The 72089-nt window shown below is 33.4% G+C and overlaps 1 protein-coding gene across 1 annotated transcript; it reads right to left on the bottom strand.

The window, feature by feature from the left end:
• Window positions 1-47866: 47866 nt before the first annotated feature.
• On the bottom strand, window positions 47867-49790 carry LOC107408734 (polyphenol oxidase, chloroplastic-like; the record flags this gene model as incomplete). The annotated part of the gene is given in 1 exon segment (NM_001323852.1): window positions 47867-49790. A coding segment is annotated over 1 exon segment (1779 nt), but the record flags the coding sequence as incomplete, so codon positions are not given.
• Window positions 49791-72089: the final 22299 nt, after the last annotated feature.

The raw sequence follows: 72089 nt of genomic DNA on the forward strand, positions 1-72089 counted from the left end.
ATGGATATCCTATTGATAAGTCAAAACTAAAACACTCACTCTCTAATGGTGTTTTAGGTGTTCAAAGAGAACAAAAAGAATTCAATCTCACAAATAATTTTCTATATGAATAATGTACTGAATATTATTGATAAAAAAAGCCCTTAAATAGGCTAAAAAGTTACAAAATAAAATCCTAATAATAACTAGGTAAACCCGGCCACATAGAATAGTGATGCGAATCTGTCTGTGCCTGCACAACCGACAACCCTTTAGGTTGCTAACCCAATACGGATGAAGACCGAGCCGATCATTAGGGCTCAAGCTAAGAGGTTTAGGAACAAATTTACTGCCTTTATCCAGGGGGTAATTCATTCTCAAGAGTACTTGTCCATAACCGAAGATTCAAGACCTATTTTAGGCATACAAGTGGTGGAAGCCGATACGGACTCGGGTAACGATTTTGGTGCATTTATGGAGTTCAGACAGTAAGAAATGGTTCAAACTCCTTATGGATTCAATAATTCAAAGGCAGAAGTAAAACCATCTTGTACAGATAGCTTCAAAATTTGGCCGAAAATTGCTGTATTGCTTGCTGCTTTACTGTATTTTGCTGAGTTGGCCTTTTCTCTTTCCACCAAGCAAGAGCAATGTGTGGGACTCCATAATAAGCTTATTTGGCATCCTAAAAAGCATATTGAAGCTGATTTGGAGCTCAAATTGGTCAAAGATTGGTCAAAGTCAATTTAGTCAAAAAGCTAGTATTTTAGTTTCCTAATTTGATTCTACTTTTTGTTTTAGGAAATTACCATTACTTTTTAATTTATTTATTTATTTATTTGTTGGAAAAATAATTTGAGGAAAGTTATTATTTTATTATTTTCATTGTAAATTAATTAATTCCTAATTCAAAATAAATGAATTAATTAATCCAAATTAGATTAGGAAAGGAGGAGACTTTCGGCCATATTAGGATTCTTCATTGCATGGCCGGTTTTTACTTTTTGTTTTAGGGTTTTATTTTATTTTCTCTTAGCCTATAAAAGGGCTTTTTTTTAAGGAAGAACACACCATTAATACTATTCAGAATTTATTTTGTGAGATTAAATTTCTCTTTGTTCTTTTGAACACCTAAAACACCATTAGAGGATGAGTGTTTTAGTTGACTTATCAATAGGACTTCCATCATCTATTGTGGCGTCTTCATTATATACCAAAGTTTCTAATCACAGGTTGGTCAGGGGTCAAGGTGACCATTAGAACTTGAACAAAATTGGATCCGAGCTAATATAATACAGGTTTAGGAGCAGGTCATCCTAGGTTCGTATCATTTGGTATCAGAGCCAAATTTTGTTCAAGTTTGATCTATCTTTGTTTGCTTTATTTGTTTTTGTGTTATTTTGCAATTTTAGCATTAGGTTAAGGTTGCTTTTATCATCATACACGTTCTGCATCTTTTAAAAAAAAAAAAAATTCATTCCTAATTGAATTAGGATTTCCTAGTTTTACCATATTTTTGTTTCCTAGCTTGTTGGTTGTCTTTTATCATTGTTCTTGTTAATTTGTTGCATTCATATATTTAAAAAAAAAAAAGAGAATTCGAATAGATATTAAAAAAAAAAATTACACTTTTGTATTTTGTTGGAGGTCATTATTTGGTGTTGGAATTGCAATTTAGGTGTTGATTCTTGCTACTGCAGTTGTTTTGTGTTCTGTAAGTGAAAAAAAAAAAAGAAGAAGAAGAAAAGTCGAAATAAAAAAAAAATTTCGATTTGTTGGAATTTGATTTGTTTGCTGGAAATTATTGGAACTGCTGAATTGTTGCATATTTATTCATTATTTAGAGTTTCTGGAGAGTTATTTTTGTTGTTGGATATTTGAATTTTGGGTGTTTAAATTATTTGGATTAAAATTAGTTAAAGGAATTGATACAAAACTTGAATTACAAGAACAATAAACAACACTACTCTTTAATTTTGTTCAAATTGATTCTTGTTGAGTTTGAATTACTTTCTCTAAAATTCCATTCTTGAATTATTAATTTCTTATCATCTAGTCCATTTCTTATTAATTCCAAACTTTTCTTGTTGATTTGCCTTATTTTGCCTAGAAAAGTCGAAAACTAGGTTTTGTTAAATTCATTCGGTATTGCTTTCTTTTTGCTACTGTTTTGTTGATAAGTTTAATTAAAACATACGTGTGATCTAATTGATATTTTTGGGGTGTTTTAATTAGAACTTTGAGATAATTCATTGAGTGGAAAAAGGTCAGAATGTGTGAGTTCAAAAGAGGGTTAAAAGCCGAAACTAGTGTGCAAATACGAGTGTCGAGTTCTTGTTTAAGTGAAACACATGAGGGAGTGAATTTGGTGAGGTCTTATTTTATTTTTGTATTATTCGTACTAACATGGTAGATTCAAGGGTGAGAAGAGGAGATCCACCTTTAAGAATTAATGAAGAAGAGTCCATAGGATTCCATGGTGGTTCCTGAGCTACAAGGAGTGGGGAGCAAACGGACATGAGGGCTATATTGGAGCAATTGCAGCCGATGAATGCCCAATTTGATAGCATAGATCAAAAGATGGACAGGATAGAAACATCACAGGGAGCACCAAATATAAGGTTAGATGCTCATGGAGGCCGAGGTCGAGTTCGAAGAGGCCAAGGGTGACCAAGAGAGGAATTCGGGGGGAAGTAACTTTGGAGATTACTTGCATGAGGGGTTTAATGAAATTTTTGAGCCTCAAGAAAGGCCAATCTAAAGAAGTCCAGCAAGGAATGAAGATGATGATCTAGGGAACATCAAGGTAAACATTCCACCTTTCATGGAAAAAGTGATCTGGAGGCATATTTGGAATGGGAGGAGAGAATGGAGATGATTTTTTATTGTCATAATTATTCGGAGGCCAAGAAGGTGAAATTATGCACTCGAATGGTGGAACATAGGTTGGTTAGGGGTCAAAGTCACTATTAGAACTTGAACATAATTGGATCTGGGCTAATCTAATATGGGTTTAGGAGCAGGTCATCCTAGGTTCGTATCAAATAGGAAACCTAATGATGGCCGAAAATCTCCTCCATTCCTAATCTAATTTGGCTTAATTATTTTCTTAATTTTGAAATAGGAGTTAATTAATTATACAAAGATAATAATAAAATAATAACTTTCCTAAGTTACTTTTTCCTGCAAATAAATATATAGAAACCAAATAAAAGACTAATTTCCTAAAACACAAAGTCAAAATCAAATTAGGAGACAAATTGACTATCTTTCTAAGTAAGTTAACTTTGACCAATCTCTAGCTTGTTTGGGCCCCAAAGCAGCTTTCATATGCCATGTATAATGCCAAATATGATTAATAATGATTCCCACACATTTTTCCTTGATTGGAATAGGTTAAACTTGCTTGAATAAGAAGAACAGTCAAAGCCAACGACTAAACATCACATTTTCGGCCAAATTTACTTGCTGTCTGTACAAGCCCATTTTAGATACTTTTGATTCTACCTTGGCTGGATTCCATTTCCTTTTAATGATATTCATTGAATCCAAGAAGTGTTGGAACAATTTCTTGCTTCCCGGAGTCCATATTTGTATGAAAACAGCTACCCGGGTCCATATCAGCCGCCACCACTTGGATTCTTAAAACAGGCTTGTATCTTCGGGTAATGATAAGCCCTTTGAAGAATTAATTACTCCCTATATAAATGCAGTTAGATTGTCCTTAAATCACTTGGCTTGAGCCCTAGTGATTGGCTCGGTCTTCATCCATAAATGATCAGCACCCCAGCGGGTTGTCGATTGTGCGGGCACGAGCAGATTCTCATCCTTCCCCTCCTCTTGAAAAAGATTAGTCCTCAAATCAAGATCATCACCTACAAAAAAAGGAGATAAATCAGCAACATTAAATGTGGCACTAACATTGTACTCACCTATTAAATCAAGTTTGTAGGCATTCTCGTTAATCCGCTCCAAAACTTGAAAAGGTCCATCCACACAAGGCATAAGCTTTAACTTCCTTTATTTTGGAAACCTCTCCTTTTGTAAGTGCAACCAAACCAAATCTCCTGGGGTCAAACACTATCACAAAAAAAATCTAGAAATACATGCTCATTATGGCAAAAATTACACTCTTTAAACTTAGCAAACAATCTCTTCCAAATTTTCAAATTTTCACAAAGTAAAGCTCTCAATAAGGAAGATAAAGTTCTATACAACAAAAACATTTTTAGGTATGCATCTTTATAATTCATGACCAGCAATGATTTCTTACCCAAAATTGCTTTATTAACATCCCTAAAACTAAAATAATTTTTTTTTATTTTTGCTCTCTTTTCTTTCTTTTCCTTTCTCACTCATGGATCTAAGGATTTTTGCATCACTCTCAGTTTTTGCTGGTTTTTCTTCCCTCTTGGGTTTCTCTCCCTTCCTCACCGCACTCTTTGTTTTCTCATGGTTTTTCCATAAAATTTGAGTCTTAGAATGCTTACCTTGAACAGAAAATTTGGACTTACCTTCTTGGATGGATGGTGAAGCCGTAAGTACCATACTAGCTTTCTTCTTGAGTTTTTTAGCGGCCATCCTTTATTGTATTTGTATTTGATCTCTATACACCTCCTTGGGAGTTAATGGCTCCATGTTGACCTTTTTACCTTTAAATATAAAAACAATACAATTCTCTCGACCATAATGAGTAGTATCTTTATCAAATTGTTATGGCCTACCTAATAGAATATGTATGGCATGCATAAGCACAACATCACACAAAAAAACATCCCACATATTTATCTATGCTGAATTTTATCTTGACTTGTTTATTCACTTTCATCTCACCATTATCATTAAGCCATTGTAATCTATAAAGTTTGGGAGGTTTAATTGTTGTTAAGCCTAATTTATCAACCACAATGTTACTAATTACTTTTGTACAACTTCCACTACCAATTATCATACTACAAATCTTACCTTGGATTTCACATCGGGTGTGGAAAATGTTTTCCCTTTGAACTTGATCCTCATTCTTGTGTATAGCCAGCACTCTCCTAGAAACCAAATTTAGTTTGGAATTGGATGCATGCAAGGTCTTGGCTTCATCTTCAAGTTCTTTCTCTCCTTGTTCGGTTTCATAATCACTTTCTTCACTTTCGGATTCTAGTTCACCATTACCTTTTAGCACCATGATTCTTCTATTCGGGCATTGATTGGCTATGTATCCTCGTCCTTGGCACTTAAAACAAATAATTTATCTAGATCTTGAAGGTTTAGGATCATATTTACCTTCAATTTTGTGCACTTGGATAGATTCGGTTCTTGCCTCTGTCTTTGGCCAATTTGAACTTTCTTCTCCAACTTTCAATTTTGGCTTGTTTTCATAGGTAGGATTGTTTCTCCAACCACTTAGATTTGACCGTCCACTGTTTGTGACTCCTCCAAACCATGAGCTTGTACCCCTCCTCTTGAATTGATTCTCAAGTTTGATAGCCACATGCAACGTCTCTTCCAATTCCACATATTGTTGTAGTACCAATTAATTGGCTATCTCACGATTCAACCCACCAAGAAACCATGCCATGGTTGCTTCCTTATCTTCATTCATGCTTCACCTCATCATAACCATCTCCATCTCCAAGTAATAATCCTCCACAGACCTATTTCCTTGAGATAAAGATTGAATTCTTTGATGCAGCAACCTATGGTAGTGTGATGGTACAAATCGCTTCCTTATGGCTGCTTTCATTTGTCGCCATGTAGTAATCAAGTCATCACCAACTCTTCTTTGGGTGTTTTGCTCATTAGTCCACCATTGGAGTGCATAGTATCCAAATTCCATCGTTTCCAATTTAACTTTCTCTGCCTCCAAATAGTTATGATAGTTAAAAATCATCTCCATTCGCTTCTCGCATTCCAAATAAGCTTCCAGAGCACTTTTTCCCATGAAAGGTGAAATGTTTACCTTGATATTTCTAAGATCATCATCTTCATTCCTTGCTGGTCTCCCACAATTTTTCCTTTCTTGGAGTGCAAAATTTTCATCAAACTCCTCCTCCAAGTCATCTTCAAAGTTACCTTCCCAAAATTCCTCTCTAGGTCATCCTCAACCTCGACCTCGGCCTCCATGAGCATCAGACCTTATATTCGGCATTCCTTGTGATGTTTCTAATCTATCCATCCTTTGATTTATATGGTCAAATTGAGTATTCATCCGCTGTAATTGCTCCAAGATAGCCCTCATGTCCGTTTGCTCACCACTTCCCGTAGCTCAGGAATTGCCTTTAAATCCTACGGACTTATCTTCATTAATTCTCAAAGGTGGATCTTCTCTTCTCACCCTTAAATCTGCCATGTTAGTATGAATATCACAAAAATAAAATAGGACCTCACCAAATTCACTCCCTTATGGGTTTCACTCAATCAAGGTCTCGACACTCGTATTTGCACACTAGTTTCATCTTTTATCCTTTTTTAAGCTCACACTCTCTTGCTTTTTTCCACTCAAAGAATTATCTCAAAGTTCTAATTAAAATACCAACAAAACATCAATTATATCACAAGTATGTTTTAATTAAACTTATCAACAAAACAGTAGCAAAAAAGTAAGCAATACCAAGTGAATTTTTAAACATCTAATTCTCGGCTTTTCTAAGCAAAAACAAGGCAATTTAGCAAAGAAAATTTCAGAATAAATAAGAACTGGAAGAGATGGCAGGAAATTAAGAATTGAAGAACAAAAATTTAGAAAAAGAAACTTAAACACGACAAGAATCAATTGGAAAAAAATAAGGAATAGTTGTTGGTTGTTGTCCTTTGTAATTCAAGTTTTTGTATCAAATCCTTTAACTAATTTTAATCCAATCTTTTTAGCACCCAGAATTCAAATATCCAGCAGCAAAAATAAGCCTCCAGCAACTCCAAATATTGAATAAATAGTTAACAATTCAGCAGTCCAAAGAAATTTCCAGCAAACACCAAATTCAACAAACCGATTTCTCTTTTTTTTTTTTTTAATTTGGCTTTTCTTCTTTTTATTTTTATTTTTACTCACAGAACTTAAATCACAACTCCAGTAGCACAAATCAACAACAAAATTGCAATTCCAACACCAATATTTCCACCAAACCTGTGACCACCAACAACAAAAATATGAATTTGCAATTTTTTTTTTTTTTTTTTTGTAAATTTATATGTTGCCACAATTCCTCTCCTTTTTTTTTTTTTTTTGGTTCTTCTTTTTTTTTTTTAATCACAAATAGAATAAGGCAAACAAAAATCCTAGCAGTACCAAAAACAAAAACAATACAATCCACAAACTGCAATGACAAATTCAACAAACCTGATTCTTCAACAAAAAGAAAAAAACAATTGCACAATATGTTAGATTTTTATGCAATAAGATTTCAAAACTCTCTCTTTTTCTTTTTTTTTGAATATATGAATGCAAATATTTAAGATTAAAAACATCAAAGAAAAAATTAACAACAAACCAAATTAACAAGAACAAAGAAGAAAAGCAACCAACAAACTAGGAAACAAAAATTACGGTAAAACTAGGAAAACCTAATTTAACTAGGAATGAAATTTTTTTTTTTATTTATTATAATATGAAGAATGTGTATGATGATAGAAGCAACCTTAACCTAATGCTAAAACAAAATAAATCAAATAAGATAGATCAAACCTGAACAAAATGATACGAACCTAGGACGACCTACGCCTAAACCCTTATTATATTAGCTCAGGTCTAATTATGTTTAAGTTCTAATAGTCACCTTGATCCCTAACCAACCTATGATTAGAAACCTTGGTATAATGAAGATGCCACAATAAGTGATGGTATCCTATTGATAAGTCAAAACTAAAACACTCACTCTCTAATAGTGTTTTAGGTGTTTAAAGAGAACAAAGAGAATTCAATCTCACAAATAATTTTCTGTATGAAAAATATACTGAATATTATTGATAAAACAAGCCCTTAAATAATCTAAAAAGTTACAAAATAAAACCCTAATTAACTAGGTAAAACTGGCCACATAGAATAAGAAACCTAATGATGGCCGAAAATCACCTCCTTTCTTAATCTAATTTAGATTGATTAATTCCTTGATTTTGAAATAGTAATTAATTAATTTTACAAAGAAAATAATAAAATAATAACTTTCCTAAGTTGATTTGTCCAGCAAATAAATAAATAGAAACCAAATAAAAGACTAATTTCCTAAAACAAAAAGTCAAATTCAAATTAAGAAACAAATTGACTATTTTTCTAAGTAAGCTAACTTTGACCAATCTCCAACTTGTTTGGGCTCCAAATCAGCTTCCATATTCCATGTAGGATGCTAAATATGATTAATAATAATTCCCACATGTTTTCCCTTGATTGGAATAGGTCAAATTTTCTTGAATAAGAAGAACAGTCAAACCCAGCGGCTAAACATAACATTTTCGGCCAAATTTACTTGCTGTCTATACAAGCCCATATTAGATGCTTTTGATTCTACCTTGGCTGGATTCCATGTCCTCTTAATGATATTCATTGAATCCATGAAGTATTGGAACAATTTCTTCCTGCCCGGAGTCCATATTTGTACCAAAACAGCTACCCGGGTCCGTATCAGCCTCCACCACTCGGATGCTTAAAACAGGCTTTGTATCTTTGGGTATTGACAAGCCTTTTTGAGAATTAGTTACTCCGTATACAAAGGAAGCCAGGTTGTCCTTAAATCTCTTGGCTTGAGCCCCAGTGATTGGCCTGGTCTTCATCTGTATCGGATCAGCACCCAAGCAGGTTGTCAATTGTGCGAGCTCGGGTGGATTCTCATCAAAATGGCTCAACAACTTCATGCACTTCAGATGTGAGATTGTTTCACTTTTCAAATCTTCAATAAATTCAATTTATACATGTGTAAATCATGTGCCTTCTTATTTCCAATCAATGTGGGAGTAATACCAATTAGTTGACCTCTAAAAAATAATATTCCAATAATTAAACATATTAAAATTTGAAAATTCAACATATGGCCTAAATAGAGCTACATAAGTTTATAATAAGCTTTTGTACAGGCATTGATGCGAATCCGCCGGAACCCACTCAACCGACAACCCGCTGGGGTGCCAACCCGATACGTATGAAGACCAGGCCGATCACTAGTGCTCAAGCTAAGAAGTTTAAGGACAATCTTGCTGCCTTTATCCAGGGAGTAATTCATATTCAAAAGGGATTATCCATACCCAAAGATCTTAGGCCTATCTAGAGCATACAAGTGGTGGAAGTCGGTACAGACCGGGGTATTTTGGTGCAATTATGGAGGCCAGGAAGCATGAAATGGTTTAAATGATTCATGGATTCAATACATATGTCTAAGAGGGCATGTAATCAAGTCAAAGCAGCTTCAAAGTCGTCCAAAAAGGGATTGTATGAACAATTAGTAAATTTGGCCTGTTTTCGTTGTATTTTATGATGGCTTTACTGTATTATGCTAAGTTGGCTTTTTCTTTTTCTTCCAAGCAAGGGCAACGTGTGGGACTTCATGATCAGCTTATTTGGCATCCTAAAAAGCATATTGAAGCTGATTTGGAGCTCAAATTGGTCAAAGAATGGTGAAAGTCAACTTAGTTAAAAAAGCTAGTGTTTTAGTTTCCTAATTTGATTCTACTTTTTGTTTTAGGAAATTACCATTCCTTTGTGGTTTTTATTTATTTATTTGCTGGAAAAATAAGTTTAGGAAAGTTATTATTTTATTATTTTTGTTGTAAATTAATTAATTCCTAATTCAAAATAAAGAAATTAATTAATCCAAATTAGATTAGGAAAGGAATGAGAATTTCAACCACCATAGGAAACTAATTTGTATGGCCGGTTTTCCCTTTGTTTTTAGGGTTTATTTCGTGACTTTGTAATCTTTGCCTATTTAAAGGCTCATTTTCAATGAGAAATCAAGCTTGAATTTTATACAGAAAATTATTTGTAAGATTGAATTCTCTTTGCTTTTTTGAACACCTAAAACACCATTAGTGAATAAGTGTTTTAGTTTTGACTTATCAATAGGACATCCATCACCTATTGTGGCGTCTTCGTTATATACAAAGGTTTCTAATCACAGGTTGGTTATGGGTCAAGGTAACTATTAGAACTTGAATATAATTAAATCCGGGCTAATATAATACGGGTTTAGCAGCAAGTCGTCCTAGGTTCTTATCAGGCATATTATACCTAAAACAAATCACTAATTTATTCTACCATAGGACATTGAATACACAATTGAACTTGTTAGACTTCCAATAGCTTATACAAAAGAGCAATTTATATACACAACTCATTCGAGGTAAATTTTTATAATCACTGTTTAATGCACTCATTGAAATATTTAAATATGCAATCAAACATCCACGTAGAGATATAAATGTATGTGCTAACCTATTATGTGTGTCTATTTATGTGTAATGAATTATCAATTTGAATTAAAAATGGAGAATGTTTTATTAATTGACCCGTTATTGTTAACTATCAAATATGTTCACTAGACATTGTATAGTTGTGCCTGCTCATTAACAACATAAGCTTTAGGTTTTAGTGTAACTTGACATGATACAAAAGTTTATTTGCCAATTTTGACTTCTTGGGATCTTGTCGACCTCCATTTCTAGTAGTTTTATTGTTCGAAATGTGTATAATTATTTTATGTCTTATTGTTGGTAGGCATTCACATGAAGCGGAGTGTCATAGCTTGATAACAAATAGTTGGAAGTTTTTTTTTTTTTTTCCTTGTGAAGAAATCTGCATCAAGCACAAAAAGAATAGGGGTCCCAAAAAGAGGACTCACTTGAGAACCCAAGGCCCCATCCCTTCACGAAGTATTTGGGATACAAGTTCTAAAGGAATGTTATCAACATGGAAAGGAAAATTCACTAAATTAGGAATAGAAACTAAAAAATCCTTATCATTCTTAGTAGCAAATATCGCAATGAAGTTAGCACATTTGTTGGCCACTCTCGAAATCCATGTAATAGCCCAATCTTTGCTCTCCAAACAATTTTTTGATGGTCCATTCTAAGTTCCATGTATCCCATCTGCATGGCTCAAATTATTTTCCTAGCCAAAGCACTACATGTGTAGCATCAATATACCAATCCACCTCTATCCAACTTTGATCCTCAACCAAATTTATAGCCTAGTCTATTGCTTTAAGCTCTACTATTTTAGCTATCACTTAGTCAATTCTCTTAACCTCAAGAAGAAGAACCTTTCTTTCCTGATTCCTAGCAATCATAGCAATAACAGATTACAAATTATTGCAAGCTCATCTGTGTTAACAAAAATTATACCTCTTAGTGGAGGTTTCCAAATAAAGTTCTCAACTTTGTTAGCTATGGTAGGACTTGAAGCTAACAAAGACTCAAACTCTTCCGTTAATCTCTCCCATCTATTCACGACTTAGGCTACTACTCTTTTACCTTTAAAAGTTTGTTCTTCCTCATTTCCCAAATAGAAAAGAGAAATGAAACCAAGATCAAAGTCATTTTGTCTCCTCCCCTCAAACTTTCATACAACAAGGCTGGAGGATAAAAATCAATCATCTAGAAGTGAAGTTTCAAACCCAATTTGCTGCTGAAATTGATTTCTCTAGAAATTGCACACTTAAGGAACAGATTTTTGGTAGATTCACTTGAATCTCCACACAAAGGGCAAGCAATATCTCCAATCCCCGTTCGTTAAAACAAGATGGTTCTTAAAGGTAAAGCATTAGATCTAACCCTCCAAATGAACATTTTCAGTCTTTCATATAAGTTGGGCATCCAAACAAATTCTAGATAGAATCTTAAGCACCATTGCTTTGGTTTGTAATCTCATGTCAATTCTTCATAAAAAAAATTACATTCTCAGACCTTGTCCAGATAAGTTTGTCTTCTCTCAATAATTGGTTATCTCCAACTTAGAAATAGCTTCTATGTATGATGGAACAATATGCTTTCAAACTAAAGATGTATTCCATTCTAAGGTCTCTTAGTCTATCAAATCTGCAACTTTCTTGACTCACAAACCATTTTCCCTTTCCCTCCCCGAGGGCACTTCTTCCCATTGATCTCTGGCATCCAAGGATCATCCCATGAGTCTATTAACCAGCCATTTCCTATATTGTAATAGTAGCCACTTTTAACTGACTCTTTTAAACTAAGAATGCTTTTCCAAGTAAAAGAATCTCTTGCTTTATACTTGCATCCAAAAAAAGATTGTTTATTTAAATATTTGGCTCTTAAGAGCCTGGTCCACAAATTGTCTTCCCTTTTGGCCACCTTTCATTCTAGCTTCACTAACATGGTTGTATGGACTTCCTTAAACCTTCAAATCCCAAACCTCCAATAGATTTAGGCTTGCAATCTCATCCCAGGCTTTCAAGGCTAAGTAGCAACTAGAATTAGACTTGGTAACTTACTAGAATCTTTGGGCTGTAGCATCCACTTCCTTGCATACACTAGTTAGGACTCTAAAAGTTGCCATAGCATAAGTAGGGATGGCGTGCACCATCGATCTAACCAACTTTACTTTCCCGTTATTCGATAATAGCTTACTCTACCAACCCTCCAACTTACTTTGGACTCTTTCTTTCAATTTATGAAACTCCTTCGATTTGTTTCTCCTAAAAATGAGTGAATTTCATCTTTCATCTCCTTAAAACCGAATTGAACTTTAATCCTAGACTTAGAAAAGAATTTGGAACTTCTCTGCATTTGGGACTTGCCCTGACCAGTGACTGTATTTCCTCATAACATTAGCTTGCACATTTTAAGAGTTAGATTAGCAAGCCACCAAAATATCATCTGCATATAAGGTGTGCAAAATGGCAGGTGCTTCTCTACAAATCTTGATACCTTGAACACTTGAGTTTCTCTCCATTAAACTAGAAAAAATCTTGAAGCTGAGAATGTAACACCTCGTCCCGAAGTACACCGAAAATTTCTCAAATTTGACCAAGGTTGACCGAGTTTGACCGTCGTTGAACGAGAAAGGGTCAAATATTGACTTTTTGCTCTTGATGGAATTTCACATTGACCGAGGTACCGTTAAAAAGTACATGTTGTCACGAGTCCATAGACTAATAACACATCAAAAATGGAGCTACAGTTTGAAAGTTATGAGCAAAACAAGTTGAGGTCCAAACTGTCGAAGGGGTGCCGGAGTTGACTTTTTGTTCATGTAAAGTTGAGCTTTGACTCATATATGGTTGTGAAGTACTCATCGATACGAGTTCATAGACTAGCGGTACGTCCGATTTGGACATGTGGTTTGAAAGTTATGGACCTACAAAATTTTACAAATACAGTATTATTTTAATATTATCTTTAAAAATGTGAATAGTTGTGCCATGTGTCACCAAGTGGGATGCACCATGTGTAATATTTTAGAAGTGACACATGTCAGCAATAAGAAAATACTATATTTTATTATTTTGTCTTTATTTTATATATTATTATTTTATGATTTTAATATTTATTTATTTATTTATTCTTTTTGTTTTTGTCTTTTTCTTCTTTTTTTTCTTTCTTTTCTTCCTTTTCCCCACGTGGGAAAACACTTTTCTTTTCTTTCTTTTCCTTTCTTTCCCTTTTTCCTTCTTCCCCGAGCCTGTCAAGCACCAACAAAACACACACAGGGATTTTTCTCTCTCTCTCTCCCTTGACTCTCTCCCCCTCTCTCTTTGACCGATCGTTGTGGCCGGATTTCAGTGGCCGGATGGCAACACGCACCGGTCAGGGAGGAGCCCATTCCCCGATGATGCCAACCTCCAATTTTCCCGGCCAAATGCCGCGGGACGCGCCCAGATCGGGCCGGTGAAGTCAGCAGCGGTGGGTTTGAGTTTTCCAGCGATTCTCGTCGTTTCCGGCCAGCCCAGTCCGATTTTCCACCCTTTCCTCCCTATTTTGGGTCTTCTGAGTCCAAATATGGTCTCCAATTGTTTAAATTCAAAGTGGTTTGCAAATTATGAGGAGGTGAAGTTCGGCCGGTACTTCCCAGGCAAATTTCGACCACCACCGGCGGAATTGAAGTCAATGAAGGCCAGTAATGTGATCCTCGTCTCCTTAGCTTTTCATAGGCACCTATTTGTGAATTTTGGACACTGTTTGTGTTAAACCCCCGGATACTGGATATTGTTTACCCGAATAAAATATCAATTTATTTGAGTTATGTAATATTGTTGTTCTAGGAGCACGTGTGTGTCGTAGAATTGATCTCATGGAGGATCTTGGGTTAATTGCATGCTCGAGGTGAGTGACCCACCTTCAAATTAATTTCGGGAATAAAATTTATGAATAATTTGTATTAATTGAATATTTGAAATTGATATTCTATGTGATAAATATTTAGGAGATTTATAGTTGGAAATTTGATGCTCAATTGAGTGAATCAAAATATTTATATATTAAGAACTATTTTGATCTAAAGAATTTTATGAAATTGAAATTGAAATTATTAATTATTAAATTAATTTGTTGGAATATTTCATAATTGAATATTTCAAAAATATGTTTATGTGTTCAATATTATGAGAATTTCTATATAGAATTGTGTTGCCAATTTATAATGTTTTTAATATATGTTTTGGTGCCAAAAGAATATATTTGGGAATTTAAAGAAATTGTGATTTTGATTTATTTTAATTATTGCTATGGTTATTATTCAATTATTGTGCACAATTATATGAATTAATTATATATGGAATTTATATGGTTTTCATATTACTGATTTAAATTGATTTTTGAGAATTTGAGAAAAATATAGATTTAAATTATTATGTTTTAAAATTATTTATGCATTGAAATATTAATGGTTTGACCTTATGCCATTGAAAAATTTGTATATTCAAATTGATGGATTTGAACTTGATAGATTTTAAAGTGATGGATTTATGATGAGGATTAAAGGAAAATGTGGGATTGTGAATTTGAAAAATGGTATAATTCCCATGCTGAATTTTGGAAAAACTTCGTATTTTAATAAATTTGATAATTGATTTTAGAAGCACTCATACGGTACTGGTATTCTGTACTGTATATCTGGATATGATTAGCGCGCAAGTTATAATATCTCCCGTGAGTTGCCATCGGACCGAGGGCAAGCAAGTTTGATATTGGCCATAAGCCGCCCCCCTCTATGGCCGGGTTGACGGTTTAAGCAGCGGCGCTGTCGGGACGCCGAAGCGACCATATGCAAGTTTCTCTCTTTAACCTCCCGCCAGATGGTGCTCGGGACGCTGGGTATCATAGGGCATCACTGGTATATAGTGTGGTGCGTCAAATATTATTTTTCAGATATAAATTTCAAATCCTAAAGTTTTAAAGCAGCATTTAAATTAAATGTCTTTAATTTGTTTTATCACCTATTTCCAATTAGTATTTTCTAAAATATAATTATTCATATTTTATGTCACTTATTTTAAATCAATGTTCTTAAAATGCATATTGCCATAAAAATATTATATTGAATTGGACAGATATTTGTTTAACTGCTTATAGATTCCCTGTTATTCATTTGAAGTGCTATAAAATTGAGGAATTAAATTGTAGTAAGGCGGGAGAAATAAAGTGGTGTTTATTGGAGTGTATTTTATGTGCAGGGAATTTTGTGGCAAGTCTTACCCTTAGAGGAGATGCTGCCGGATTTTCCGTTAGAAGATTCGGTGGTATTTTCCTGGGATCAGGGCTTGTCTAGGATTCCGGTAAGGAATTTTAGACGGATCCTGACAGAGAATAAAAAGGAAATGAGATATATTTCCATGTCAAATTCCTTTCTTCAGAGTGAAAGATCCAACTCTGCTTCCATTAATTAACACATCAAACTCTACAAAGCTCATGGAACCAAATATCAATTTTCTGAAGTTCTTTGAGAATCCCCACAACTCCAGCGCCTTGAGGATAAAAGCCCATTCAAGCCTATTATAGGCTTTCTACATGTGGATCTTAATAAACATTTGGTCGATCTTCCCCTTGTGTTTTCTAACCTTGTGCACCAGCACCTTTGCTATAGCTATGTTTTTAGCAATCCATCTTCCCTCTACAAATGCATCCTAACTAAGAGAGACAATTTTATGTAATAGAGGTCTTAATGTGGAAGCTAAGATTTTTTTAGATAACTTTGTAAGTGAAATTGCATAAATTGATGGGATGAAATTGATTAAAAACCACTGCATTTTTGGTCCTCAAGATTAACAACATGAAAGATTTATTGATGCCTCTAGTGACAACCCCTGTTTTATGACCTCTTGCACCATTTTCACTTGCAGCTTTTTCACCATTACACAGTAAGTCTTGTAGAATATTTCGGGAAACCATCAAGGCCAAGAGCTTTTAACAAATGTAAGTTCCAGACACTTAGTTTGATTTCCTCCTCCGAGGGTATGGTAGTGAGTCTAGAATTCTCCACTCGTTAAACACATAATTAGAAGTTGGATCAGCTTAATAAAAACTTTTGATATTTACAATAGCTTTATATAGTATTAACGTTTTTTTTTTTTTTTTTAATTGGACTTCTGTTTGAATATTGCTTATCCTCATTCTTTAACTCTCTGTACTGTCACGCCAGTTAACTAAAATTGAAGTACATACTTAGTTGGGCGTATGGGGAAATTTATAATTCTACGTACTGTCAAAACAATTAATTAAAAGCAATTATTGGGCATGGAGTTTATAGATTACATATGCACACATGAAGGCAAAGCATGATTATAAAGCTATATATAAATTTCACGCACCTAATCGTTGGAGGCTTGTAGCTTGCAAAATATGAAGAATATTAAAAAAAAAAAAAAAAAAAAGGGAGGTAGGATGAGGGAAATAATGCTAACTGAAGACATTAATAAAGTTGCCAATGCAATTAGATAAGGAAATACCAATTACTGAAGAGGTAGTTACTGTTTTGGAAAAAAGTCGATCTCGTATTTACATTGAGGAAGAAGTTTTCAAAGAGTTGTTGGATATTGGAGTTAATGAAAGATTACTACTTGATGCATTTATGTTTATGATTAAGAACCCATTATATACTCGAGTTTTTTTTGCGGTTCTACAGGGAAAAAAAATATACGAATTGCTTGTGAGATTGATGAATAAAGTATGCTAGAGGAGCCTATGTGCACTGTTACTATCATGGACCTATCCATTGATATCTATAAGTTTTGTAATTAAGGATTTCTTTGCCTCTCTGTTTACTTGGTTGGCCATTGTTGTAGTATATGAGATTTCCAATGTATTAAGTGGTTAACTATTATTGCAGTATTTGAGGAATTTTTTTTATTATTTTTTATTATTGTTTTTATTTTATTTTTATATTGTAGTAGTTCTAAGAATTTTTTGGTATTAATTACAAACTGCGATACTCCATAGGACTCCACAGGACCATTGCCATTGAACTCTTTCACTGATGAGTTGTTCTTTACTTTCTTATATTGACAGATTGCTATTTTGATGGTTTTGAAATACAAACATCGTTGATGGTATTGGAAAGTTTTTTTTCTTTGACTTCTTTAATTATTAGAGGAAGTTATAGTTGTAAAATCAATCAATTTGGAAGACCAAATTGATTCAAAATAATATTAAAAGAAAACCATTCACAAGGAGGTGTATAGTTTGAGTTAGGAAAACGAAAAAAATATAATGATAATAATAATAATAAAGTAGGCATGAGTTGTATCTTATAAAAAATGCTTGAGTGGGGGAAAAAAAAAAGAATATTAGTTATAAAAAAAAAAAGGATTGCTAAGTTAAAAAAAATAAAAATAAAAATAAAACTTCTAAGGGTGAAAAATAGCAAAAAACAAAAAAATAGTAAGTAAAAATGCTTTTAAAAGAGGGAGAAGAAAAAGCAAACAAGGTTTAAAAAAAAAAAAAGTGATCAAAAACACCCATTGAGTAAAAAATAATTAAAAAAAAAAGAAAAAGTCATTTTTTAGAAAAAGTACATGAGTACTAAAACTTAAAAAAAAAAAAAAAAGGACCAAAAAAAAAGGAAAATAATTTTTTTTTGGAATGGAAAAACCGTTGAGTACCCAAAAAAAAAAAAAAAAAACATTTTAGAAACATAACATGAATATTGCAAGTAAAAACTAATGGCAAAAGCAAGGTAATTTTTTCATTTGGTTTTTTTCATAATAATAATATTCTCTTAAAACATTTGTGCAAATTATACTGTAATTACCTAATAAACATTACTATGGCCATTTAATATCAATTTTTTTTTTCCATGTTTCACTTCTATATCAAATGAAGGATGGAAAATAGCTTTTCATCCTTCATGTAATACTAAATAACGAGAGAGAAAAATACGAAACTTTTACATCCCTCCTCCATTTTCTATTCTTCTCAGTTTCCATCACTCTTGAGAAATAGGGACTTAAAAGCAAGAAGTGAATTTGCCAAATCATCCACATATGAACTTTTCTATCTTTTATTTTTTTAACCATGTGACAATGATTTTTACTCTTTACCTAATACTTTTGCATATATGACGTAGAATTGAATTCTTCTTCCTTAAAAGCCAAAACATTATCAAAGTAATATAAATCATATATGCATATCAATCTTCTAAAAAAAAAAAAAGAAAAAAAAAAGGAAAAAAAAATGAAAGAGGAAGCAAATTCAATTTCTGTTTTTATTTACTCGTTTGTTGATTTATTTTTGGTAAAGCAATTAAACAAATAGAAATTGAATTTGTTTCTTTCTCAAGGGCGTGCTACAAAACGAAAGCAATTATTAAGTTCTAGAAACGACGCAATCAAAGGATGACACGTGCTAAAGGGCAAATGAGGAAGACAAATGGTAACATGTAGTCATAGTTTGAGATGGTAAATTCCATGGGAGGGACAAAAATGTTGTGGGCGAGAACACTGTGCAATGGAAGGGCGACTGAAGGATTGGAAAGCGAATTTGTTGTGTTAAGCCGGTCGACTCGTGTTGGTGAAATCAGTGGTTTCCTCCACTCCTATTTATGCTATGTCGGCTACCAAGATTCCTCTCACGCGGTGCAGAAACTTAAAACAAAATGGCTAGTAGGTTCATGTGGAGAGGGGACGTTTTACATGGAGTGAATTTCACACCAGCTGCCGGGAGTAGAGTGTGTAGGCCAAAAGCCCAAGGTGGCTTGGGACTTCGGAAATTTGAAGACGTTAACGTTGTAATGCTGTGTAAACTGGGTTTGGCGCTGGAGACTAATTCTAACTCCCCTTAGGTTAAAGCTCTTAAGGCCAAGTATTTTCCTTCCACATCTTTTATGCATTGCAGAAGGAAGAAATCTAGTTCTTGGCAGTGGAAAGGTTTTTTAAATGTGAGACCTATTTTGGCTAAAGGCATCTGCTATAGAGCGGGGAAGGGAAACAAATGTGGATACCTAATAACCCCAATTTCCGTCCCTTACCAAATTCGAATCTCGAATCTTACCAAATTGGCATGGTTGAATCTCTGCTGCTGCCTTCTGGAAAGTGGAACTTATCTCTCCATGAACAGTTATTTGATGCAGATTATGTTTCAAATATCGCTAGAATCTTCTGGGCAGATCCTCTTTTGGATGATACATTAATCTGGATTGGCAGTTCTTTTGGTCACTTTTCAGTCAAATCCGTTTACAGATTGCTTCATTCAGTGGGTAGTGAGAATTCGAAGTGGTGGAACTTCTTTTGGTCCAATGATTTGCATGAAAGGTTGAAATTCTTCATGTGGAAGCTTTCATCTCACTGCCTTCGATCTAACCTTGTCCACCGGAATTGGAAGATTAACACTCCTTTTTGCCCCCATGGTTGTGATAGTATAGAGGATGAAGTCCATCTATTCTTCCATTGTACTATTGCAAGAGCCTTGTTGTTAGCCTCCCTGTGGAGCATTCGATGGGAGGGCTGTTAACTTACAAGCTTGGACTCCTATCTTTGTTGGCTTTCTGACCCAAAAGGGAAACTGCCTATTCACCTGAATGAGTTCAATCCTTTCTTCTTTTTTTTTGCTATGATGATTTTTGAAGTCATTTCGAGAGTGAGAAACAAGCTGTTATTCGAAGAAATTAGGAGTGTGCTTGAAGACGAGATAAAGGCCTTGTACAACAGGTTTACGGAATTCCAGTATGCCAGACCTCCTAACCGAGCTAATCCACACCCTCGCCCACCTTCAGGTAGCGGCTGGACTCCTCCATCGCACCAAGTCATCAAAATTAACACCGATGCCACCATTGGTAATGGAGGGGCAAGTATCGGTTTGGTGGTAAGGGATCATACAGGAAGAGTCCTGAAAGTCGTGGTAATTAGAGAGTTTATTAAGTTCCTGAAGTTGCAGAATGGGTGGCGATCCTTTATGCTGTTAAACTGGCCCTGGAGGATGGCCACCTTAATGTTTTCTGTAAGAGTGATGCAAAGATGGTCATTCAATGCCTTAATGATCCTGTGAATGATGGCTGTCATTGGTCTCTACTGCTGGCTTCATTAAGAAAATTTTACGTTTTTGTCCGCGTTTCCATTCCATTAAGTTTACTTGGACCCTAAGGCTCAATAACAAGTTAGCTCACATGGCTGCTCGTTGGGGCCTTTCTTCGGGTTGGTCCGGGATTGTATCTCCTTTTTTGATTTCTAGCTGTTTTGTAGAAAAAATGATTCAAGATTGTGGAGAGTCTCCCTTACCCTGAATCTCAGGTATATGCCTTTTTGCATGTCTGTCTTTTTTGGTTTATAAAACGTCCCTTCCAGCAAAAAAAAAAATAATAATAAATAAATAAATAAATAAAGAGATCACTGTGCAATGGACGAGGAAAAAAAATTCATTTTTATTCTAAAACTCATGATTAAGTGATTAAAAATCATAATATAATGCCTATTGTAATTTAAGTGAAATTAATTAGTAGAAAAATATGTAATAAACAAAATAAATAAATTCAAAAAGAAGAAAAAAAGAAGGAAAAAAAAAGAATGTTACCCATTTTAGGGAAAATATTATCATTTTGTGGATGCATTACCACTATTTTAAAGAATGCTATCACTTTTCGTATGGTTATCTATTTTAGAAAAAATGTTATATGTTTACGAACAAATTACTATTTTGATGAAAAATGTAATTACTTTTTGGATGGTTACTTATCTTAGGAAAAATGTTACCATTTTACAGATGTGTTACCTTTGTTATGAAAAATGTTATTACTTTTCGTATAGGTTATCCACTTTAAAGAAAATGTTAATTAGCTTATAAAAATGTTATGACTTTTATGGAGAATATTATCACTTTTTAGACAGATACCATTTTTAGGGAAGATACTATATACCTTTTTTTAGGGAAAATACTATCATTTTATGGCTGCATTACCACTTTTACGGAGAATGTTATCACTTTTCAAACAGTTGTGCAATTTAGAGAAAATATTATTCTGTCATCGTTTTACAGATGCGTTACCACTTTTATAATTAATTTTCTTACTTTTCAAGCGGCTACCGGCGCATCTTGGAGAAAATTTTATCATGTTACGAGCATGTCACCATTTTTACAAATAATGTTATCACATTATAAACAAATTACCAATTTTAGGGAAAATGCTATTATTTTACCAATGCATTACCATTTTTACAAAGAATGTTATCACTTATTGAACAATTATTTAATTTAGGTAAAGTTTTATCATTTTATGGACACATTTCCATTTTTACAAATTATGTTATCACTTTTTGGACAAATTACCCATTTTAGGGAAAATATTATCAATTTACAAATAAGTTACAAATAAGTTACCACTCATACAAAAATGTAATCAATTTTTGGACGGCTACCCATTTTAATAAAAAAGTTATCATTTTATAGACAAGTTATCACTTTTATGAGAATGTTAGCACTTTTACTAATTGTTACCAATTATAAGGAAAATGTTGTCGTTATTGTTAGGGCCCATTTAGGATCTCTTTCCGAAATCCTAAATAAACCTTGATCCAGGAGAACCCCTGCCGGATCGTCCTATGGAAAATCCAGTGGCATCTTCCCTAAGGATAAAAGATGCCTCAAAAATTACCTACACAAAAATGTACTCCTATACGGTACCACCTCATCCCTTCCACTTTACTATAAATAATTCCACAATTGCAGCACTTCAATAACAAATATAAATATAGATACATATATTAGAAATAATTTAAAAACAATAAATTACATTTAATTAATCACGTCCGTCCATACCACCCACTTAATGCCGCACATTTCAAATACATCTTAAATATCATTTTACAATATACCAATGTGTAATATAGAAAGAGGAGTAACAAAACAACCACCACATTAACAATAATAATAATAGCAACCATTTTAATGATAACAAGTATTAGTATAACTTACCCGAGGACTACCATATTACCATAGATATCCGAGGGCTATCATACCTAAGTGAAGGCAATCACCTGTCCAAGGGCTATCACATAATTACACCTAGCCAAGAGCTATCGCACCTGTCCAAAGGCTACCACTTGTCCAAGAACCATTATACTTGCTCGATAGCTATCTTTCTTGTCCGTAGGCTGTGATACTTATCCGAAGGTACCATATAATAATGATGATGATGATGATGATAATAATAATAATAAATGATGGTAACAATAATAATTATAATGATATTAATAATACTAATAATGACAATAACAGTAATAACAAATAACAATAATAATAATAATAGCAATAATGAATAAATAGATAATAAAAACATCAAGACTCACAATAACAACATTAATAACAATAATAATAATTACAACAATTAATAATAGCAACTAAAATAATGATTAATCATATTAGTGATAAATAATAATAATAACAATAATAAAAACAGTGACAATAATAATAATAACAATAATGAAAATAATTGTAAATGTAATCATGATAAATAATAATAACAATATTAATAACAAAAATAGTATTAATAATAGTAGTGACAATAAAAGCAATTAAGCATAATGTTAGAAAATCATATTATGAATAAATAAGATAATAAATAATATTTTAAATTTCATAACATGCTATGAAATATGCACTCGTATCGAAGGTACAAACGATACCCTCCAACATGTTGTGCGATCCATGACTCCAACTGTCACCAGCACCCTACTACCAATACAGTTTCCTGGACTCGTATGCAACATAGGTACGAGGCTAGCTTTTCATGGATCGTATCAGATCGTCGCCCCCGTATATATAAATACTTGATGCACCATACTGTATACTAGTGGTGCTAAATGGTACTCAGCGTCCCAAGTATGGCCTGACAAGGAGGTTAAAGAGAAAAACCTACAATCGATCACCTTGGCATCCCAATGGCACCAATTGCTATTAATCTACCATGGCTAAACAGTCGACCGAGAGGACGGCTGATGCTCACTGTGCACAAAATCTGCCATACCTCGAACCCATAGCTCCCATACGATGGTCATTGCCATATGCACACTAACCTGTAATAACAACTATCCTACGACCAGGGGGAAGACCGCTAGTGCTAACTTTGTATTATACCCTGCCTACCCTCACAATAATTACCCTGAATATAACCTGCGCACTGATTTAGAACAACCACCTATGGTCAAGGAGGAGGACAGCTAATACTCATTATGCAATACACTTGTCAACCCTCAAATCCATGACACCCACAGGATAACAATAATAAACAACCAACAGTCATCTTGGTCATGGAAGGAGATGGCTGATGCTCACTCTGCATTATACCTATCTACCCTCAGGTTTGTAGCTCCCTCAAGAAGATCCTATGGAACTTGCGCGCTAATCACAATCACATATACAGTACAGAACACCAGTATTATAACGCGCATCTAAAAACTATAAAATTTTATAATATTATAAATGTCAAAATTTGATAAAATACAATTAAGTTTGTATATATTTTTTTTTCTTTTTTTTTCTTTTTTCTTTTTTTTTGGTAAATCCATAAACAAAGTTTAGTGAAATATAATCACTTTTAATATAAAATCAAACCCTCGGTCCATCGCAATTTATAAACCATTATTCTAACAGTAAAATCCTTTAACAAATATATATACCATATCTTCCACATTAGAAAAATGAATAAATAGTTAACAGAGCTTCATAAGTGTTTCAAGAGAATAAACTATCTCCATCTAAATATTATATATACATATACACACACACGCACAAGAATATTCAACTCAAAAATCACTGTGACATTTCAAAGTAAAATAAATTCCATTAATGGTACTCCTTAATTTTCAATACTGACCCAAAGTCAAATATTAATATATCAAATCCAACAGAATCATTCTCATAAGCTAGACTATTACATTCAAATTATCACTTTTGATAAAACTTTAAAACATGCTTAATCAAGTCATAGTCATAGGACTTAAAAAGATAATTCCATGAAAACATGATTATATGCCCTAAATTTCAAAAGTAAATAAATCTACTAAATGGATGGACATAAAAGGGGATATATATATATATATATAAAAATTAATATATATATATATATATATAATCATTTAGAGGTCTAGGGAATATATATATATATATACATATATATGTACACGGAACTTTTATACATCTATACCAGCCTAACTTCTACAAGCAATCATAAGGAAAGCTAAGATACAATTGAATACCTATATATATATATATATATATATATATATATATATATATTCCACTCACAAACTTGCCACCATGACTAAGCAATATCATTTAGTACAGCGAACCTTGACTAAACTATTTGTTTTCCCTAAATTACTTTAAACTTGGCTACACAACACCAAACCGCCAGCTCATAACCCATTTACAAAACAATCCTATTACCACTCCAAATTTACATACCAAAAACGTTCATAATAAATTAACAAAATTATCTAAACATTAAAACTCTATTTCTCAATTAGATACTAATTTACTGCCACCACCAAACTCAAATCCCATAGTCATTAATCATAAACTTCAGTAACTAACCTTACAAAAGTTCGATCTTCATGAAACCATTGCATAAATATACAAGGATGCTACCCATTATTAATAAATCTTATGGTATTCTAGCTCCAACGATTGAAAAATCTTGAATATCCAACAAACATAGACAATTTATGTATACACATAAAGCTTGAGAGTAGGATAACAGGTTTGCAAGCTTACTTGCTCAACGATGGCCGCTAATGACTGAAATCTCCACTTGAAAGTTGCTACGAAAATGGATTCCTTTGCTTTTCACAGCCTAGCAAGCTTTGAGGCAATCTAAGATTGGATTCGAGATCAGTAGATGCATAAATGGTGGAAAGGGTAGGCCCCTTGGCCCAGAAGCAATTGATTTCCAAGAACCAGACCAAAACAATGCCCGTCGAAGTTTAGCTCTTTCCCGGCTCGTTAGGTGGTCTTTCGGAGTGATCTTGCAGTGGGTGGGTCATCGGCCAACTGGCTTGGTAGCTATGGTGGTAGTGGGGTGAAATGATGTTGAGATTGGCATAATTTTTCAATGGAAGTCCGATCCCCTTGGGTTTGGTAAGGTGAGGCCCGAAGAAGAAGGAAACGAAAGAAGAATAAGAAATGGAAAAAGGAAGTGAAAAATAGAGGAGAGACTCGTATCCCCTTCTTGGTGGGTGACCAAATTTTGAAAGGAATTCTTGGTGGATGTGGTTGCTATGAAGTGTTTTTGCTTAGCCAGAACCTTTGTTAAGACATCGGCTATTTGGTCTGAAAAGGGGACGTAGCGCACTGCAAGCTTGTTTTGAAGAACACGATCATGAACAAAATGAACATCAATTTCAATGTGTTTTGTCTGAGCATGTGAAACGGGATTGGATGCAAGATAGCAACCACCTATATTATCACACCATAGGATGGGAACAGCAGGTAATTGGACATGTACTTCATCTAAAAGGTGCTAAATCCATGCAAGTTCAGCCGCACCATTTGAAAGGGCCTGTATTCAGACTCGATACTAGTTCGTGCAATAGCTAGTTGCTTCTTTGAAGACCATGAGATGAGATTGTCACCTAAGAAAATGCAGTAAGTACCAGTGGACTTTCAGTCATCAATATTCAACGCCCAATCAACATCAGTGAAACCAAACAAAGTATGATGTGTGGATGGTCGAATTTGAAGTCGAAGATGCATTGTACCCTTCAGATAACGAATAACCCATTTGCAAGCAGACCAATGGACTCCACTACTTTGCTGCATAAAATGACTTAACTTATTGACAATGAAGGAAATATCTGGTCGAGTGATGGTTAAATACTAAAGGGTGCCAATCATGCAACGATACAAGGTGAGATTAAGAAAAGGAGCACCAACAGACTAACTAAACTGAACTATCAAGCTAGCAGGAGTACGGCTCGAACTACAATTCTCCATTTTTTATTTATGTAATAGATCAGTGATGTAACAAGTTTGGGAGAGATGCATGCCAGAAGAATCCCGATTAACCTTGATGCTAAGGAAAAAAGATAACAAACCTAAGTCCTTTAGAGAAAAAGTAGTGTGAAGTTTGAGGCAAACCTATTTATCATAAGTTGATTCGGCCCAGTGATGCGGATGTCATCAACATATATGAGAACCCATAAGAAGCCATGTGATGTATTTAGCATGAATAATGAGGTGTCCAATTTAGAAGTGGTAAAGCCCTATGAGAGTAGAGTTTGGCGCAAGTGAGTGAACAAAGCTCTGGGAGCCTATTTCAAGCCATATAAAGATTTATGTAAACGACATACATATTAAGGATGCTTGCCATCTTCAAATCCTTCTGGTTGAGTCATGAACACAGCTTCTTAAAGCTTCCCATTAAGAAAGGCATTGTTGATATCAAGTTATCTGACCTCCCAACCTTTTGAAATAGCCAAAGATAAAATAATTCTAATGGTGGAGGGTTTTGTAACAGAACCGAAAATCTCTTTAAAATGAACATCTGGTGTCCAATGAAAACCTCTTGCTACTAAGCGTGCTTTATATCTGTTTATGGACCCATCGGGATGATGCTTAATTTTATAAACCCATTTATTCCCAACAATGTTCATGCGGGAGGAGGGTGGCACAAGAGACCAGGTATTGTTTTTAGTAAAGCATGATACTCTTCAAGCATAGCTTGTCGCCAGTGAGGAAACTTCACAGCTTGTTTGGCCGATTTAGGTTTAGTTTCGATGGTGGAAGAGACATCACACTGAACAACTTTTTTTTTTTTACAATGCCAGATTTGGATCGGGTTTGCATTGGGTGAATCGAATGATGATTAAGCGGTGGATGTTGGACACATAATGGAGCTGGTGGATGATTATAATTGACTACTATAGGAAAGGACACATCATGTGGTAGACTAGAGTATGGGAAAGTTGGAATATTGATGGAATTTGGTGTAGGTTTATGTTGTTGTACCCTAGAGCACAATCATTCAAGGTGTTAGTAAAGAATGATTGTTGTTGGTTCTTGGTTCTTAATTTTGTTTTGTTTTTTTTTTTTTTTTTTGGGTTCGGTAAGGTTTTGTTTCTGGTTTTAATGGCTGTTTGGGGTTCCTAAGGAGGTTGTTAGCTTTTGGGAAGAAGAAGAAAACAAATGTAGTAGTTGAGAGAGAGAGAGAGAGAGAGAGAGTCGAAATTGTATTTTTCAAATTTTTTTTTTTTTTTTGAATATTTCTTCCCCCTTTTTTTTCATTACAATTTTCATACTTTTAAATATATCAAAAAAGGCAATAAGATAGCTGCCATATTGAGCAATAAATACAAAAGCATTAAAAGTAACCAACCAAGTAAAACTACTTCAACTAACTCTGATCAATGTGCTGGGCATGCAAGAAACCTTCTTTAATGGGCAGTTCGGCTTGTCTAAGGCATTTGAATTTGAAAACCAACTCCATTTGACTGGAAAATTGGAGGGAAGCCTTTTTGAATATTAAACTGTGTTCTAGCCAAAAAACAGATAAAACAAAGTCCATTTTCCCATTCAAAAATAATCAAACCCGAGGCAGTTTTGCCTAGATTTCTGGGCAACAAAACTGCACAAGGGTCAGATTATTTAGGGCTTAACTCAACCTTCCCAGTTCCAAATTGGGTCATCCTTTTTGATGTTGCTTCCTCTATGTTTCTAGCTTATTATATCCAAAATTCAGATCTAAATCCCAAACCTTCTTCAAACGGCATCCAAGGAATTGGACTTATGTTGCTGGAAATACAATTCCAGCAACTAGACAAAAAGGCCCTAAGCTTTAGTTAATGAGCTTAGGGCATTACAAAAAGGATATTGTTCTTAGACATTACAAGATAAAATAAAATGTATAAACATAAATAATGTTTGGTCTTTACTGTTGCAAAACAAAGAGTGCAAGTGTAACCGAACTACCTTGCACATTGTGGCAAGATCACCACATTTCAACAAATATAAGATAAAGGTGGAGATAAGTGTTATGATGAAGTGGTTATGCTTGAGTGGGGGCCACTTGAGGAGACATGAGTTGAAATTTTTTTGGGAACTTGAGGAGGTTCTCGTGAATGGGATGTATGTAAAGTGAGAATAGGTATGGATGAGTGGGGACCACTAGATAAGTCATGGGATGAAATATGCTTGGATGTGGTATGAGAGGGATCACGTGAAGGAGAGAAATGTAAAGATTGAGTGGGCATGGATGAGTGGGGGCCACTTGATAAGGCAGGAGTTAAAGTATTCTTGAATCCTTCATGAGGGAGATTACGTGAGGGAGTGCCACACGGAACACTTGGAGGAGGGCCAACACCTGAAGAAGAGTCATGATCAGCAGTGGGTATCTATAAAGGAAGACTAATAGGAGTACAAGAATTATTATGAGAATGGGTTTCTTGTGGAGATGAAGTTTGTTTTGTCTGATAAGGAAAGTTGTGTTCATTAAACACAATATTAGGTATGACGTAAAAAATTTTGTGGATAAACTTTGACAAACATATCCTTTATGCTCACTACTATACCAAAGAAAAATGCACAATTCAGAATGAAAAGAGAACTTTTGAGAGTGGTACGGCCTGAGAAATGGATAACACTCATAGCCAAAAACCTTTAACTTGGAAAAATAAAATTCTTTATTAAAAAGTATTTGATATGGAGATTTTTGATTTAAAATTTTAGTTGGGAGTCTATTAATTAACAAAGTCGCAGTAGCACATGCATACCACCAGTATGACAAAGGTAGATGACTATGAGCAAGAAGTGATAAGATAGTTTTAGTTATATGATGGTTTTTCCGTTCAACTCTCCCATTTTGATTATGCGTATATGGGCATGGATGTTGAAAAACAATACCAACATTTGACAAAAGAATTTTGAGGGGTAGAAATTCGCCACCCCAATCAGATTGAAGAACTTTTATTTTTAGTTTGAAATAAATTTTCAACCATTAATTTGAATTGAAAAAATATTTTTGAAACCTCTGACTTTAATTGCATTGGATAAACCCATGAATAACGTGAAAAATCATCCACAAAAAGCACATAATACCTATAACCTTTATCCGAAAATACTGGTGCTGGACCCCACACATCAGAGTGAATAAGATCAAAAGGTGCTGTTGATCTAATTAGAGATGAGGGTGCATGTAATCGATGTATTTTCCCAAGTTGGCAGGAAGAGTAAAAATTATTTATATTATTGGAAAAATCAAAATGAATATCCTTACATTGAGAAACAAAAGTCCTGATAACTAATAAATTTGGGTGACTTAGGCGATAGTGCCAGGTTTTATTTTTAGATAAATGAGCAGAAAATAATTTAGGCCTAGGATTATTGAAAGAATTTGAAAATTGACATGATAAGCTATTTGGAAAATGGATCCGATAGAGACCCCCTCTAAGTGTTCCTTGTAGAACCACCCTTTTCATAACCTGATCCTTCACAAAAACATTTTTAGAATTAAATTCAACAATTGCATGATTATCATATGTTAATTTGGCAATACTTAAGAGATTTTTTTTTTATGTGTGGGACATGCAAAATATCATTCAAAATTTTTTTTTTTTTATGTGGTAATTGAATAAAGGATAATCTAGTATGAGAAATTGGCAAACCTTGACCATTCCCGATAATTAACTTCTCTGTTCCACCATACTCAGATTTTGGATGAATATTGGACTGACCTAAAATAACGTGATTAGTAGCTCCACTATCAAGTTGTAACACCCTGTCCTAAAGTATACCGGAATTTTCTCAAATTTGACCAAGGTTGTCCGTTGACCGTTGACTGTTGACCGAAGGGGTCAAAAGTTGACTTTTTGACTTGGATGGAATTCTAGGTTGACTGAGGTACCATTACGAAGTACACGTTGGCACGAATTCGTAGACTAATAGCACGTTGAAAACGGAGCTACGGTTTGAAAGTTATGAGCAAAACAAGTTGAGGTCCAAACTATCCAAGGGGTGCCGGAGTTGACTTTTTATTCATACAACGTTGAGCTTTGACTCATGCATGGTTGTGAAGTACTAGTCGATACAAGTTCATAGACTAGCGGCACGCTTAATTTGGACATGTGGTTTGAAAGTTATGGACCTGTAGAGTTTTTCAAATACTGTATTATTTTAATATTATTTTTTAAACGTGTAACGATGTGCCACGTGTAATTTAATAAATGTGATCATGTGTCACCATGTTGAGATGCCACATGTCAACCATGCTTAATACCATTATTTTATTATTGTTATTTTATATAATAATATTATTTTTTAATATTATTTATTATTTTATTTTATTTTATTTTCCTTTTTCTTTTTCTTTTTCTTTCCCCCACGTGGGAAAAAAGGGCACGGGCCTCCTTCTTCTTCTTCTTCTTCCCCCTTCTTCTTCCTTCTTCCTTCATTTTTCTTCCTCCCGCCAATACATCTCTCTCCCTGCTGCACATTTTCCGGCCACCGAAGGAGTCAAGCGCCGGCCGACGTGAAAGCCCACAGCTGGGTGACACCGACGGCCAAATCTCCGGCCGAATGGCCAGCGGACGCGCCGGGATCGGCCTCCAACGCCGGCGGCCGGTGTGTCGCTGGTTTGCCGGTTTTCCGGCAGCCACCGGTCGTGCAACCGGTCCTTTCCCACTAATTTGGACCCTCTGATTCCGATTCTGAGTTCCAATTAACTCAACTCCCATCGATTTGCAAGATACGAAGGGATCAAAACCGGCCGAAGCTTTCTGGCCAAATTCCGGCCACCGCCGGTTGAATTGAGCTCAATGGAGGTCGGTAATGTGATCCTCATCTCACAAGCTTTCCATAGACATATAATTTGTCAATTTTGGTTAACGTTTGTGTTAGGCCCTCGGGTACCGGGTATTATTATCCGAATAAAATATTAATTTATTTGACTGTGTGTGAATCGTTGTTCTAGAAGCACATGTGAGTCGTGGAATTGATCCTATGGTGAATCATGGTTTAATTGCATGTTCCAGGTGAGTGACCCACCTTTAAAAATATTTTGGGGCAATTAATTATATTTAATTAGTGTTTAATTGATATTTGAAATTATGCTCATGTGGTGCAATTTAATTATAATTATGGAAAAATATTATTTTATAAGTACGTGTATGTTTATTGGTGCTAAATGGAATTTTCGGGTTATTAAGAAATCCCCGATTTTTATTATTGTGATTTAATTTTATTTATTACACATGAGCAAGGTATTTTAGTAATAAATTGTTTGTGATTTTTATATTATTTTTTGGGCTTAATTGGTTTAAATATTTTAAGAAAATTATTTGTTTAAAGTGGTGGTTTAAATTTTATAATTATGCCCGTGGAATATTATTTGTTGGACCTCGTGTTACGAGAAAAATTATTTTTATATTGTTATCGATGGTTTCGTACCGGGTATGTTAAAGAAAAATATGTGGGATGGTAAATTTGAAATTGGTATATTTCCCACGGTAATTTTTGGAAAATCGGTACGGTTATAATTAATTTAATAATTATTTTAGACGCACTCATACAGTATTGGTGTTCTGGTGTATATGTGGTTAGCGCAAGTATTATGTCTCCCGTGAGTTGCCATTGGACCGAGGGCAGGCAAGTCTTATATATTGCGCATCAGCCGCCCCTCCCTTGGCCGAGATGACGGTTTCAGCAGCGGTACTGTCGGGACGCCGAAGTGCCGTATGCAAGTTTCTCTCTTTAATCTCCCTCCAGTCGGTGCTCGGGACGCTGGGTATCGGAGGGCATCACTGGTATATGGTGTGGTGCGTCAAGTATAAGTTTTCGGATAGAAATTTCAAACCCCAAAATGTTCAAAAATTATTTATTATATTGTATTACATCTTATTTATATTTAGGGTATTTAATTATTGTTTATTAAATTATTTGATCCCTTGGTTTCGGGAAGTACGAATATCGGATTTTGTGAAAATGTTTTAAAAGGGAAATATTTCCAACGGAGTGAATAGTGAGAGTTTTGAGAGAAAGTATTACTTTCAAATGTCTATTATTTATTATTTATTTATTTATTTAATTGTTGATATTAATTAAATTCCTTTATTTGTTATATTATTAATATTAAAGGTGTTCAGTAGATAGGGTCACTCACTGAGATGATTAGCATCTCACGTTTTTAAATTCCGTTCCCCTAGGTCCAGGTTGGGAGACGTTGATCGTCCGGGGCAAGCTCGACGTCTCAGTTCATTGCCGAAAGTCCAAGAAGCATTCCTTCCCTTTTTCTTCTCCATCTTGTATTACTTCTTTATCCGTCATTGTATAAATTCCACATTCATTTGTATAATGCTCTGTATACTGTATTGGACATGTAGTTATTATTTATACACTGATTTACTATTCTTTTGAAGTGCTGTAAATTTGTGAAAACAAATTGTAGTAATGTGGGAGGAATAAGGGGATGTATATAGAAGTGTGTTTTAGTGCAAGAAATTTTTTGTAAGTCCTACCCTTAGGGGAGGTGCTGCCGGATTTTCCATTGGAAGGTTCGGTAGTATTTCCCTGGGATCAGGGCTTGTCTAGGGTTTCGGGGAGGAATTCTGGATGGGTCCTGACAAAGTAGCCACCCAGGATTGGCAACTATATTTGGGGAGGAATAATATGCTGCAGAGTTAGAATTATTAGTAGGCTGAAAATTTTTATCAAACTTGTACCAACATTGATTTGTAGAATGTCCAAGAATAGTGCAGATTTGACAAATAAGACGTGAACCATGTCCACCTCTTCCTCCACATCTCCATCTGCCACTGCCATGGCCACGTGGTCCTCCACGCCTTTCTTGATAAAACCATCCAGGTTTATTTGCATTGTGGCTTTCTTTTTGCTTGCCTTTGTCTACTATATGAGCTGATGGTGTAATTTCAGTCCCAATTTGTTGAAGACGAATCTCTTGGCTAAGAAGCAAGGATTGAATTTCCTCAATTGTAAAAGGGTCCCATTGTGAGTTAATGTTTTCTATGATGGGACATGATAACCAGCTAGTGTAAGGTTGTCTGCTATCTCTTTCATTTTTTAAAAATAAGCACTCATTGTGAGTGACCCTTTTTTAGTTGATTGGTTTTGCAGTCTAAGCTGCATCATTCTTGCTTTAGAATGAGTCCCAAAAAGTTTTTCCAAAGAATTCCATAATTGGAAAGTGGTCTCGGGTTTGACAATTTGTGTAAGCACCTCTTGTGAGATTAAGGACATCATCTAGACAAGCAAGGCTAAATCCAACCTCCACCACAGTTGGTAGTCTGGATTGATCACCAATGTTGTTGAGCAGCTGCCTTCTTCACCCTTTTGAATGGTCTTTGGTTGTTCTTGAATTTCTCCGGTCACGAAGCCTTCTAAGTTGCTTCCAATTACTACAGGTAGCATATGGGATTTCCACAACAAGTAGTTGTCATTTTCAAGTTTCAAAGGGAAGTTGTAGTTTGGCAGTGAAACTTGGCTGAGTGGAGGAATTTTTGAGGTGATCGTTGTCAAGGCCATGACGTGAATCTTTTGAGGCCCTAATACCATGAAAATATTTAATATATTTTGTATTATTGTAAAACTGCTTCTGTCAGATGTGCACAGCAAGCTTATATATACAGCAGAGTTAATGATGAATGAGGACTGATGACTTTGATCTAACAACCCGATAACTAAGTAAATAAAATATTTACATGAGATTAGGACACAGCTAGGATTATAAGATATGTACATGAGATTAGGCTACAGCTAGGATTGTTTATCTGTACTAACATTGCTGGTTCCTTTTCCTTTCTTTTTTCCTTTGAGTGAGTACTTTGTCATGGTACTTTGGTTAATACGAAATTTCTTATACATTAAAATGTCAACTGTGGAATTCACTTAGTCAATTCCTATCAAACTTGATCAAAAATTCAAATACAGAGCATTTTCTCAGATTGGGGTATTACAATTACAGTGCTAGCTGAAGGCATATGGCCTACAAAGAAAGAGGACCTTAAAAAATTTCCATATATATATATATATATTTTTCTCTCTCTATATATATTAAAAAGATTCATATTATAATTGTTGTATATGACTTCATATATATATATATATATATATGTTGTTTTAACACTTTTATTTGGTAAATAATGGAATAATTTTCTTTTATAAAGAGAAACTTTCAACCTTTTAGAATTCAACCTTATTTCCAATTCGTTATTTTTAACTTAATTATTACTAATATTTATTTATTTTGAAAAATAGCACCAATCAACTATTATAAATAAACATTTAAAGTCTCTATTCCCCATATTTGTTTCAAGCGTTAACTATAAAAGAATAAGACAAAAAGAAAAATGGTTAAAAACCTCCATATTAATGAGTTCTTATATCTTCTCTTACTCTTTCTTTTCTTTTACTTATATTTCACATTTAAAAGTTGTTAAATCTAATTATATAGTTTACACACTTCAATACAAAAAGTTCAAAAGAACATTATTATTTATTGTTCATTTTCATAACCTTTCTTTTTTATTATTTTTATTTTTTTGCATGAATTATGTTTGTAGTTATTTACAAGTTTTTGTTCTAGTCTATGGCATAGAATTTCTCTTCTTTTTTTTTTTTTTTTTAAATTTTTATGGAAGTTGACGGTATAAAATTAAACTATCATTTTTAGTGCTCTTACATGGTTGTTTATGAGTTAAAAAAGATTTTATCATGAAACTTGAATACAAAGATATAATTGATAACTTTGCATCTTAAAAAAAAAAAAAACAAAACAAAACAAAACAAAACAAAAAAAATAGCTAGATTAAAAAACTTAACATTAATTTTAAAAATTTATTATTATTTTTGCCTAAGGCTTCAATAAGGCCTAAGAAGGCACTAATCAATTTACGGACATATTATCACTTTTAGGAATCATTACCTATCTTTAAGGAAAATGTCACCAGCTTACGAACATTTTACCATTTTGGAGAATATACCAATATCAACTTTTTGGGAATATACCAATACGCCTATGTCGAAATTCTTGACCAACACTCGGTAATGTAAGTTAAAGTAAATTTTTAGATTTATTTGTACTGTCTTTATCCCCCACTTTGAAGTTGGTTCCATAAGTGGCGAAGGGCCCTTTTTGCTCTTCTGGTACGCATTAAGTAGTACGTCTCTATACAATCTGTATTCCCAGAGTCTAGTATTTATTAACTACGAAGTCGGTTCTTCCAAAAATGAATTTAAATGCAATGAATTGAATATCGACTGTAAAATTGCTTCTTCAAAAGATGCGAGAAGATGAATGGGATGATTTTCTTTAGAAAGTGGTGTCTTTATTATGAAAAGTATGATATTATGGTGCTAATTTAAAAGACCATTAATTGGAAGGTACAACACATTCTTGTCAACATATATATATATATATATATATATATATATGTATGTATGTATATTACAGTGGAGAATTATCATTTTTTTATATTTAATGCTATAATAGATTTTTAGTTGATGGAGTTAAACAATAGATTTACGAGAAAACAATTGAACTTCTTACTTTGACCGAGGCTTTAAATCACGTTGATGAATCCAAATCAGTTTCTATAGATGCTGTATGTGCACTAGCTGTTCTATTCTCAGGATTTCATTGAAGATGACATAAAAGATTTTGAGAGATAATTGAATCATTACAAATTTGATGTACTTCATCATTCACAGTTTCAAAATCCTTCTTCTCTTGCCCAGCCATGTCGATTGTTGGCTAAGTCACAACATTATCTCTTGATTTTTGATAAGTTGATTCGTCTAACATTAACACTAAACATATAAAAATAGCATTAAAAGTGGTCATATAAAAATAGCATTAAAAGTGGTCAGTTATGAATTTCAAAACAGTAAACATAAATGTGACTATTATACTCTTTGACAAATAAGTTTTAACAGTCACAACTAATAGCAACGGTGTGATTGATGAATTTTAAAATATTATATGGGTGGTTAGTTTGTAATGAATTTTCAAAAAGTGTGGATGTAAGCAGAATTATAATCACTACGTGAAAATTGATATCTAGCGACACTAACTTAGCAACGCTACAAAACAAAAGCGTCTGAAAAAACGAAACCACAATGCTGAGGGTAATGCATCGTTAAAATTTCATAAATATACGACGCATTAAAAAAATTTTGAAGTTAAACGGTCGCTAAAAACAACAATATGCGATGCTTCCTTTAAGTGTCGCTGAATATATGGTTGAACAGAGTCGCCTTTAATACTGTGCATATATTTTTTTATGAATTGTATTGTTTAAATACTAGACTCATATAAAATGATTAACCAACCACTTATCTATGTTTACATAATAACAAAATTTAATTATATGAATACTAAAAAAATAGATGAAAATAAGCGACCTTTAAGCAATATAACTGATGTTGTTGTTCAATTATATAATTTTTCATGTGCAGTTTATATTCTGTTAATTAAACTTGCACATCTGTTGCATTTTTTATTTCTTTTTTTTAAGATAAAGTAAAAAAGCGATGCAACGAATTCATTCCACGTCCCCTGTTTTTTTTTTTTTTTAATCAATATGATTTTCTTTCAACTTCAAATAACTAGTGAAGATATTTAAGTAATATAATTGAGGTAGTTTTTTGTTTTTTTATTGTTAAGATAAGGGGAACAGGCGACGCAACTGTTTCATTTCACGTAGCCTGTTCTTTTTTTTTTTTTTCCCCTAATCAATATGATTTTCTTTCAACTTCAAATAACCAGTAAATATATTTAAGCAATATAACTGAGGTGGTTTTTTGTTTTTTTGTTAAGAGAAGGGGAACAGCCGACGCAATTGCTTCATTCCGCATCGCCTGTTCCTTTTTTTTTTTTTTTTAAATCAATATGATTTTCTTTCAACATCAAACAACCAATGAAAATATTTAAGCAATATAATTGAGGTGGTTTTTTGCTTTTTTGCTTTTTTCTTTTAAGATATAGGGAACAGGTGATGCAATTGCTTCATTCCGGGTCACCAGTTCTCTTTTTTTTTTTTTTTTTTTTTAACCAATTTGATTTTCTTTCAACTTCAAATAACCAGTGAAAATATTTAAGCAATATAACTGAGGTGGTTTTTTGTTTTTTTTTTTTTAAGATAAAAGGAACAAGCGATGCAACTGCTTCATTCCGTGTCGCCTGTTCCCTTTTTTTTTTTTTTTTAAATCAACCTAATTTTCTTTTAACTTTAAATAACCTATAAAAAAATTAAAATCATATAGGGCCATGCCAAGAATTGAACCTAGGACCTCTTACACATTCAAGGAATCACCACACCACCAGACCAAATGATTTGGATTTAGTAATACGATAAGAACTAGCTAATATAGTTTTAGGCGATGCATTATTTCAACAAAGAGTCGCCAAATAGATGAAAAGGCAATGCAATTTTCAACAACTGCATCGCCTTTTCTTTTCTTTTTTTTTTCAATTTTTTTATTTACACATGTACAAACCCATAAAAAAAAAAAATCAGATAGGGCCATGCTAAGAATTGAATCCAGGACCTCTTACACTCTTAAGGAATCACCACACCACTAGACCAAATGAAAGAATTAGCTAATATAGTTTTAGGCGATGTATTGTTTTAACAAAGAATGGCCAGATAGATGAAAAATGCATCGCCCTTTCTTTTTTCTTTTTTTTCAAATTTTTTTATTTCCACATGTACAAACCTATATAAAAAATAAAGTCAGATAGGGTCATGACAAGAATTGAACCCAGGACCTCTTACACTATCAAGGAATCACCACACCACCAAATCAAATGACTTGGATGTAATAATACAACAAGAACTACTAGCTAATATAGTTTTAGGCGACGCATTCTATTAACAAATCATATAGGGCCATGCCAAGAATTGAACCTAGAAGCTCTTACACTCTCAAGGAAATACCACACCACCAAACCAAATGATTTGGATGTAATAATACAACAAGAACTAGATAATATAGTTTTAGGCGACGCGATGTTTTAACAAAGAGTCGCCAAATAGACAAAAAAGCAACACATCTGTAAATATGCTTTTTTTTTAATTTGTAGATAAGCAATCAAAAAAACTAATTAAAGATTAAAAAAATAATAAAATATGAAATAGGCGACGCGTTTTAATGGAATTGCGTTGCCTGTTCCTTCAATTTTTTTATTTTTTATTTTTTAAGAAAAAGCAATTTAATAAATTTTCAATTTTTAAAAACAAGTAAGCTATCATTAACCACAAACACCTAAAAGTTAAGGTCATTTAACATACTTATGTAGATAAATTGGTCAATAAATGTTTGTTGAATTAGAATTCTATATTTGGTACCCTATGTAACACCCCGTCCCGAATCGCACCAGAATCCGTGCACGTTGACCGTTGACCGTTGACCGTTGACCAAGGGGTCAAAAGTTGACGTTTTGACTCGGTGGGAATTTCGAGTTGACCAGGGTACCGTGGCGAAGTGCATGACGCCCTGAGTTCGTAGACTAGTAGCACGTCGAAAACGGAGCTACGGTTTGAAAGTTATGGGCGAAACAAGTTGAAGTGCAAACTGTCTAGAAGGTGCCGGGAGTTGACTTTTTCTTGTGATGTAATTTTGAGTTGACTCTTGTATGGTTGTAAAGTACTCGTCGATACGAGTTCATAGACTAGCGGCACGCTTAAATCGGACATGTGGTTAAAAAGTTACGAGCGTTTGAAATTCACCGGGTACCGTATTATTTTAATATATTTGGCTTAAGTGTACAGTAATGCCACGTGTCAGCTTCTGATTGGTCCACGTGGCATGAACAGTATCACACAGGGTTTTTATTTGTTAAAAACACTCGGGGAAGAGAGAGAAAGAGAGAGAGGAGAGAGAAAGAGAGAGAGGAGAGAGAGAGAGAGAGTAACCGGCCGCCGGTCATTTTCACGTTTTCCGGCCTAGTTACTGTACACGCACCGGCCAGCCAGATTGCCCACCTCATTTCCGGCAAAACCTCCAAATTTCACGGCCAACGGCCGCCGGACGAGCCCGGATCGGACGTCCGAAGTTTGGCGGCGATTTTTCCCCCTCCACCGCCGGCCACCGCGAATCGGCACTGTTCCGGCCATTTTCCAGCCACACGCGCCTGACAGCCTTGATCCTCTCTTCAAGTCCGGCCTACCCACCAAAAATCACGGCCATCGGACCACCGACGTGCCGGGATAGGAGCGTTTTCCGGCTAGGGGTCGGAAATCTTGAAACGGTGATTTCTCCGCCGTCCGACCTCCGTTTTGCTCACCGCCGGTCCGTTGGATTGCTCTCCTCACGATCTACAAGTCTGCAAAATTTCACAGCCAACGGCCACCGCACGCACGCACCGCCGGCGACGGTTGCCGGTGACCGCGGCGGCCTGCCGGAAAATACTGTTCCGGCGAGTACCCGAAATTCCGGCCAGCTCTAGTCCGTAGTGTTCGACCTCCTGAACCCAAATACGACTTCCGTTTCCGCCAATTCGTGACGGTTTGGGAGAATTGCGGAGCCGAAACCCGAAAAGCTTCCCGATAAAATTCCGACCCCGTCGGGTACGATCATCGGAAATTAAGACCGGATCTGTGATTAGCATCACCCGAGCTTCGATTCGGTATATAATTCGTAAATTTTAGTTATCGTTTGGTGTTCGCTCCTCGGGTACCCATTTGGGGATTACCCGAATAAAATATTAATATTTGTGGTTTTGGTATTGTGGATGTTTTAGGTGCACGTGTGAGTAGCGGAGTCGATCCTGCGGAGGATCTTGATTGAGATACGTGCACAAGGTGAGTGACCCACCTTCAATTTAATTTTGGGAAATTTAATTGGTGAATATATTATGTGTGATTTAAATATTTGGAATTTAATTTTTATGTGCCAAATATTTATTTGATTTATTGTGGAAATTATTGTGAATTTATCGGATTTAAGAAAATGTGCATTTCACCAATTTATGCCATGTGGAATTATTTTATGGTTTTGAGGATTTTGAAATTGGTGTGGTTTTAATGGTAAATTGGGCACGATTTGCATTTCAAATATTTCAAGGAAAATATTTGGTTATGTTGGTGATTTCAATTTTTATAAAATATGCCCATGAAATATTATGAGATTTGATTATGATATTTTGAGCATTATTTATGCTATTGGGAAAATGTGGATATTTGAATTGATGGATTTGAAAGTTGGTGGATTTGAAAATCATGGAATTTATGGCATTGATTACAAAGAAATTGTGGGAAAATTCCCGGTTCAAGTGGATGGATTATGCCCGCTATGTTTATGAAAAATGTGAAATTTGTTTTATAATTTAAATTGTGGATTTTATGATTTTTAGATGCACCGTGCACGTACTGGTGTTCTGATTATGTGCTATGGTATATGTGATATGGATGTTGTGCACACGGATATGATTAGCGCGCAGGTGGGTGTGAGTAGCGCGCAGGTAATATTATGAGGGTGTCCTGTGGATGCCATCGGAGAGGGTGGCCACCCCCCTTTGGCCGGGACACCAGGTTAGCAGCGGCGCAGTGGGACGCCACGCGACCGTATGCCGGTTTCTTTCTATAACCTCCTGTCTGGCGGTACCTCGGGACGCTGGGTACTGTTGGCGCCACTGGTATATAGTGGGTGCATCAACTGATTTTTGGAACTGTGTTTTAAAAAAAAATAATAAAATGTTTTAAAGCTGTATTGGAATTAAAATTTATTTATTACTGTTCGGATACTCATTTGATGTCTTGGTTTTTGGGGAATATGAATAAGGGTTTTGTGAAAATGTTTTAAAAAGGGGAACCTTTCCAAGTGAGAGAATTGTAAGGGTTTTGAGAGAAAATATTATTTCCAAATAATTATTATTTATATACCTATTACCGTGGTATTATAGTGTAAAGTAGTAGGGTCGCTCACTGAGATGATTAGCATCTCACACTCTTAAATTCCGTTCCTCTAGGTACCAGGTTGTCGGTGTTCACTCGGAGCGGACTTGATCTTCCTCGCTGTATTTGTTCGTGCAGTACCTTGTTCTTCTTTTACTGCAGTTGTAATATTTCTTTCACTTTTGCTGTATTCTGTATTTTGTAGTACTTCATAAAGCTCTGTATACTGTATGGGACACTTATGTATTTGTATTGCACTGGATTACTGTATTTTTATTTTGGAGTGCTGAAATTTGTGGAACCAGTTCGTAGTACTGTGGGAGGAATAAGGGGACAATTATAGAAGTGTGTTTTCAGTGCAGGAAATTTTGTGGTAAGTCCATCCCTTAGGGGAGGTTCTACCGGATCTTCCACAGAAGGGTCCGGTAGGGTTTCCCTGGGATCAGGGCTTGTCTAGGGTTCCGGTGGGGAACTTTGGACGGGTCCTGACACCCTATCTCAAATTAGATATTGAAATATTTTATGTCTCGTCTATACACATATATGTGAATAATTGAGAAGAGCATTGACAAAACTATTTTCTATTTTTAGAGCAATGGAATTTATGTTCATTGGATTGCTACATGAATATATTTATAGATGAACAATTAAAAAACTATTTAAAGATTATAAAGAAAATATAAAAAATGGAACAGGCGATGCTTTTTGACCATAATGCATCGCTTGATCCCACAATTCAAGAACAGGCGACCCTTGTTGAAGAAAATGCGTCGCCTGTTCTCTCAATTAAAAAAAATAAAAATTTTAAAATTCATGCAAATTTTATAAAGAATAAAAGCGTACTTGAAAAATAGAAAAATAAACAGCAATCTTCGATATTTTGCTTCGTATTTTTAAAAAATATTTTCAGTGTTTATTTGTAAATGAAAAATAAAAAATTAATCAAAGAAAAAAAATGAAATTGAGAGAAAAGGCGACCATTTTAATTGTAAATGCGTTGCCTATTCTCTTAATTTAAAAAAAATATATTTTAATACTTGCAACTTTTAAAAGCAAATAAATTATACTTCAAAAGCAAATTAATAACTATTAAAAAAGGAAAAAATAAAAAATATCCGCCGACTCTTTTTGGTTTTTATGAAAAAAAATTATTCTTTTGTTTCACATATATAAGAAATATTTTTAGTATTTATTTTTAGATGAAGAATAAAAAACTAATTACAAAAATAATGACATTGATGGAACAAGCGACACTTTAAGATGTAAATGCGTCGCCTGTTCTCTTAATTTAAAAATAAAAATAAAATCTTCAAAAGGGTGGCCTTTTTGCCATTTTCTGAAAATTTTTGGCACGTTTTAAAATTTTTATGTGCGCCTTTGAATCCTTTTTCTTTTTTAAAACTACATCAAGTACACTACCTAATAAATATTAAATTTGGAAGTAATTTAAAAGAGACTTAAAGAGTGGGATATTTCGGATTTCATTTTTCATTTGCCTACGTTGCCGTCCACTGGGAAGCTGGGTTTCTCTGTGTCGCCCTTGTGATTTTCGAGGTTTCTTCTTTCTTTGTCTCCATCGTTTAGGTGAGTTTCTTTTTTCTTTGTGGCTGACAGAGACATGTGGTGGGTTGGTTTTTTGTTTTTTTTTTTTTTTTTTTTCATTTTAATCGCAGGTTAGGTTCGTTGGATTTTATTAATCTTGTAGGTTCGTTGGGTTTTATTAATCTTACTTTTGTAGATATTTTGTTTGTGATTTTGCTTGACATTGTTTTGCTACGTTCAACAAGTATTTTATGTTGAAGATCAACTTGATTTGAGATGATCTATTGTTTTAACTTCACCACAACATTGTACTTTTATTGAAGAAGATGTTCTTGGAGATATTACGATGGCTCACAATCCATTTGTCATATAGTTGCCAAGTGTCGATGAAAATGATAATGAGGATGAATGTGAGAGTGACTATGTTTGTAATGACTATGAGGGGATACGGATAAATAATATTTTCAAAATAAATTGGTACATATACTTATTAACTTATGTTTTAAGTAATATTTATGATATTTATTATTATTCATTTAATTATTTTTTTGAACCGCTTCATTATGTGTTTTCCACTTTTACTGAGGAGAAATGTGCCTCACGAAATCTTAAAAAAAATGATAATATTCTTTAAATTTTCATTTACTAAATTACAAATTTAATAATGATTAATATTTTATATATTTTGCATAAGTGTTACTAATTTTTTTCAATTTTTTCATATGCAGTATGAGGCTATAATATCGTCAACAAGAGGATGTCAACTTCCATTTCAATGAATATGCATTTATGGAAGTTAATTAATATTAAATTTATTATGAAAAAATACAATAGTTTATAAATTATATAAAAATATCAATGAGATAATATTTATTTTAAATTTTTGTATACTAATTATTTTGGATGAAATTAGTTTTAATTTTTTTATATTTTAATTTTTTATATTTTTACTATTTTAATCACTTTTCACAAAATTTAAAAAAAAAAAAAAAGACGACATGTTAACACATAACAACGTCGCCAAACATATTTGACAACATTTAATTGTTTATTTTTAGTGACTCATATATTTAATGATACTTTAAAAAAAATCGTTAATAGTTTTTTTAGCGACACATTTATTCCATTATTTATTAATACAATTCTAATAGTAAATAGATATAGGGTTAAATAAAAATTTGCCTAAACAAAAACGATCTACTTACCATTGTCACTGTAGGGGAAAAAAGAAAAAGCTACAGCATAAAATAGTACAATGTAAGTTTTTTAGTCAGGTGTACTGCATTGTACTTCGTAAAAACGTACTATATGCTAAAGGGGCAATGTTGACTTTGTACAAACTAAACCTGTGTATATATAAGACAGACTGCAATTCAGAACCTGTGTAGCACTCCATTAATCCAGCTACAAATGATTACTACACTTCTGTGACTCTCTCTCACCCAGCATCCATGGCCTTCTCTTCAAAATAGTTGCTACAGTATGATTTCTTATGTCTCCTCCTTCTTTTTACTTCTGCATGATATAAAACTACGAATATATATATATATATATATTATATAAAATTGTCTTCAAAGAATATTGGATTTACATATCACTGTATGTTTTCTTCCTTATCTCATCAATATGTTATTTATACATCCTAAATAGACAATACGATGATAACACTTTTATCATCGTAAATTAAAAGTTGGTTTTGCAATTTGTATTTTGTCCGATCCTGATTAAACCATTAGCAGTTTTCATGACTCATGTCGTCCACATGGATGTCCAACCATGTGTTTTGATAAACGGATTTGTTAAATATACACGATTTGTAATTGCATTTAATTATAAATTGTTTTATTGTATTTTAATTTGTTTGTGTTTCGTATAAGTTTTGTGGAATTTATTAGTACAAAATTTATATTTGGAATAAACGGATTTAATAGTATTAGTGACATGAGGGCTTTTTTTTATTATTTTGGAGGGTTCGATAAGATTTTTTTGAGATCAGAACTTGTTTAGAGTTCCGATTAAAAATTTTAGACGGATCCTAACAACAGAACCATTACATTCTTTTTCTTTCTTTGTTCCCTTCTTTTTTTTTTTTTTTTCCTGGTAATGTTAATAGTACAACAGTGCTAATATGTACCAAAACATTTAACAAATGCATGTGTTAATATATTACTTATTAATAAATAAATTTTTAAATGAATAAAAAAAAAAGACCAATTAAATATTATCATATTATTTATTATACTATTTTATAAAAAATATTAATGAATACTTAGGTAACTCTAATATTAGTGTTACTAATATTAATGAATAGCATAGCAGAACTTAAACATAAAAATGTATGTTCCATGGTAAATTCGTACTTACAACATAAGAGTGTGGAACTGTAAAGTATGGGTCTTTTGTTTTCATTTTTATATGAAAATGATGAGTGTTAAAATCCTTTCCTATAATAAGGTGCAGGCCCCCGTAGATAGATGCCCCATATAGCCCCTCCCAACTTAAAAAATAGTAATAATAATAAATTATTTTTTAAATTTGGTTTGTTCTATTTATTGGTTAATATCTTGAAATAAAATGACATGGTTCTTATTGATCATTGGAAAATTGGACTCTAGAACAGTGGAGAGATATATTTTTGATAGAGTGGATAGATCAACCTTTTAGTCTATGTTATCAATTAATCACTTGGTTATCCATTCAGCTTCCCTTCCTTCAAGTCTTCTATAGTGGTTACAGCCATTTGGGGAACGAGAAAATAATGGATCAACCTTTTAGTCTATGTTATCAGTTAATCACTTGGTTATCCATTCAGAAAGCCTGGACATGAACATCATGTGGTAAATTTCAAATATTATCTCTTTTCTAATTAATAACAATAACGTGTTTCTCCAAAAAATAATAATAATAATAATAATAACAATACTAAGTAAATTGATTATTAAAATCATCCTGATCCACTAAATTTCCGTATCCATCCAATAATTCACCTAGGAAATCACTTAAACTAGAACATTAATTAAATTAGTAAATCCAGTTCTAGACTCAAATTGAATAATTAGAGCATGAAGTAAATGCGATGATATTGACAGATGCGTAATCCTTTATAATTTATGCATTGACCAGGCATCACCCTACCAAATAAAGTGTATACTAACACTAGATGATGATAAATATAGTGGCAAAACTATTAGAAATATATTTTAGTTTTGGATTTGATCAAACTTGAATGAAATCTTCTTCTTCTTCTTCTTTTTTTTTTTTTTCCTTAAGTTGGATGAAATCCTTCTACATTTGAGTTTAGAATATTGTGATACCTTAATTAACAAAGGGAATGAAATCTCACTATACCAACAACAAAAATAATGTTGACCTTTTTTTCAAGAAAATATAATGTTGACTATTTTGAAATTAAGATAGATTTTATTTTTGGATCTTCTATTTGAGTATTGCACGTCTATGGTTAAAATCTGACCACAATATTGTTCAAATCTGACCAATATTGTTCAGAACCATAACCTTCTACGTTATGGTTTTGGTTATCGTTCAAATCTGACCACCAGTACATGCTCCATGCAAGTAGAAGTAGATGCCGAAACTTGTGTGGACCCAGTTTCGCACCATGTTAGAGGATTTCTTTGGAAATTTCTTCAAATAAGTATAAAACTATCAAAATTAAATCACATTCACATTGTAACATCATGGATTTTCTATTCGTCCGCTCTAAGTATGAAAAGGATAAATCGTTTAAAAAAAATTAAATTTGAAAAGATAAATCAAAACTGCTGACTGCGTAAATCACATACGAACGTTAGGTGCTGTTCGGCCAAGTATCGCGTCATCCATTTCATCAAATGAGCGAAGCTGCCTTAAATTCATTTTCGTCTTTTTTTTTTCTTTTTTTTTTTCTCTCTCTTAATCTCACCTATTTTCTAAAAAAATGATAATTATACTTTTGATTCTATATATGTCTCTAATTTTAAAGTTAGTTGTGTTTTCGTCTTAATATATTATTTTCAACTTATTTTTAATTTTAAAATTTAATAACAGTTTAAACAATTTTAATATAGTTAAAGATTTATTGAAAAAAAATTGAAATGGACTGTGTAATTGTCTTAATTTGACAATTATTGATGATTTTCCTTCATATTACCTCTTTTTAAACTGTTTACTATATCAAACCATGTCAATATATGTTAAAAAGTTAATTATATACTAATAGGACAAAATTTTAATATTAAATTCTCAATTTGCTTTTTTTATTTTTTTTAATTAATTAGGAATTTAGGCACTTTTATTTTGTCTCAAATTTCATAATTGGCCATCTATTTTTTTATCAAAACTTTCGAAATAGCACTTCCATGTCATGAATTTAACCCCATTGTTTTGACTTTTTGTTATTTTCTGCCCGGTATATTGAAATTACAATTAAAATTGAGGACTGCAATTGCAAAATGAAAAATTAAAAATAGAATATCCATTTGAGAATTCATGGCAGATGGTGGAAAAGAATAGTTAACTTTTTAAAAAATAATTGAAAAAAAAAATGCACTTTAAGATTGTTTTCTTTCCATATCAAAAGTCGTTTTGAAGCTAAATTTGTTATTACGCTTTATTGCACTGTTGTCTCTGTATTTTTGAAAGCATGCAACCATACTTCAAATTGTTTTCATCAAAAAGGAGGCGTTAAATGGTACGTAATGGTCATGTGAGTTAGTTTGGCAGCTCTGTGAAAAGCAAAAATGTCAATCCCATCTTCCATCTTCTTCCTTTTCTTCTTCACTTCGATTTCCTTGAAACAAAACCAAAGAAATAAAAATAAATAAATAAACAAAGATGGTTCGAAATCGAGATACCTAAAATAGTCTAACTAACATTTGAAATTAGTTTACAAATCTAATTAAAGCAAGAGTAAGAAAAAAAATACCAAGATTTAATATGAATTTAACAAACTGTTTTCATTTACATTATTCCTCGTGCAGTGACAATCTGCCTTTGTAACATAAAACTTGTTCATTCAAGTTATATTATTATAAGATAATTCATAAAAATAAGAAATATATAATAATAATAATAATAATAATAATCCTTAAATAAGCCTACCCACATATGTTCATCACTATATATTACCAAAAACGTAAAACCAGAAATCCTGTTACATAATCCTGATCGGATCCCATTTGGTCACTTTCTCTGCACATTCCAATATTAACCCTATAACAACTAATGGGTTAAAGATCAAGAAGCAAACTCAATTTTGAGTTCACCAATGCTGACGAGTCCTTTCCCAGTCCTTGGGACCAAAGTCACCACCACACTATCATCATCTTCAGCTTCCAAATCCTCCAGTAAGTCCGTCAGTCCTAGCCTCAAACAAGTTTTCAACTTCTTCTGATTCTTTTGCTTACGTGGAACACTCACAAAACTCCCCGCGAACTCTGACTTGTCCGGTCCGCTGGGCAAATCATCTTCATCGTTCACATAAACATCAAATTTCACCGGCAAATCTCTATCAAACTCAATCCCATCGATCACCAAGACCTCTTCTTCCTCTTCCTTTTCTTGCTTGCTTCTCCTCTTCTTCTTCGGCCTATCAACCACGGTCCTTATCACCGAATCCAATATCACCGGAAAATCGGTCGTCGTCACCGTTTTCTTTGATACGGCAGCCTGAGCTACACCGAGTGCTCTAACAGCACTTGCTACTTTGCTCAGCTTCGATTTACGAGGAGTTGGTCTGGTTTTCAGCCATGGAATATCCACATCTTGATAAACATAGCCAAGCTTTTTCTCATCAAGGCAATCTCTGACTTTAACACGAACAAGCTGTTTGTTCTCATCGTAGAAAAGAAACCCGGCATTTAGCCAATCCGGATCAGTGATATCTTTTCTTTTGCCTCCTAACGTTTTCCATATCGTCCACATCCGATCGACGTTCGAATGGTGTGCAAAAAACATCGGATCCCTAGCGGCGGAATAGAAGTTCCCCATGTTCTCAAGATTAGGCTGAGTGTTATCCCCACTCCATAGGTGGACAGGACCATGAGGAATGTTCTCAATGGAACCAGCTCCCGGGTCGGGTTCTTCGCCAGATCGGAAAGCACCGCCGAAGAACAGCTTAGGGTTCTTGCCGTTGGACACCACTTGCCGGTACATGATTGTGAGATTGCTGGTGAGCTGATCCCGTTTTGTTGTCGTCTCATCCGTACCATTATAGTCGAGATCGAGAAGCGTTGGTGGTTGGTGGCCGGCGTTTCGAAGAGTGTCGTAGAGTGGCGATTTCAAGTTGGCATACAATGCAGGTAATTGCATGCCTGGAGGAGAGTCCCAGTTCCAAAATGGCAAAGCAAAGGTAGGATCGTTGATAAGCTTCCCTAAGATCTTCTCGTAGAAATATAAGTAGTAGCGGTGGAAGGGGAAGAAGAGCCAACAATTGTGAACTTGAAGCTCAAGGTCTGGGAACCCAACTTGATCGTAAGCTGCGTCGCAGTAAGCGCAATGGATGTTAGCTTGTTGCGTAAAATTACGTGGATCGTCTTCGGGCAGAGCTTTCATTAGAGCAATGGCTTTGGAATACTTTTCTATATAATTCTTGTCTACTACATGAGCAGCTGGCCTAACTCGCAATTGATTCGATTGCGGAGGTAGCTTGAAATCTATGATCTTATCGGATTTTGGAGGGCAACAATCTGTTGGTTTTGCACCGGAAGGCAAATCTGGTGGTCCGCAGTTGGAAAGATCCGGTGGCGCCACCGGAGCTGCAATGGAGAATGAATTGGAGCCCAACCCATTTACCCCATATAGTCCTCCTAGACCAATAAGCACATTTCTCCTATCAAATTTTCCTAGAGGAGACTGGTCGCCTTTAGTGGCTTTGCATGAGACTCTACGTTTAGATAAACGATTAAGTTTTGGAGCAAATGAAATCGGAGATTTGCTTGGGAAGAAAGAAAAGAAGGAATCAGTAGTGGTTGAAGGTCGTGGTATTGTAGGAGTTAAAGAAGCCATTTTGCCGATGCAGGTGTCAAGGAAGATCGGCCATGTTTTATATGGAAATTATGTTGGACTTTTCTCATGTTTTGTAGCTCAGCTAACTTGTTAGTTGTTCATAACAAAATAGACAAAGCAAAATTGAACTGTAGATATTAGAAACTTTTAAAACGTGGGAGTTGTACTCCTACCTTATTACACTAGGGGGATCCACACATTGATAATGGATGCGTGGGAATTAAATTTCCTTTGACTAAGTAATTAGCATGTCATATTGCTAATTACAGTTTTGTGCTATCTTAATTGTAATTTTAATATTTGTAACCACAAAGGAGCAGCACTATTGAAATTTATTGCTAAGATGATAAAAGCTAATATGAGAAGATAAAACTTTTTAATTAGCCAATTACGTAGTCATATAATATATAAGTTCCAATAATAATAGTTACTAGGAGTGACAATACTTTTCTTCTAGTTATTAATAGAGCTTTATATTGAAAATATTGAGCTTCATGTATCATATGGCAATTTAATTGGCCATTTATCAAAATAATTAATTTTTGTTAATTTATAGTATAACAAACTAAAACATAATCAAGTGCTTCCAATCAGCTCTCATAATCGTAGAATGGATCTTACTAATGCTTAGTACTAATTATAACAAATCGGAAAACTTTTTGCTATTTTTATCACCAATAAGATTTATTGGTAATATGAAAAATAGGAATTGCTTGTATTCAATAATTTTTTTACATTTTTAAAACTAAAAACCTAATATGAAAAAGTAAACACTTTTGGGGTAACTAGTTAAAATGTTGTGTGAATATATGGCACCCACTCATTTGGTCATCGATAGTGAAAAATAACATTTTTATTATATAGAACTTCTATCCTTGTTTACATGTCCAAACACAATTCTACATCATCTTAACAATCATTTAATCTTGCACATAGTTTCTCTATTTCTTTGTTAGTATTTTAAATTATATAGGATTATATCAAAGGTGGACTCACATGGAGAGAAAAGAAAACAAAACGAAAGGAAAATAATAATAATAATAATAATAAGAGGGATTGTCTTAATTTTCATATAAAATGACAAAATCTTATCTTGATTTTCAAATGAAACGATAAAAACCATGCAAATATTTATGGTTAAAATCAAACACTTTGTTTCTTTCAAAAAAAAAAAAAAACAAAACAAAACAAAAACGTAAATAAACAAATGGTTTCCCGTATAATACAAAAGTAAGCCCGCCTCAATTATAACACGTATATACCGATAAATCAAGAACATCTGGTTTTTACATTCCCATCAAGGAAATTAAACCTTTTTCTTTTTCATAATTACTTGTGTTTTTATTTTATTTTATTTTTTTTCAACTGCTTAATTTTAAATATGACATTTTTTTTTGGTCATTTATAAAAAGTTGCATATAGTTGAATTTTTTCACTTTTTTTTTTCAAATGTTTAAACTATTTAGAAGTATATTATAATTTTTTTATATATTTTTTAATGTTCCCATTCACATATGATAATTAGCTTTGATATTAAATTGAATTGTTATTTTTTTTTCAAAGTTTAAGTTGATAAAAGATGAATTATCATTTCTATTATAATTTTCAATAGCACAAATATTTCTCACTTTTTTTTTTTTTTTTTTTTTTTTTTTTTTTTTTTTTTTTTTGCGGGTAATGTAGACAAAGTAAAAACCTTGATGATTAATTTTTAGTAGTAGGTACTGTAATATCGGTGATGATGCATGCCGCACTTACGAGATCAAGTTGAATTAGAACTTCAAAATCCATAATGTCATACTATATGTAGCTTTCGTTTTGGAAAAAGAAAGAAAGCAATACTAGTGACGTGCCGACGAAAAATATTCCGCATTAGAAGGATGACAATGTGCATACCGTAACTCGCAAACTTTACATACAGCCGCCTCATTTTTTATCGTCTTTTCTATGCTATTTTCTAATTTTTAGAAGGGAGTGATATTTTTCCTTTTGGTGGTGTGGGGTGACGTTATTTCCAGGCTCTTGAAAGCAAACAATTAGATATAAGAAATAGGGTAATTTATTAGGTCTTTTTTTTTTTTTTTTTTTTGGGTCGAGTATCAAGTAAACTTTTGTATGAAAATTTTGTATTTTTAAATTTTGATTTTAAAAATCAAAACATTGAACACTCAATTTTTAATTTTTTTTTTAATTTTTTTTTTTGGGAATTGGATCAAATTGGACTTTGCACCCTATTTGGAAAATATTAAGGTTTAAAGAAAAACTGATTTTTGGGATTAGTTTATTTGGAATTAATTAGTTTCCTGTAAATTTCTCTCTTGCTATATTTGGTGATTTAGTTTTCTCGAAGTTAACTTTTTGTAAATCAATTTCCTTTTTGCTATATTTGGCAATTAATAGAAAAATTAAGGCTTGTAAATAATTAAAGTTAATATTGTATAATAAATTAAAAATGAATTTGTATTTTTTCTAAAAAGTTTTAAAATTATTTTTTTGGGATATTTTTAAAATGATACCCTCATAATTAGGAATAATTTTTCCAATATACTTGATAATGTAGTTCTCTAAACACACACTTCCGCACCTCAAAATAATATCCAAACCAAATAAAATAATCACTTTTTCAAGAAATTAGGTTTTCATTAATTTTATTATTTTCCAAACTGGGCCATGAATAATGGGTTATTAATGGTCATCTCATGTAAATTACACATGCGTATTAACGTGCTACTTTTAAAAAAAATTAGAGATACTAAGGAGAAAAACATTAAAACTAAAAGAAGACTAAAATATATTCAACGCATGTATTAAATAATTAATATTTCAATCATTGTTATATAATTAAAAATATAAAATAGGAAAAGGATCCTTATTCCTTGCCTTATTTTGTAGTTCGTTTTTTAACATTTGTTATATTACTAAAAATTTTAAAAATAATAGAAGAGACGATCCCATTCTCTCCATTCTCTATTATCTTCTTTTTTTTTCTTTTTTTTCTTTTTTTTTTACCCTTTTACATTATAAAAATACAAAAAAAAATACTAAAAGGGATCCTTACTCCCTTTAATGTTTTCTACATTCTTCTTCTTCTTCTTCTTTTAACATTTGTTATATTATTAAAAATTTTAAAAATAATTGGAAAGGTGATCCCCATTCTCTATTATATTTTCTTTTTCTTTTTCTTTTTCTTTTTTCCTTTTACATTATAAAAATACAAAAATGAAACACAAAAAATACTAAAAGCGATCCTAACTCCTTTAATGTTTTGTACAATATTCTTTCCTTACTCCCTTTCTTCTTCTGAAAATATGCTTTCTAATTTTAGGATTTTCTCTCTAGTTTGAGTTTTGATGTATTATAATATTAGTCATATGGATGGATCGTTTACGGTGTGTTAGTCAAAACTTAGACTATACTAATTACAGCAAATTAAAAAAATAAGGCTTTAATGTGCTAAGTTTTAAAATTGAATGTCAAACATACAAAAATTTGAAATTAAAAGGTGTGAAATTGCAATGAACCCTAAAAAAAATAGTCGTTGTTAACCAATTTAATTAAAATGGAAAATCAAAGATATTTAAGACAAATTAATTAATAAGTATTGTGTCAACTTTCTATCAAAAAGACAAAAAAAAGTCTTTTATCAAAAAAAAAATAATCATGTTAACTTTGCGGAACCATTACATTTTTTATTTTTCTTCTAATGTTAATAGTGCAATAGTGCTACAGACACCCAAATCTATGCCCAAACAATTAACAAATGCATGTGTTAATATATTACTTATTAATGAGTAAATTTTTAAATGAATAAAAAAATGAGTAATTAAATATTATCATATCCTTTATTATATTATTTTATAAAAAAGTTATTGAATATTTAGGTAACTCTAATATTAGTGTTACTAATAATAATGAATAGCATAGCAAAACTTAAACATAAAAACGTATGTTGCATGGTAAATTCGTACATACAAGGTAAGAGTGTGGAACTGTAAAATATGGGTCTTTTGTTTCCATTTTTATATGAAAATGATGAGTGTTAAAATCCTTCCTCATCTTAAGAAAAATAATAATAATAAATTATTTTTTAAATTTTGTTTATTTTATTTATTGGTTAATATCTTGAAATAAAATGACATGATTATTATTGATGGACACGGATGAAAATTGGAAAATTGGACTCTAGAACAGTATAGAGACATATTTTTGGTAGAGTGGATAGATCAACCTTTTAGTCTATGTTATCAATTAATCACTTGGTTCAGCTTCCCTTCCTTCAAGTCTTCTGTAGTGGTTACGGCCATTTTGGGGGAACAAGAAAATAATGGATCAACCTTTAATTCTATGTTATCAATTAATCACTTGGTTATCCATTCAAACGTGATCCACTAAATTTCCGTATCCATCCAATAATTTACCAAGGAAATCACTTAATCTAGAACATTAATTAAATTAGTAAATCCAATTCTAGACACAAATTGAATAACTAGAGCATGAAGTAAATGCGATGATATTGATAGATGCGTAATCCTTTATAATTTGTGCATTGACCAGGCATCACCCTCCCAAATAAAGCGTATAGTAACACTAGATGATGATAAATATAGTGGTCAAACTATTAGAAATATATTTTAGATTTGGATTTGATCAAACTTGAATGAAATCTTCATTTTTTTTTAAGTTGGATGAAATCCTTCTACTTTTTAGTTTAGAATATTGTGATACCTTAATTAACAAAGGGAATAAAATGTCACTATTCCAACAACAAAGATAATGTTGACCTTTTTTTAAAGAAAATATAATGTTGACTATTTTGAAATCAAGATAGATTTTATTTTTGGATCTTCTATTTGAGTATGGCAGATATATGGTTATGGCCAGTGAAGAAAAAGTCGCCTACTATAGTGAACGGTGCCGGAAGGTATGTATTGCTTGCCCGTCGCTGGCGGATCTGGTCGAATACGAAAAGGTTCTGATTCCTGAAGGCGTTCTTGCCTCGCGTCTGTCTCTCTCTCTATCTTTATGTATATATATAAACACATAGAAGGGTCTGGATGAAATCTTAGCGGTTAAGTCTTTGATTCATGAAGAATCAGTCCTGACTCACAATGCCAGCCCCAGCCACAAACAAGGTAATAATAAAATTCAATTGGCAAAAAGACGAATCTTTACGTAATTAAAAATAAATAAATAAAAATAAATTTAAGCTTTAAAAAAATCTTTCACCGTCACAAGTCCACTCTCTACACCAGCCCTCGTCACAACCAAAATATATAATTAAATATATTTATTTGTAAAAAGGACAACATCCACCTAAAATAAAACGTGGACTTTGTCATATCTCCAAGTGGCAATCTATTTGGAATGTGTACAATTCTAATATAATTTCTTTACTGTATTATCTTTTAAATTTTTTTATATTTTGATATTTATAAATATTTTTATTTTTTATTTATAATATTTTTTAATATTTATAAATTATTTTTTTAATATTATATTTTTATATTATTTTATATATAAAATTTTATATTCTAAATTAAATATTTACAATTTTTATAATTTTATTGATATTTTTATAAAATTATATTTTTAATATTTTTAGATATACCGATATTTTTATCACTCTGTAATCATGGTTTTGATATTATTCAAATCTGACCACCAGTACATGATCTTGCACGTAGAAGTAGATGTCAAAACTTGTGTGGACCCAGTTTGGCGCCATGTTTAAGAGTATTTCTTTGGAAATTTCTTCAAATAAATATAAAACTATTAAAAATCACATTCACGTTGTAACATCATGGATTTTCTATTGGTCCGCGCTAAGTATGAAAAGGATAAATAATTAAACAAAAAAAATGAAAAGATAAATCAAAACTGCTGACTGCGGAAATCACACACGAGTGTTAGGTGATGTACGGCCAAGTATCGCGTCATCCATTCCATCAAATGAGCGAAGCCGCCTTAAATTCATTTTTCGTTTTTTTTTTTTTTTTCCCACCTTAATCTTACCTATTTTCTGAAATAAATGATAATTATATTTTTGATTCTATATTTGCCTCTAATTTTAAAGGTTGTTGTGTTTTCGTCTTAATATATTATTTTCAACTTATTTTTAATTTAAAATTGAATAACAATTTAAACAATTTTAATATAGTTAAGAATTTATGGAAAAAAAATTGAAATGGACTGTGTGATCTTCTTAATTTGACAATTATGAAAATATTTTCCTTCATAATACCTCTTCATAAACTTTTTACTATATCAAACCATTTCAATATATGTTAAAAAGTTAATTATATACTAGTAGGACAAAATTTTAATATTAGATTATCAATTTATTTTTTTATATTTTTTTTAATTAATTAGGATTTTAGGCACGTTTATTTTGTCTCAAATTTCATAACTAACCATCTATTTTTTACCAAAACTTTCAAAATAGCACTTCCATGTCATGAATTTAACCCCATTGTTTTGACTTTTTGTTATTTTCTGCCCGTTATATTGAAATTACAATTAAACTTGAGGACTACTATTGCAAAATGAAAAATTAAAAATAGAATATCCATTTGAGAATTCATGGCAAAAAAATATAGATGGTCGAAAAGTATAGTTAACTTTTTAAAAAGTAATGGAAAAAAAAATGCACTTTAAGATTGTTTTCTTTCCATAGCAAAAGTTGTTTTGAACCTAAATTTGTTATTAGGCTTTATTGCACTGTTGTCTCTGTATTTTTGAAAGCATGCTACCATACTTCAAATTGTTTTCATAAAAAAGGAGGCGTTAAATGGTACGTAATGGTCATGTGAGTTAATTTGGTAGCTCTGTGAAAATAAAAAATGTCAATCCCATCTTCCGTCTTCTTCCTTTTCTTCTTCACTTCGATTTCCTTGAAACAAAACCAAAGATATTAAAATAAATAAATAAACAAACATGGTTTAAAAATCGAAAGTAACCAAAATTGAATAAATCTAATCAATATAGGTCATCCACCCCACCACCATCCACGGGACCATTCTCTATCTCTCTCTCTCTTCCTCTCTCTCTATTGGTGTTAAACCTGAGATTCCCAATCCCAAATCTCTAATTGATACCCAAATCATGCAAAGAGTGACCAAAGATGGACCAATCACCTCCGTATACAATATCATTAATTTGAGTGAAAGTCCTTAACCTTGCTCTTAATATCGAACCATTTCTTGACCAATTTTCCTAGAACATAGAATCAGCAATCTCAGAACAAAAAGAATCACACAAAATCAGACAAGTGGCTTGCATTTCTCAAACCTTCCTTTTATTGGAATTCTCATCTTTTATTCTTCATAATTTCATATAGCTATCTTGATTTATTACAAAAGGAGCAATTCCAGTTCTTTCTTGAACTTGGGTTTTGATTCTTCCTGCTTTTTCCTTAGAAGTAAAACATGATAAAGAAGAAATTCAAACTTTGGTTTTTTGGAGATGATGAGGGAAGGCTCATAGGTTTTCTGTGGGAGAATATTAAATGAATGGGAAATCCTCTATTTTCTTAGTTTTACAAAAATGAAAACAAATGGGTTTAGATGCATTGGTCACCCTAGGGATCTAGAGATCAAAATAACAAACCAATGCAAAAGTCAATTTTGAAAAGTTTACAAATTTCTTTTATGGTTAGAATCTATTACAAATGTATATATTATTAATAACAATAATAGTTAAAAGATTAAATATCTTTGATGCTATTAGAAGAAAACCAGTATATTCTCTTTACACCAGATGTCAGAACCTATTCATACTTTTCTATCGGAACCTTAGATAAGTTCTGATCTCAAGAAAAACCATACCGGACTGTACTATGGAAAATCCCCTACGGGTTGAGCATGCTCCAAAAATTACCTACACAAAAACACACTTTTACGCAGCACTACCTTATCCATCCCATCTTACTACAATAGATTGCACAAATTTTCAGGACTTTTATATAAAAAATTGTACAGGCATATATGTGGGAGGAATAATTAAATAAAACACAAATAGCTTTATATGCTTTATATTTCATATCAAATGCATAATTTTAGAGAGAAGGGTAACAAACAACAACTATAATAACAATAATAAAAATTATTACATTAACGACAAAAATGATAATAATGGTATTAGTACAACTTGCCCGAGGGCTACTATACCTACCCAAAGTGTAACACCCCGTCCCAAATTATTTTGGAATTCTTGCACGTTGATCGAGGTTGACCGTTGACAGAGTGGGTCAAAAGTTGACTTTTTGTTCCAATTGAAATTTCTAATTGACTGTGGTGTCGTGGCGAAGTACATGATGTCCCGAGTTCGTAGACTAGTAGCACGTCCAAAACGGAGCTACGGTTTGAAAGTTATGGACAAAACAAGTCGAAATTTAAACTGTCCAAAAGGTGCCGAAGTTGACTTTTTATGGTTGTAAAATTTTGTTTTGACATTCATATGGTTGTAAAGTATTCGTCGATACGAGTTCATAGACTAGCGGCATGCTTAAATTGGATATCTGGTTAAAAAGTTTTGGACATGTGAAGTTTTCCGAATACCGTAATATTTTATTATATCTGGCTTAAGTGAACAGTGATGCCACATGTCGACATCTGAGAGGTCCATGTGGGTGAACAGTGTCACCCACGGTGGCTTTTATTTTGGCAAAACGGTGGGGGAGGGGAGAGAAAGAGAGAGAGGAGAGAGATAGGAGAGAGAGAGGGAGAGAGAAAACGACCGACCACCGGAGTTGTCACTTTTTCCTGCCGAATCCTGCAACACATGCCAGCCAGATAGGAGTGCCTCTCCATTCCCAGCCAAACCCCAAAATTTTACGGCCAACCAACCGGCAACGCGCCCGGATCGGGACTTTTTCCTGCGGCGGCGCCGATTCGTTCAACCCGCCGAGATCTCCACATTCCGGCCTCCATTTTTGTCACCGCCGGTCCCATTGAGACCTTCTCCCTTCGATCTATGAAACCCCCAAAAATCTCAGCCACTAGCCACCGCACGCGCCGCCGGCGGCGATGGTTGCCGGTGACTACGATGGCTCGCCGGGGAAATCAATATTCCAGCGAGTACCCAGTTACACCACCGGTCCCTCCCCACTAATTCCGACCCCCTGAATCTAAATCCGATGTCCTTTTTCTCCAATTTGCAACAGTTTGAGAGAATCGAAGAGTTGAATCCTGAAATCTTTCCGACGAGATTCCGACCACCTCGGGTCCGATCTTCGAGAAGTAAGACCGGATTCGTAATTCTCATCACTTAAGCTTCGATTCGGTATATTACTCGTCAATTTTGGTTGTCGTTTGTGTTCACTCTCCGGGTACCCATTTGAGTGTTATCCGATTAAAATATTAATATAATTGGTTTGGTGTATTGTGGATGTTTTAGGTGTACGTGTGGGTAGTGGAGTTGATCCTACGGAGGATCTTGATTGATATACGTGCTTAAAGTGAGTGACCTACCTTAAAAACTATTTTCGGGTGATGATTATATTTATTTGGTGATATTTGAATATTTGGAAAATATATGTATGTGGTTGGAATTTTATAAAATTGGGTATTTATTTTATAATGGCAAATTTCGGATGTTTGATTATATGCATACATATATATATTTTGATGCCATGATTGAATATGGAGAAATTCAAAGAATTTATGATTTAAATTCTGGATTGTTATTATTATTATTTTTACCGAGAATTTTCATGTACAATCAAAGGCTTATGAAGAGAAAATATATTTAAATATTTTTTTTTAGGCTTATATATTATTTTGGAGGAAAACCTTGATTTAAAGGATTTGAAGAAAAATATTGGTATGATGGTACTGTATGTTTTAAAAAGGTAATTATGCATTTATAATGCGAGGTGGTTGATTTCATGGTTTTGAGTAAACCATATTTCTTTTCTATGTTGATGATTTATGGTGAGAAATGCAAGGAATGTGGGGTTGGAGATTTTTATAACTCCCATGGTAAATTTTGGAAATTTTGGGTAATAATAAAAATGGGCTATTGGTATTTATTTTATTTTAATTATTTTGGACGTACTTATGCAGTACCGGTGTTCTATACTGTACATGAGATTGTGATTAGCGCACAGGTTTTAGTCTCCCGTGAGTTACCTATGGACCTGAGGGCAGGTCGGTTTAGTATAATGCACATAATCGCCCTCCTCCTAGGCCGGGATGACAATCTCCCGTGAATTACCTACGGACTTGAGGGTAGCCCGGTTTAGTATAGTATACATAACCGCCCTTCTCCTAGGCCGGGATGACAGGTTTTAGCAACGGCGCTGTCGGGATGTTGAAGCGACCGTATGCCGGTTCTCTCTTTAACCCCCTCTTGAGGGTGCTCGGGACGTTGAGTACCATAGGGCATCACTGGTATATAGTGTGGTGCGTCAGGATATTTTCGATTTGAATTTTCAAGCTTATTATTTGGAAATACTATTCAAATAAAATTGTTAATTTATTTAAGTTTTACCGTTTATTTCAAACAAATAATTTTGTGGTATTTTTCTATATGATTTATTAATTATTATTCAAAATTTATTTTATTCTGGATTATTTTTCTGAGTGCATTGGGTTCCAAAAATTGTTGCATTTTATTACTAATTATTGATTAAACATTTTCATATAAATTGTGGTGCTCTATATTATTATTTGCATGATTTTGTATTTTAAATGTTGATATTCCATTTAGTTATTTTTTAATTATTTATTTATTGGCTACCTTGATTTTAGGAAAATATAATTGCTGGGTTTTGTGAATATTTTAAAAGGGGAACTTTTCCAACCGAGTGAACCGTGAGGGTTTTGAGAGAAATTATTATTTTCAATTAATTATTATTTATTTACTCATTTATTGTTAATTATTCAAATATGCTATAATTTTCGTTACTATTATAATTGTACAGTAGATAGGGTCACTTACTGAGATGATTAGCATTTCACGTTTTTAAATTTCGTTCCCTTAGGTTCGGGCTGGTAGACGACATCAGAATCAACTCGACGTTTGTTGCTGTTGAGTTTCAAGAGTTATGCTTCCTTGTATTCTATTGTATTATTGTTTCCTATTTTATGTTGTATAACTTTCACACTCATCTGTAATTTTGATGCTCTGTACACTTACTGGACCTATTGTATTAATACTGCATGAATTTCCTGTTTATTTTATTGGAGTGCTGAAAGTTATGGATTAAATTGTAGTAATGTGGGAGGAATAAGGGGATGTTTCTAGAAGTGTGTTTTCAGTGCAGGAAAATTTTGGTAGTCCAACCCTTAGGGGAGGTTCTGTCGGATTTTCCATTGAAAAGTCCGGTAGGGTTTCCCTAGGATCAGAACTTGTCTAGGGTTCCGGTGAGGAATTTTGGACGGGTCCTGACACGAAGGCTACCACTTGACCAAAGGCTAACACATCTCCATACCTACGATGGCTATCATTCCTGCCCGAATGCTACTACTTGCCCAAGTATTATCATACTTGGCTGATGGCTATAGTTCTTGCCCATAGGATATGATACTTGTTCGAAGACTACTATATAATAATAATAATAATAATAATAATAAATAAATAAATAAATAATGATAATGATAGCAATAAATATAAAAATAATGATAATAATAATAATAATCATGAACAAATAAATAATAATATTAGAAATAATAATAACAACAATGTTAATTACTATAATAATAATCACAACAATTAATAACAATAATTACGGTAATAATTGACAACAATATTAATATAATGATGATAATAATAACAATATTAATAACAACAATAATATTATTAATAATAATAACAATAAAGGCAAATAAAGGTAATATTAGAAAATCAAATCATGAATAGATACGATAATATAAAGTAAAATAAAATTTTAAAATTTACAAATATATTACGAAATATACATACTCGTATCGGAGGCATATACAATATTGTATAATATGTTACGCGATCCATGATATCAGCTATCACTGGTACCCTGCTACCAATACAATTGGGGATGGTTGCCTATAATGGCGGTCTGACTCCTTGGACTCGTAGGCAACATAGTTATGAGGCTGCGCTATTCATAGACCGAATAAGATCGTTCCCCCATACGGTGTGGAACATACAAACATAACATAGTAAATCTTTATATATTTATACACTAGTTCAGCTTGTTGGAAAGCAAATGCAGAATACATGTCCTGTCATTTATGAGCAATACAAATCAAGTCCACAAGTCCAGAGCCAAATTGTTCAAGTTTTGCGGGATCATTCGACATAAATAAGCTGAAGTAAAAATCCAAATTGAAACCAAAGCTGAATTTGAAGCTGGAGTCTAAATTGAATCTGATGTCCAAATAGTAGAAGCCAAAGTTGAAGTTAAAGTCAAAGTCAAAATCCTAGCCAAAATCGAAGTTGAAGTTGAATTCAAAGCTAAAATAAAGTTCAAATTGGAATCAAAGTTGAAGCGGAAAATGGATTCCTGGTTGAATTCCAAGTCAAAGTAACAGTTAAAGCTAAAGTTAATATTGAAGTTGAGCTCAAAGCTGAATTTCAAGCCAAAGTTGATGTTGAAGTCGAAATCGAAGCTAAAGTAGATTCTAAGATTCTTCCTAAAAACATCAAGCTTGAGTAAATTATCAATCATATTGAGGTAGTCCATTCTTATACGATGTTTAGGTTCAAGAAGGCCAAATCCTAGCCAAGATATGTGAGAGAGAAATATGCCAATCCAGACTATAAGGTCGATCAGCAGTCATAGTTGTAATCTAATAAAGATACCAAAAATTGCTATTGATACAATCTCCAATTAATGTTCTATCATTTCAAGAATTTTAAGATGAGGTCTATGCCAAAACCACCAGCCACAAAAGTTGTTCAAACTATAATTTACTTTTTCTTGTTATTATCAAAATCAATAGCAATTAGAGCAATGTTTGAACCAAAAAAAAAAAAAAAACTTTTTTTTTTTTTTGAAGATAATTATAGAATTTGAGACTTATTTCGATGGAGATCAAATTTATCTAAAATGGAGATAAATGATAAGTTTTAATTGTAGGATGGCGGTCAATTTTATTTATGATGAAGATAAAATTTGATTGAGATAAGGTTTATCAAGTAGTTTATCACTATCAGTAAGCTTTTATGAAGGCCGTATAAAACGGTGGAAGGCACCATTTCATTGACCATTCATAAAATCATCAACTCTCCTTTTGAATATGCTTAAGTTCGATTTTCTTTAGTTTTACAGTTCAATGAGTTATTTTCTAGTTTCATTTAGTTGTTATTTACATTTTATCTGGCTTTTTTATTATCATTATTTCCAATTCCTGTTTGTTAGTTGAATTTCTTATATTAACAAAGTGCCATTTATTTTCTAGGCATTACAACACAATATAAAATTCTCTTTTGTTCTCTATTTCTATTGCAATTGACTGATCAATTAATGGTTTATTTTATTTTTCCTTAAATTGACATTTTATTTAAAGGTGGCACCGTATCGTAGAGACTGTTGAACATTGCAACAGAACCATATAATTAGTTTGCATAGGATGCCAATATCGATTATATCTAACAGATGTTCATAATTCACTTTGAGATTTTATTGGAGATTAATGAAAAAGCTAGGTGTCAAATTGAATTTGAGTACCACTCTCTACCCCTAGTTCAATGGACAATCCAAAAGGACTATTTTTACCTTGGAAAACATATTGAGGTCATGTGTATTACAATTGAAAGGAAATTGACATGATCAAATACCTTTGGCAAGGGGTGGATGGCACCATTTCATTGACCATTCACAAAATCATCAACTCCTCTTTTCAATATTCTTCAGTCCGATTTAGTTTTACAATTCAATTAGTTATTTTCTAGTTTAATTTAGTTGTTATTTACATTTTATCTTGCTCTTTCTTTATTATTTCCAATTCTTGTTTGTTAGTTGAATTTCTTATATTAATAAAGTGCCATTTATTTTCTAGGCATTACAACACAATATAAAATTCTCTTTTGTTTTCTATTTCTATTGCAATTGACTAATCAATTAATGGTTTATTTTATTTTTCCTTAAATTAACATTTTATTTAATGGTGGCACCATATCATAGAGACTGATGAACATTGCAATAAAACCATATAATCAGTTTGCCTAGGATGCCAATATCGATTATATCTAACAGATGTCCATGCTTCACTTTGAGATCTTGTTGGAGATTAATGAAGGAGCTAGGTGTCAAATTAAATTTGAGTACCACTTTCTACCCCTAGTCCAATGGACAATCCAAAAGGACATTCTTACCTTGGAAGACATGTTGAGGTCATGTGTACTACAATTGAAAGGAACTTGACATGATCAGTTACCTTTGGCAAAGTTCACATATAGCAACAATTATCACTGAAGCATTCGGATGTTACCTTGAGGCATTATATGAGGAACAATGTTGAACTCAATTATTTTGGAATGAAGTGAGTGAAAAGGTCAACATCATCTTGGTCAGATTGGATGTAACATAAAATAGGTAGAAAAGCTACTCAAATGTTCATAGCAAGAATTTTAAGTTTTAGATTAGTGATCAGGTGTTCCTAAAACTCTCTTTTTGGAAAGGCATACTACATTTTAGGAAGCGAGAAAAGTTAAGTTCTTGCTATATTGTACTATATGAGATATTCAAGATGATAGGTTTGGTGGATTACAAGCTAAACATGCAGAAAAAGCTTTCTTGAGTTCAAGACGTATCATACATCTCCATGCACTATAAGTATATATTAGATGCATCATACATGGTTGATGCACTAGAAATTGAGTTAAGTTATGACTTATCCTATGAGGAACAATCACTACAAATTCTAGCAACAAGACAATTTCCTTTGTGAATGTCCTTTGACAGAATCATTTAGTCAAAGAGGCAACTTCAAAATGAGAGGATCAGATGTGAAGTCATCGTTACCTTTTCTAAAACTAAGGTGTAAATTTTGTGGACAAAATTTCTTTAAGGGTGGTAGTTTGTAACAATCCATACCAAAATATCCATATTATATACATTTGACTGAGTTTGACCAAGTGAACTGTATGTTAATCCTTAATTGACTCATTCTATGGTCAAGGTTTTAGTTTGACATGTATACTTTTTCATAGAGCTATTGACATGAATTCATAGACTAATGGCAAGTCAATTTCCGTATTATAGTTAAAAAAGTTATCAGAAAAATTTTAAACATTAATTGTATATCAATATCCAAACCAGTCTTAGTTTTTGTCTATTAATTATCCCAATATATATATTTAATAATGGCCTATAGTATGATTGGTTATAGTTGTATGCTGTATTTAGGAACTTTCATGCTATTGTAGCTTTATCTATATATTGATGTATTATTTTATATTGCATACATTGTTTGTTGTGTTATAGGTGACCTTCCATTGAACTTTCCAGAAATATTGCTCAATGGAACTTCTCTAGGCAAGACTACCGAAGGTTCCAAAAATGGTTCTCAATGTGGATCCTGTAAAAAATTAAATTACAATGTTCCAACTTCCATAAATTCCATTTCCCATTAAGAAATTCTAAACTCACTCGCCTTTGATTCTCCAAGATTTTCCGCATACAAAGTAACTGTTCTTTTTAATGCATAAATAACCAAAATAATAATTCCAAGTCAAAACTTGCAAAAATTACAAGGAGAACTTTAATAAAATTCTTATAGTGCATTTTGTTTTCAAATAACAAAGGACCAAAAAATTTTGTTTACAACTTGAGAATTTCTTACAAAATAAAGCAAAATCCATATCAAAGAGCCAAGACATGCATAAATAGTACTGAAAAAAATCTACAAAAAAATAAATAAATAAATAAATTCATCAAGAAAAGTGAGGCCTTATTCTCATTTTTGAAAGAATGGAAGAAGAAAGCCAAAATTTCACTTGTACAATCAATATCCTTTACATGCAAAGTAAGATTACATTTACCCAAAAGATTACATTTACCCAAAACATATTACAAATGTGGCTTAGATTCATAAAAATAAATAAATAAAAACCTGAAATGGAGCAAGACAAGGCTCTTGGTTTCAAGCTTGCAAGTAACCAAGCTTTTTTTTTTTTTTTTTTTAAAACTCCACAATTTCCCATAAGACTAAAACTAAACTACTTAAAACCTAGAACAAATCCAAACCAAAATCTTGCGTAATATTGAGTAAAAATTGTGAGGATCAAGGGCTTGCAATTTTTGGTCTTGAAGAGACCCAAAAATAGAATCATTCTTGTTTGAAAATCCATGAATTCATCACATGCAACAAAGGATCTACACTCTAATAACAATTACCCAAACCATAAACTTTAAATCCAAGTACAAATCAAAAGAAAAATGAAAGACTAATCAAGCTTCCCAACAGTCATGCACTCCACTTCAAAAATTTAACAAATTCAAAAGGCAACCCAAATAAAGTACTAAAAACTAAGCTATTCATGGTATAAAAACAAAAATTGAAGCTCAAGGTCAAGAGAAACATTTGGGTAGCAAGAAGAAGAGAAAACGTTTTTAAATATACAAGAACTAGAAGAAACTAAACCATACATGCTAAAGAGTGTCATGATTTGAGTAGAAGAATGAGGAAAATAGATCAAAGCTTCAAGAGGGGTGTGTGTGTGTGTGTATTGGCTCTAGGTTTCAAGTGAAAAGAAGAAGAATAGGAAAAGGAAAAAAGAGAAGAGAGTGTTTTTGAGTTGTGTTTCCAATGGGGTGTAAGGAAGAATAAGTGATAATGAATAAATAAATGGGGTTAAATTTACATAGGCATGATGTTGGAGAGCACAAAGGTAATTCCCCAAGCTTAAAAAGGAAAAGTCAATAACGACTATTCGAGCCATTTAAACCCCCTTTAGTCCCCATGAGATTTTCCAAGACAATAATTTAATGAAAATCAAATTTTCTAATTCTAACAAAATACAAAAACACAATATACAAAGTATAAAATTAACAGATTTTTTTAGTCCGCAAGATAAAAAAAAAATTATACAAAAATTTACATAAATAATTTAATACTAGAAATGTTTCTCAAATAAAATTTGGAAATCAAACCCGATCTTGTGAACTTCAAAAGAACGAAATTTTTGAAATTGTTTTTTGTTTTTGGGTAACACCCCGACCTGAGAAATACTTCAAGTTTTAAGTGTTGACCAAGTTTGGTCAAGGTTAATTGGGATTTACCAAGTGAGTTTTATGGTTGATTTTTTACTGTGAGAGAAATTTCATATTGACCAAGGTACCATGGCAAAATACTCATTGACATGAGTTAATAAAATGATAGTATGCCAAATTCAAAGCTACAAATAGAAAGTTATGGTCAAAACAAGATATAATCCGGATTGATCAATGAGTCCAGAGTTGACTTTTTATTTACATAGATTTTTGGCATTGACCCATGTGTTATATGAAACTGCTCTTTGATACAAGTCGATAGATGGGTGGCATACTCAATTTGGACCCACAGTTGAATAGTTACAGGTCTATAAAGTTATATTTATTTTTTTTGGAACTGATTTTACTGGGTAATGAAATATTCAAAGGAGTCTTTGATTTGTGTCATGTGTCATCCTTAATAAGATATTATATTATTATATTATTATTTTTTATTATTTTATTTTATTATTTTTTTCTTTTTCTTCTTCCCCACGTGGGGGAAAATACACTCACTCCCTCCCCTTTCTTCTTCCTCTCTCTCTTTCTCTTTCTTCCTCTTTCTTCTTCTCTCTTCCTCCCTCTTGGGTCCCCACTAGATCTCACTATTTTGGCCTCCACCTTGCCACATGCGTTGGCCGTAGGCGAAGACCAGTCATCGACCAGCTTGGTCGTGCAAATTTGGATGCTAGCGCTACCTGTGATGAGCCACGAGCCCAAATCAGACCAACAAATCTAACGAGGGCCAAATTAAGTTTTCCAATGATTTCGCCCTTTTTTTGATCAACCTAGTCAGATTTCATACCATATGCCCCGCTATTTTAGGTCATTTTATCTCAAAAATGGCCTTTATTTGTGCAAATTCTAAACAGTTTGTGAGATATATGGTGGGGAAGTTTGAACAAAACTTTTTGTCCATTTTCCTGCCATTGCCGGCGAAATCGAGGCTGATGGAGGTTAATAATGTGTTCTCCATCTCTTTAGCTTTTCATTGGTACCTCATGTGCAAATTATGGTTGAGTATTTAAAAAGATACCATTTTTTAATAAATTATTATATTAAATGTAGAAAATTGAAAAATGTTTATGTTTAATGTATAAATAAATTGTTATTTAAATTTATGAGGCCAAGTTTATGTTGCATTAAAAATATATGGTATTGAATTTATATCTTTGAAATCAAGGACACTGTAATTTTAAATTACTGTTAATTTTATTGTAGTGGTTATGATGCATAATAAATATATTCTTGTGTATTTAATTATACACGAAATTTTATGAGATTTTAATGAAATCTTGGGGTATAAATTGATTTTGAAGGTTTGAGAAAAATGATTATATTAAATTGCTGTGATTGAAAAATACAATTATGCATTTATTTATTTATGGATTTGGTTTTATGGCGATAGAAATAGTAATATTTGAATGGATGTGTCAGGACCCGTCCAGAATTCCTCCCCGGAACCCTAGACAAGCCCTGATACCAGGGAAATACCACCGAACCTTCCAATAGAAAATCCGGCAGCACCTCCCCTAAGGGTAGGACTTACCAAAAATTACCTGCACTGAAAACACACTTCTATAATCATCCCCTTATTCCTCCCGCAAAACTACAAGTTGTTCCACAAATTACAGCACTTCACAACAATAACAGCAGTCCAGTGCATAAATAAAACATAAGTGTCCAAATAGTTTACAGAGCTTTATGAAGTGCTAGTCAACAGAAATACAACAAAGATGAAAGAAATAATATACTGAAATGAATGAGTACAAAGGTACTTCTCGAAACACGATAGCAGCGAAAAATTGGTTCGCTCCGGAAGAACGTCTACCACCTCTTGCACCTAAGGGAACGGAACTTAAAAACGTGAGATGCTAATCATCTCAATGAGTGACCCTAACTACTGAACACTTTTAATGATAATAATAATAATAATAATAATACAATAGGGAATTGAATTAATACCAACAATTAATAATTAAATAATAACAGTTGGAAATGATAATTTTTCCCTCAAAACTCTCACTAATCGCTCTGTTGGAAAAGTTCCCTTTTTAAAACAATTTCACAAAACCCAATATTCGTACTTCTCGAAAACCAAGGGATCAAACCATTTGAGAAACAGTAAATAAATAAATACCCCAATATATAATTAAAATGCAATAAATTATAATAAATAATTTTTGAACACCTTTGGGGTTTGAAACTTTATTTGAAAATTACACTTGACGCATCACACCATATACCGGTGATGCCCTCCGATACCCAGCGTTCTGAGCACCAACTGGCGGGGAGATTAAAGAGAGAAACTTGCAAACGGCACTTCGGCGTCCCGACAGTACCGCTGCTGAACCATCATCCTGGCCAAGGAGGGGGGCGGCTGTGGCCAATAACAAACTTGCCTGCCCACGGTCCAATGGCAACTCACGGGTGAAATAATAATACTTGCGCGCTGAACCATATATACATATACCAGAACACCAATACTGTATAAATGCGTCTAAAATAATTATTAAACCAACTGTACCGTTTTCTAAAATTATCGTGGGAAATATACCAAAATTTCACACTTACCATCCCACATATTTTTATTCAACAAACCGATACGAAAACATCGATAACAAATAAACCATAATTTTCTCGTAACACGAGGTTCAACAATTAAAATACCGCCGGCATAATTTATACAATTTAAACAAATATTATCATAAAATAATTAACCCAATTATGCCTGAAAATAATACTTAAAACCTCGTACGATTATTACCGAAATATATTTTGCTCATCCATAATAAATAAATTAAATCACAATAAAACCATAATTAAATTGTACCACATGAGCATAATTTAAATACCAATTAAACATAATTAATTGCCCAAAATATTTTTTTAAAGGTGGGTCACTCACCTTAAGCGCGTAAATCAGCTAAGATCCTCCGCAGGATCAACTCCACTACTCGTACGCGCACCTAAAACATCCACAGTATACCAACAAAATATATTAATATTTTAATCGGGTAATTCCCAAATGGGTACTCGGGGAGCGAACACAACGACAACTAAAAGTTACGAGTTATATACCGAATCGAAGCTCGAGTGATGAGGATCACGGATTCGGTCTTACTTTCCGGTGATCGGTCCCGAGGTGGTCGGAATCTTGCCGGAAAGCTTTCGGGTTTCGACTCCTTAATTCTCCCAAACCATCGCGAATTAGCGGAAAAGGATGCCGGATTCAGGTTCAGGAGGTTGAATACAGTGGACAAGGACCGGCGGTTCGACTGGGTACTCGCCGGAACAGTAACTTCCGGCGAGCTGCCGCGGTCATCGGCAACCGTCGCCGGTGGTGGAGCGTGCGGTGGCCGTTGGCTAAGATTTTTTGCAGATTTGTAGATCGAGGGGAGAGGAATCCAACGGGACCGGCGGTGAGGCAAACGGAGGCTGGACGGCGGAGAAATCGAGGTTTGAAGAATTTCGGCCCCTCGCCGGAAAAAGCTCCGATCCCGGCGCGTCGGAGGTCCGGTGGCCGTGAAATTTGGTGGGTAGGCCGGACTTGAGAAGATGGTGAGGGGTGGCTGGCGTTTGTGGCCTGAAAATGGCCGGAAAGGGGTCAATCAGCGGTGGAGGGAAAAATCGCCGCCGATCTTCGCCGCTTCGATCTGGGCGCGTCCGGCGGCCAACGGTCGTGAAATTTTGGGGTTTTGCCGGAAATGGGGAGAGGATTGCATCTGGCCAGTGCGTGTAAGGTGAATCGGCCGGAAAATTTAAAAATTCCGGCGGCCGGTCGGTCTCTCTCTCTCTCTCTCTCTCCTCTCTCTCTTTCTCTCTCTTCCCTGAGATTTTTGTCAAATAAAAGCCACCGTGTGACACTGTTCATTCCACGTGGACCAATCAGGTGATGACACGTGGCGTCACTGTACACTTAAGCCAGATATAATCAAATATTACGGTATCTAGTGAATTTCAAACGTCCATAACTTTTTAACCAAATGTCCGATTTAAGCGTGCCGCTAGTCCATGAACTCGTATCGACAAGTACTTTACAACCATACAAGAGTCAAAACAAAATTACACCACAAGAAAAAGTCAACTCCTGGTACCTTTTGGACTGTTTGCACCTCAACTTGTTTTGCCCATAACTTTCAAACCGTAGCTCCGTTTTCGACGTGCTACTAGTCTACGAACTCGGAGCATCATGAACTTCGCCATGGTACGCTGGTCAACTATAAATTCCAACTAGATAAAAAGTCAACTTTTGACCCGCTCGGTCAACGGTCAACCTCGGTTAACGTGCACGGATTCCGGTGCGATTTGGGACGGGGTGTTATAGATGGATTTGTGATGATGGATTAAAAAAGAATATGAAATATTATGGATTTGGTTAAAGTACACAACTTAATTGTATTTTATCAAAATTTGATATTTATAATATTATAAAATTTTGTAGTTTTTAGATGCACCATACAGTACTAGTGTTCTATATTGTGTTTAGCGTGCAAGTTTATATGACTATCCTGAGATGGCTGTTTATTATGGCTATCTTGTGAGTGTAACGGACCTAAGGACTGGCAAGTACACTTGTGCAGTGAGCATCAGGCGCCCACTTCTTAGGCCCTAGGTGGCTATCGTGGATTAGTGAAGGTAGGTAGGTGTAATGTAGAGCGAGCATCAACCATCTCCCCCTTGACCGCAGGATGACCATCATTATGGATCAGTGAGCATATATGTATGGCCATCTTGTGGGAGCTATAGGTCAGAAGTATGGCAAGTATAGTACACAATAAGCATTAGCCATCCTCACAGTTGATTGTTAAGCCATGAAAGATTACAAACAATTGCCATCGTTGGGATGCCAAGGTGACCGATTACAAGTAGTACTCCGGATGCCGGAGACTATCTGGCACCACTGGTATATAGTATGGTGTATCAAGTATCTTATTATATATATATATATATAGATACCTATAACTATATACATGTATGTTATGTTATATTACGTTTGTATGTATCACACTATATGAGGGTGATGATCTGATGTGGTCCATGAATAGCTAATCTCGCAACTATGTTGCCTAAGAGTCTTGGGTATCGGATAACCAATATAGACAACCACCTCCAATTTGTATTGGTTGCAGAGT

The sequence above is a fragment of the Ziziphus jujuba genome, chromosome 1, assembly GCF_031755915.1.
Source record: "Ziziphus jujuba cultivar Dongzao chromosome 1, ASM3175591v1".
Taxonomy (NCBI): domain Eukaryota; kingdom Viridiplantae; phylum Streptophyta; class Magnoliopsida; order Rosales; family Rhamnaceae; genus Ziziphus; species Ziziphus jujuba.